Here is a 72,089-nt window from a genome sequence, read left to right as displayed (position 1 = left end):
GCATCTTTACAATCCAGTTTGACTATTTCTTTCATACAAAACTTTTAGATGTTGATGTTTTATTGAAAATAGTACATTTTAAAGTCACCGTTATGGAGGTGAGCGTTTGCTTTAGTTGGGCTCTTGACTTCCCATCTGTAATGTTTCTCTGGCTGCTGTAACTGTATGTTTCTGAAGCACATTTGTTTTAGCAAAAATTGCAAGAGAAATTCTGGTTAGATGAAGTTGATTATTGATGATTCAATCATCATACAGTGGTCAGAATCAAAGAGATTTTTACAGAGTATGATTTAGAAAATATTTGAGTGGCAGATACCCCTGCCAGTCATTGACCATTTCTTTTTTAACAATCATGAACCGTTATTTTCATTAATGGTTAATGTGTGGCACACTGTGCTGCCAGATTCATTGTTGTAGATTAATAGTGCGGGCCCTGTGTGGGATTCCTGGGGGCTAAGTGAGGGCTGCCTGTGCAGGGCCAGCGTTAAGGGGCCAACGTTTTGCCAATGAGCAGATTCTCAGGGGCCCTGCGCTGGCAGCCCGCTGGGGGCCCTCTAAGTGGGCCCATAAAGGGCCAGTGCAGGCTTGTTTGCAGGGTGATAAATTCACTGTTTGATTGACAGCTCTAGCAATTGTAAAGGGAGCGTTCTTTGATCGCTTTCTTTATATAATTTAATCACAGTTTAAATAACAGATTATTTTCATCCTGCTAAGAGAAACAATGTGAAGTTGACCGTTTAGTCACTGGTTTGATTTACTGACACATAGACAAAGAACATCTGACTGTACATGAATCATTACATATCAGATCAGGCGTTAGAATTAACACAGTTACTTACATGTTGTTGCATTACTGTCAAGTCCATATCGTAAAAGTCTGTTTGCAAAGCCTGTGCCGAAATGCGATTGATTTACCAAAGAATCCACAGTGAAATACAGAATAGAAATAAATAGTGTCAATTGAGACATTCACATTGTTGATAATAAATAACCATATTCCTAGCATTAGGATCCTTTGAAAGGTAATGTTATTTTAGGCCTGTATCGCTATTCTCTCCTCGTCATCTCACTAACATGCCAGTGGGCGGGGCTAACATTGCAATAATGAAGTAGGCGTTGATTTCTTCTGCAGAGGCGGCGTTTCACCTATATATGGGTAGGCACATTCCAGGATCAGTCATTCGACTGGCCTAGTGTCAATAAAAGCTTTTACTGGACTAACAAGGAAGTTTTCAGTTCTGAAACTTACAGGATATTCTTATAGTACGATGACGACTTATATATCAAAAGCTCGAGAAAAAGTTGATTTCTCAATTCATGACCCCTTTAATTTATTGAAAACTCCAGCAGTTCTCTGGTGTAGAAACTAAGTCATTAAATCAATGCAAATAAGTGACTAGATCAATGTGACAATGCAAGGAAAATCCATTTACATGCACAACAGTCCTTGGTGACATTTCATAAAGCTCATGTTTCGCTCGAACAGAATGTTTCATGTTTGTGTACGTTTGCTGTAACTGACATTCTGCTATTTTTAACTATTCATTTAAAACACTTCAGTCAATTAGTCACATTAGGTGTGGAACAGCAGCCAGATGCCTTTCTTTCATCCAGTAGTGTAGTGGTGCTCCACATTTACAACATATACACAATAATTATAGGACACACACTGACTACAAAGAGGGAAAATGACAGACTTTATGAGAGTCTGTATTGGTTAGTATTGTCACTTAAATCTCCACTGATTAACACAAATGAGTCACACATGGCTCTGGTCTATAGAGAGCTGCCTATACGTAAGCAGCAACACAGGCCAATGTGAATGCTATTCCAAGCCATTTTTAAGATAACTATTTTTGTATCTTTGACGGAAAGGGGAATCCCACAATGCATTGCAAATCAAAGATGAATTCAAGATGGCAGATAAATTCATTCATCAAGCCCAGCTAACAAAAATATGTTCTAAGAACTTTTTGCTAATGTTCCAGATATGTTCCAGTTTCTGAATGTTCTCTGAACATTTTTTAAATGTTTCAAAAACATTTTTTTCTTGTGTGAACATGAACATTCTATTTTATCATTTTGCAAACATTATGGGAACGTTACTTTTGAATGTTCTAAAAACATTCTTAAACAAGTAGAAATCTCTTTGTGTTAATGTTTTGAGAATATGTGTAAAGACCAGATAACATTGAACTAACATTCTTTTAACATTACTGGAAGAACGTTTGTTCGTAACTTTGAGAGAACCTTGCCAGAAATGTTAGCCAAAGAACATTTCCTGTTAGCGGGGAGACTTCTTTGAGATGAAGGCAACATAAAATCATAGAAAAAGAGAAAAGCAGACAGACAAAGAAAGGAAAAAGAAGAAACGTGTAGGTGGATAAGGAGGATGTAATTAGGAAGTGACGTGACACCTGCTGTGTGTGAAAACACAAAACACAGTGTATATTTTTAGTTAAGATATCTGTAGGTTCTCTAAGTTCAAGAAAACAGAAAAAGCAAATGACAGGATAAGAAAAAGCTGTGAGGATGAACGTCAGAAGGGATGGCTCATTTATCAATGCAAAAAGAGGTCAAATGCATTCGTCTCCTCATTAACTTAACAATAACAGACTGGAAGTAATTATATTACAAATAAATGGATTTTCTCTCAGGATTTGTAATTTATGCAGATTTGGACACTTTGGGGGAGTTCACACACTGGAAAGTGTCTTGAAATGCATTTAATTAAAACATATACTGTATATAATACTGTCTTTTTATGCTATCTAATTATTTAATATAATGTAATTATATTTTTCCATATGTGACCCTCAGAATTAGGCCTCACAATCTCCATTCACAGAACAATATTTTGATATGACGATGCATGTTCGTGCTCATAGTTGGGAGGGAAGCTTGGAAAATTAGTCCAGATTCGCTTCATTTGCCAGCCTGTCACTCAGTTGCTCACTTCTGCCTGATCGAATGTGGCATCTGTTGATTGTGACTGATGCTTAATGTCTGGGCTGTTAGTGCTGCTTCAAGATTACTTTGGACTGAACGTTCCTAAGGTGGAAAAATTAAGCTTAAAATGAAAATCTACACTGCCCACACCTGCAAATGTATTAGAGAAATATCAGTGTGACGTGTTCTCTAAAGAAAATAGGTCTAGTGTGGAAAAATGAAAGAAAAGTGTGCACAATTATTTGACATTATATTATTTGTAAGAAATTATTTCGTAAATTTAAATAAAAAGAAAAGTAAATGTCTCAAACTAATTTTATATTAAATATATGATAATGATATAAAATATATTTCATATGAAATAATATAATCAATGCTATCTCACGACCAATTTGTATGTATTTTACGTGGTGGCTAATTTGTATGAATTCGTACGATCTCACTCGTACAATTTTTCTAAACCCCAATGATAGGTAGGTTTAGGGGCAGAGTTTGGGGTAGGTCATTCGTATGAATTCAGACGAATTTGTCAACTCGTAAAATACGTATGATTTAGCAAAAAAAGTATGAATTCGTACGAATTAGCCACCTCGTAAAATACGTATGAATTGCCGTGAGATCGGGTTGAAAGTAATATATAAGAGTTCTGAGACCTGCAGTAGATACACTATTGCTTGTAACTTTTGACCAGTAGGTGGTGCTGGTTTGAAACTTTGCACATACAGTTGTGGCTAAAACTATTGGCAGTGAGAAATTGTTTTGCAAAGTTTGCTACTTTAGTATTTGTAAATTATTTTTCCATGTTTCTATGGTATACTGGAAAACTAATAAGCATTTCATAAGTTTTAAAGGCTTTCATTGGCAAAATCTTTCAATATATGCAAAGAGTCTATATTTACAGTGTTGACTCTTTTGCATAACCTCTGCAATTTGCTCTGGTATGCTGGATGGCGATCCATTCTTGCCTTATAAATGCTTGGAGACGATCACATTTTGGGCTACAATTTCTGCTACCCCTTTTCCAATACAGTTCCGGTGCGGGTTCCCAGTCTTTTTCCGTTCTCAAACCGTTCTGTGTGTTTCCACTGTATAAAAGGTGGTTCCAGGCCAGAAAGATCGTTTCTCGCTGTCTCGTTGAGCAATGTAATAACTGACATGTGAAGGCCAAGCATACTCAGAATTTGTCCCTGAATTTAACACATCAAAGTTAGTAAACACAGTGAGAGAGAGACACAGTGTGCGAGAGAGGTAGTAAATCAACTGTTTCAGTTTCAGTTTATCTCAGAAAAGGACGGATGGGAGTACCAGCAGTTTATGTGAGCTGACGGTTTGCTAGAATCACTCCTAGTATTGTGAACAGCAAAACAGAAGTGCCACACTGCCTTCACAAACATTGGGATGCACACTGTTTGATTTGAGACTGTTTATAGTATGGTAAACAACACATAGCAGCGTTACTTCACCATTCTTTTCTCAAGTCTGTGGAAAAATGCGGCCGGTTCGCAACAGGCTCCAGTTCGCCTGGCCGAAAACAGGCTCTGGCTCCAGAACACGAACCATTCTGGTGGAAAAGGGGTATGCTTGTCCACTTGCCTTTTGAGGATTGACCACAGGTTCTCTTTGGGATTAAGACACAAGATTAAGGAAGTTGCATGGCCACAGATCCAGTATGTCAATGTATTGATCCCCAAATCATTTAATTATCACTTTTGCCTTGTGACATGCTGGAAAATGCACACCAAATCGATCATTGTGAGAAGTTGCTCTTGCGGGACATTTTGATACCAGTCTTTATTCCTGGCATTGTTTTTGGGAAGAATTGTGAAAGAGTCGATTCTTTTGGATGAAAAGCAACCCTACACATGGACGGACTCATGATGCTTCACTGTCGGCATGACCAGGGGCGTAGTTTGTGGGGGGGAGGTAACCCCCCCCAATATTCAAAGCCATCAGTTACAACCCCCCCAATACAATACAACCATACCAACGTTCAACCCCCCCCAAAGTTGAAACCAAATCTACGCCCTTGGGCATGACACATGACTCAAAGTGTTCACCTTTTCTTCTCTGGACAATCGATTTTCCAGATGTCCCAAACAGTAGGAAGTGGGCTTCATCAGAGAAAACAACTTTGCATCAGTCTCCTGCTGTCCAATCCCTGTACTTCCTGCACAAATTTCAGTCTGTCCTTGATGTTTTCCTTGAAATGGCTTCTTTGCTGCCCTTCTTTCCTTTCCTTTCTTTACTTATAAATTATGTTTTATTAACGTAGTTCAGGAGGAACAAGTCAAATAAGCTACCCAATCATTACGTCATCTTAATGATTACGTCATCTCAACTAGCTGTCAACAATCTGTAATCAACATATCTACCTAATCGGCATGAGTTCAGGCCTGTATATAATCACAGTCAAAACTCACCCAAGGATCCTCGACAGTTTCCAGAATCCCTCCACCACCCCGTCTCCTCACACTCTCTGGGTTACTTCATATAATCTAAAAGGGCGGGGGGGGGGGGGGGGGTGGGTTGGGTACTCTGTGTTCGGGCCGATTACCGAGCTCGGAGCCCTCTCCCCGGACAGCACGGCAAATACGTTTACCAATTTATTTACCTGACTTATTTGTAAGTGTGAACTCGTGAAAGCACTTTCAACATAACTCATGGTTGACCCAAAGTGCTGAACAATGCAACTAAAATCTGAGAAAATAGAAAAACAATACAAAAGAACACAATACAAACATTATACCTGGATGAAAGCTATTGATAATAGTTTTTTTTAAGCAGACACTTAAAACTTGATCAATAGGAAGCAGTTCTAACCAAAATTGGTAAATTATTCCATAGACTATGACCAGCAACAGCAACAACCTTGCCTGTCAACAACCTTGCAGCAGCGTTTTGAAACATCTGTAGATGCATTAAAGAGGACTGGCTTACACCATAGTATTAAGAGTTGCAGTAGTCTAGATGAGATAAAATAAATAGATGAATGATCTGTTCAAAATGTCATTAATTTGCTTCTTAAAACTCAGGCTACAGTCAAAAATAACCCCAAAATTTTTTGCACAAGGAGTAATTTAAGAAGAGAGATGGCCAAAGTAAGGGGGACAGTCCTGATGTGGCTTTAAATCATTTTATTTTCTTTTAAAGCTCCTTGAGGTCGCCTATTCAAAACAAAGGCGTAGCTTGATGATGCCAAGATTGAGTGCGTAATCTTGGGAGATGTCGTCTTCACCTCACAGTCAGTGGAAAATAATCAGGAAGGGATTTGAGCAGAAATCATGTTCATGGATGAGATTATTAACGTTACTGTAGTATGAAGCAGAGCAGGGCAAGTGATGTTGGAGCTGAACGAGGCTGCTGGAGCGATTGATAATGAGAGACGAACGCGACACACGCCTCGAGAGCAGAAGAACTTTTATTATGCCACAGTTGCTGCTTTTGCTTCTTCCGGTCAAGTGTACGAGGTAACACAGCTCTGTTTATCATGTTAGATACATTTGACTGTGCTGAAAATTATGTTATGACGTTATTCTGTGCGTTCACTCGGCGGCTGCTGTGAGACACTTGTTGCACACTGCAGTAAGATAGATCGATATTAGAACACATATTGATAAATACTGGGTGGCTTGTGTTGATAAATGGCATGCAATTAATTTTAAAACGTACTGTATGATGGAGAAAATGCTGTATTACTTAGCTATTTGACAAAATAGTGTTTTTTGTGGTAAAAGCATGGTACTCTCGGGAAAATCAAGAAAACTAGATTTAAACAATAAGACTAAACGCGCTGAGCTATATAACAATAATTCGTTTTCTGTCTATAAATGTAACCAAACAGTTGTTCCCTTGTCTAATAAAAAAATTAATATATTAAAGCGTCTTTGGTGTTTCTACAAAATAAAACCAGAAACCGAGGGTAATAGATATGGTTCCATTGACAGGTGACTCCCGGACACGTCCCAGATCCTTGATTAAAATCACGATTTTCTCACGATTTTGGAAATATTTGGAAACAATCACTGCTAACAATTTTATGCACCATTTTTTAAATGCCAAGATGTGCATAAATTACAAACATTTGCATTATGCACTCAACTGAGGCACATACGTAAGACAGCATGCGCATGGAATCACATTTACAGAATAAATCCCTCAAAAAACTCATGTGACTTTGCCTCAACAGTGGATGTGATTGGATAACTGGACTAACCAGTGGACCAATTTCATTGCACAGCATTTCAAAAGTTGGTTTGCTCAACATTGTATTTGGTATTATGACCTGGTACTATGATCATTTAGTATAATGACCTGCCAGAAGCACCCCACATGATTGCATTCCCAAACACCAGGCATCCAAACGCAAGATAACATGACAGCGTTTATTGTGTTTCGTCTATGCGCTATGATACGCAAGTCATTTATGATGTAGAAAAAAAAGCCACAGCTGCTTCCCTGATTGCAGCAACTTCCATTTTTATTATAGATATTTTGCACCAATTTTCCAGGAAGTGACTATTTTGTTATCTTGAACACATGGGATGGAAACGCTGCTTTATTAACAGATGTTTTACATGATATTCCAATTTTGCACATAAGTTAAAATCGCAAGTTATTCACAATTATTTAAAATGCATCAGATCAATCTGTTCAATAATCTAGAAACAATGTGAATCAACTCCACAATAACTGAGGCAGCAAACTTTGCGAAACAAAATTTGTCACAGCCAAAACTTTTGGCCATGGCTGTACACTAAGGACATAGTTTCAATGATAATTTATTAAGGTTGATTTCAGTAAGCCAACGTGTTGCCAAGATACAGTCTAATTTAACTGGCATCCTATCAAATGCTAAAGATAGCAAGATCGCTCAGGGCATCACAACAAAACTACAAAGCAAGTTCAATGTCAATACATGAAATCATTCCTGATTGAAGTTGTAGCATCAAATTCATTAATGCAACTGGTTTGACTTCAATTTTAACTTTCTAAATTTGAGGACAATATGTTGAAAATGAATAGGCTGAAAATCTAGGCATGTGCCAAGGAACTAGGAAAAATAATTAAATTTCTACTATCGGTTCAATAGTTATAAAAATATACATGATATTATGTTGGTGTTCCTAGAGGATATTGGGTAACACTTTAGCATGGGGAACAATTCTCACTTTTACCTAGTTGCTTATTAGCTTAAAAAAAATTGGCTGTTTATTAAGTACTTATAAAGCACATATTAATGCCTTATTGTTTATGACCATATTCTACACCCCTAAATCCCACCCATACCTAAACTTAAACGCTATAACAACTACCTTACTAACTATTAATACGTTTTTTGAGGCAAAAGTCGTAGTTAATAGTGAATATGTGTTCCCTTATACCAAAGTGTTACCGGATATTTAAATTGTGGTGCTTGGGCCCTAAAAGCGTAATGTAGAAAAGCATAATGTCAGGTCAAAGTTATTATTTACAACAGTGCTATTTTATATTTAACTACCATTATTCCAACAAATTAATTGTGATTGTGAAGGTGATCCTGAGACCAACAGATTCCGCCTTCACATGCAGGAACGCCCTCTGAGATGACATGGTGTCTAGACACGTTCGGCCCCAGATGAATGTGTCTGGCTTAGTTGGTGCTTAGTGCTTAGCCATAGAAACACACACACACACACACACACACACACACACACACACACACACACACACACACACACACACACACACACACACTGTGTTTGGTAAAGCTTCTCTCCTCCTGCCCACATGGCACAGCAGACATGCCACTCTGTGTGGCAAACAGACATTGGCAGAACACCTTCTCTCATCTCTCTCTGCTGCATACCTGCAATCCCTTATTTACACCCTGTTTGAGTATATCTGCATGTGTTGGTGAAGAAGAATAAGGTACAGAAGGGTGATGATGAGACAGACAATGTGTAGTAAACTATGAATAAGGTATCTGAAGCATAAAACTCAACTATTGATGCAAAAGTTGGAGGGCAATTGGATTTTTTTTAAGAAATCAAAACTTTTATTCAGCAAGGACACATTAAACTGATAAACATTGATAATAAATAATAAATGTATAAATAATACATAATGAATAATAAATGTTTCTTGAGCAGCAAATCATTATAACACCTATTTTACAATTTGTTTAGACATTTTCGGAGATGCGAGCTCCAGGCCATCAGCGGCCGTTCGTTGCTCATGTACAAGCCGAACAGCTTGAACAGCTTCATTTTGGCCAGCGCTTCAGGGATTTGCTACTGGATCTTATAGTGGTTAACGCTATGATTAAATATGAGTTACATATTTCAGGTCTAAACAACTACATTCTCACCTTAAAACTAGAGTTTGTGGTACAACAAGTGTGGCATTCGCAAAAATCAGTCGCTTCAAGCGGAGTGATACAATCGGTGAAAAGGTAGGAGTGCTGTTATCACTGAAATATTTAATGGCTATCAACACACAGCTACTCGTGTGATATTGCTCATACAGTGCACAGCATAAATGAGTACACCCCCTCTGAAACTTCTGAAAGTCAGCAATTACTTAGCAAACATGTTAGGGTTCTTCAGAGATATAATGTTCCAGCAAGTCTGCTTAATCAATTTCCAAAGAAGCATGTCAAAATTATTCAGGAAAATAAGATTTTCTTATCAAGGTGATAAAATGTTGTGTAGCAAAAATGAGTACACCCTCCTAAAAGTTACTAAATAAAACTAAATAAAAAAATTCTGGTGTAAGTTTAAGGCAATGTTTGATCAACAGGTAAGTATGTTGAACCAAAACATTTAAAGAGAAGTCATTTCTTGACAATTAAAAGTGTTATATAGCCCACTGAATCAATCTCCGACTTAATGCTGACAACAATGGAACCACTTGGGAGAGAACTGTCAGGAGACTTATTTCTCACAAAAGAGGACAGTGGTACAAGAGGATTACCAAATCATTGTTTTAAAGGTGCTAAAGAGGATCTTTTCGTCGACTGAGAAACCAAAGACTGTTAGTGAGTTTTTGAAATGAGCGCATGCGTAAGAACAGCCCCCCTCCTTCACAGCTCATTTCGAGGGAACGCCTCCCAAAACTCATGCACGAGTGTTTACCACCGGCATTCGCTGTGTTGTGTTAGTGGAGTCATTATGTCGGACTCACCGCAGGTAACTCATAATCTGCAGTTGTTACTCCTGTCTCCTGACAAAAACATTTCATGCGGCACCTGTGGAGTGTGGAAAGTTACTGGAGCGCGCAGCCGCGCTCGTCTCTCACAAGGAACATCATGGCAGTGATTGACAAGCCAGAGGGCCAATCGTTTACACGATGATCGCGTAAACGATTGGCTGATGTTTTTTTAAGGCCCTACCTCGTGCACAGATGATGTATATTAATATTATTCCTTTCAGTGCACCTAATAAATAGTCTTTTATCAGTTAGTAAAGACAGTTTCAAGTAATATTGCAAAAATGTATAAAACAAAACATCCTCTTTAGCACCTTTAAGTGTGAAAATACAGCAAAAGTAACACAGAAATTCAAAAACAATGAACTTGTGACAAGGCCCCTGAAAAAATCAGGCCTTCATTTTAAGCTTTCATTTAGTGATGAGGGATTTTTTTTGCTAGACAAAGAACAGGAGAAATGCCAAGCGAGTGTCTCAGAGCCAGCAAAAGCTATGAAAAGAGTGACTGTTTATCTCACAGAGTAAGATGCAGCCTGCAGAAATGACATGCATGGTTGTTGTTCTCACTGGAACTACCTACTGTAGCCAAAGCACAATAAAGTCACTTAGCCATTTTCAAAGCCCATATTTACAAAATATAGATTCCTGGAATCAATACTCTGGTCTCATGAGACCAAATCAATCATTTTGGATCTAACAGCATCCAAAATGTTCTGGTGTTGCTAGAGGAGGAATACAGTGAGAAGTGCCTGGTTCCCACAGTAAAGTTCATCGTTAGTAAAGCTCTTATATAGGGATGTATGAGTGCTGAAGGAGTGAGGGAGTTGTGCTTTATCAATGAATTCCCACACCACTGTGTAATTTAATACACAAACTTGAAACAGAAGATGTTTCCCTTTCCTCATTCCCTGCATTGTTGGGCATTTTTTCAACATGACAATGAGGATATGCATTGTCCCAAGGTGAAAAACCTTCTGTGGACACGTACTGCAATCAATCTTAACACTCTTGAGCGCCTGTGGGGGATTCTGTAGAGATGATTTGAGCAACACTCCCCATTAAAGATCAGGGCATTTAATGAGCTCATCATCCAGGAGTTAAACAGGACAGATGTGACAATTTGTCATGAACTTGTTCACTCCGTGCCAAGAAGGTTCAGAGCAATATATTCAAAATTATGGAGGGCATACTAAGTGCCAGAATATTATACATTTGTTGAATTAAATCTAGGGTGTACTCATTTCTGAAATCCTTAATTTAAACAAAATTGGCTAATTTACTTATTTTATGGCTATTAATGACATTATATTTCTCAGTTTTTATTATGTATATGTTCAATACATTTTTGCCATCTTTCCATGAATTGTATTAGTGATCATAAAGAAAATAGTTAGTTCAGAGAGGGTGTACTCATTTATGCTGTGCACTGTATATGTGTGTGTTTGTGTGTGTGTGTGTGTGTGTGTGTGTGTGTGTGTGTGTGTGTGTGTGTGTGTGTGTGTGCATGTAACTTGTTGTACCATTTCTTGCAGAATCATTTAGCAGAATAAACAAACAAAACCATCAAATACTATTAGCAATTCTTCCTGTTTTTTAAAAATTAATCTGCTATACTATGCTGCAGCTTTTATTCTAATGGCAACAAATTACTTCAATGGAAATGGGAAAAACCTGGTGTGTGTTTGTGACTGGTGTATATTCTTGTAGCTGCGTGTGTCTCAATAACTTTAATTACCGAGAGTGTGATTATGAAAGATTGAAGTTTTTTTCCCTTCTCAGTTCTGGGAAAATCACTCCTGTAATTAGTTTCGTGAGAAGGTCAAATCTCAGTGACTGAAGGGAAGCTGCGTAAGCCAACATTTTGCACGCTCTTGTGCTTTTTCATGCAGCTGTGTTTAGACTTCTGATGGGTTAGGTTAAGCTAACACTCAAAGATACAGTAAAAGTCTATGCTACACCTTCATAGACAAGTCAAACACATTTGGTTTGATTGCTTAGTTCAAAACAGAGTTCAATTCCACCCATATGCCTCCACAGGTCTGTTTTTACATTATACTTTTGGGTCCAAAATGCTGTATGTTTGTGTGAATATTTAATTGGGGTTCACTATTTTTATATTCAAAAAAATGTATGGAGATGTATGGAGAATAAATAAATTGAAGCACTGAGGTCAAAGTGATCCAAATAAAGCAGTTTCTTCCCACAAGCTGTCAGACTGCTGAATGGCCATCTGACAACCTACAACTGGACTGTCCACCATCTCCCTTCATTATATTCTCCTTCAGACCAATCTTTACATTGCAGCTACACTGTATTTACTGTCAAGGAATAGTTCAGCCAAAAGAATTCTGTCATTCAAACCTGTAAGATGTTATTTTCCAGGCAAGCACAATATTAGATTTTTTTTTTTTTTTTGCTATTTTTATACAACAGTTTGTAGTGTAGACCGTGCCTGTCATGATCCATGAAATATCATATATATATATATATATATATATATATATATATATATATATATATATATATATACACACACACACACACAATATACATTTACCTCTCCAGTGGATCACAAAAAATATCCAAATAAGGAAAATATATGATGATCATTTTTACAATTTTTATACTATTATTTATTATGAATTGTTATATTTTTATGTTAATCAGTTTAATTATGCCCAATTATATTTGGAGTTTAGACTACTTGTAGAATAATGTGTAGTAGTGTAATGTACAATGTAAGTATGCTATACACGACAAACACTGACATCAAACACACCTCAGAGTGAAAATAGCCTGAGATTTAGTGTATATTCGATCACAGGAGGCTGAGCGCTTTAGCGTTGTTTTCCCTCAGCCCTTTGAGACAGGCTTGATGACTGTCAACAGCCCCTGTGCCTCGCGCAGTAAACCTACCCAATTTGCACACCTTCTCTTTTCCTCTCATTGCTCTTCCTGTGAATTACTCGCATGTCCCTCCGGAGCTGTCTGTTACCGTCAAACACTCGCTCCCTCGCTCCCAGAGCTTCCCGCCTCCACGACGAGCAGCGTGGAACGAAACGAGACGATTTATCCTCAGACATTACACTGGAATGTATGTATTCTCTTCTCTCTCTGAGTGGAAAGACACCACATGCTAGAGATCGAGTGGTTACTAATATAAAATAATGCGCTGACAGAAGGTTTGCGCCAGTCTTTCTTCGCAATTATTAACATTATGACACATCAAATTATAATTTTACATTTAAACTAGTTTATAAAATAGCATATAAGGGGGAAAGGCTTTATGCGCTATAAATATTTTATGGTATAGCCTAAATAAAAAGCTTTTCTGCCAAACAAATTGGCCAATGCGCATTTTCAATAGCAATGGGTAGGCCTACAGCAATTCATTCTTTGAAAATGTTGAAATGTTGAACAAATCGCTAAAGGCTACCATCGTTAGCCATGGATTATCCCTTACTTGTCCTTTAAAATAGCTTTAATGCAATAAAATACATTTAGTTAGCCTACTTCCTTATATAGATTTTCTCAGTCGGCTGTTCTTGAATAGATTTTTTTTTTTTCTCAAAACAACAAGTTGACCTCTGAACAACTATTTTCTTGTTCTCATCAGATTTGCATTTTTTTTCTTAATTGCATGTGTTTTGTCACATTTGAGCAAAAGAGCAAGTAGCTACAGTTGTCTACAGTTTGCACAACATCTAAATGCACATGGCTTGCTGATCAAAACTGACAAATTGATTAATTGTCAAACTCTTCACAACTTCTAAACATTCTTTCATCATGTGATTCACGGTTTGATATTGATGTCACAGTTTGGTAAGGATTCAGTACAGCACACAGCAAAATCAGTTAAATCAACTCTGCTCAGATTACATATGGTCCCTCTCTATATAGTGTTAAAGTAAAACTGAAGCAGTGTTAAAGTTAATTAGATAATGAAGTGATTAAGTTATGATTTAGCATTAGTGATGAACACCTGCTGTTAACAAGCAGAATGACTGAAGAGAAACACAATAACTACAAATGACTTCCAGCCACAGCCTTAGATGAAATCAACTGAAGAGAAAAGACATTAAATCTCTCAAGATCTGAATAAACAACTCCACAAACAGCATATTATCTCATTAACTTTAACTCTGCTTCAGTGTTATTTTAACTCTATGTAGAGAGGGACCATATGTACTCTGAGCAGAGCTGATTTAACTCTGGGGATTTTGCTGTGAAGGAGGGAGAAAACTAAACGTGTTTTATTTATTTATTTATTTATTTATTAAAAATTGGGTTACTGAACAAACTGTGTCCCTGTCTTTAAATAAATTTAATTATAATTAACATTTTATTTAAAAAAATCTATCTCTGCTAATGCTGTAAACTACACAGGGGGCCCTTTCTTGCACATTACTATAATATTAAAGGTTACAATTAACAACCCCAAATTCTTAAATTAAGTTGCTATTTATTTTGAGATATAATAATCAACACTCACATAAAAATTGCAAACATGTAAATTGCATATAAGGCAGTTTTTGCATTAACTTCTAAATCTGTTTCTACACCAATTCATTGTTAAAGTATATTCATTTACAAAGTGGCTGTCATAACTTGTTTCATGACAGACTTATTAAGCATACGTTAACATATACATTAAATAATCAAGACAGGTTAAGTAAAATATAATGAATTTACAGGCTAATATAGTGCATAGGCTATATGTAGCGAAAGAGTTCATTTCTGTTGCGAACTAACAAGCTGTGGACACTGAATGGCATTTCTGAGGTAAATGCTACGTTACATATTGTTTACAAGCTGTTTCACTTATCTCTTTCCGTGGTTGAAACATTGATTGAGCGATTACACGAGATGCGTTTCAGTAAGTTGTACTGTATATTTCAACATACCTTCAGATGTTAATTTGTTTATACTGTAACTAGTATTAAAGAGGAAGAGATGCTCGCGTTCACTCGCGCTCTGCTCTTTCGCTTGAAATGAGATGCCTATATAGCGATCTATCACGCCACATTAAAGAGCAACAAAACAGCATTTATCGTTTGAATTTCGTGACAAAATGGACAGAAATTGAGGAATGAGACTTTGTTACTTATTGAAAGTAACAAAACACAGAGCTTATTGCGATTATTGGTGGTTAAAAGTGGTTAATGGGCTACAGCTCTGTATTTGTCAGTACATGTGTACCGAACCAAAAGGCCTTCACCCCTAAGGTAAGGTAGGCAATTTGAAAGCATGAGATCCTACCCTCCCTTCAGAGCGTCTCCAAACCCACTCCTCCTTCAAAACACATAAAAGCACACAGCAGTCTGCAAAGCACCACAAGATGAGAGACAGCATTACATATTTCAAAGCACATAACATCACAATAGTAATGAACGTAGGCAAATTACAGAGCTATTACTTGTACCACCTGATTGCTGCAGATTCATTTTGGTGTTGATAGTGTTGACATAGAAATGCATAAATCTGAGTCTGAGGACGTAAACAGCTCCGGGTAGAAGGTCACGGGTTTCCATCTTTTAAGGGGTCATGAATTGAGAAATCAAATTTTCCTTGAGCTTTTGATATACAAGAGGTCATCGTACTATAAGAATATCCTGTAAGTTTCAGAACTGAAAACTTCCTTGTTAGTCAAATAAAAGCTTTTTATTGACACCAGGACCACTGAACAACTGATCATGGAATGTGCTTATCTATAAGTGAAACCCCGCCTCCACAGAAGAAATCAATGCCTACTTCATCATTGCATCTTTAGCACCGCCCATTGGCATGTTAATGAGATAGGGAGGAGAGAAGAGCGATACAGGATTAAAAATAATATTACCTTTCAAAGGATCCTAATGCTTGGAATATGGTTATTTATTTTCAACCATGTGAATGTCTGAGTTGAGCTTTATTTATTTCTACTCAGTTAATCAATCGATCGCTCTCAGCAGACACGGCCCTTTAAACAGAGCGTTCAAATAAGAGGGCTACAATCAGGGTAGCAAAATGCCTTTTCATTTCTAAATTGACAATTTTGGATGTAAAAACCATATTAACATTATAAGTGCACCCCAGGAAACATTATAAAACAATAAAACAACGCAGTTCATGACCCCTTTAATTACGGTTATGACATGGTGTAAACAACAAACTAAAGCTTGTTGTTTTGGTTCAGGAGAAACTGTAAAAGGTGGCTGCTGTTTGTTTGCAGACCAATCATTGCATTAGATCTTTTTTTTTTTTTTGGTAGTGAGACTTCCATAAATGTTATATGTACAGTACATGTTTTAATATTCAGACCACTTTTAATATTGATTGCTATCAGGATATGAAGAGAGTTTCAAACAGTATAACAAAAAGTGTTTGCCTACCCTACCTTTAAATGTACCAACCTTTAATTTTAACTTTAAACTTTGCTTAGCAAGCTACAGTTCCGAAGTAGCTTCCCCAAAACTGGTGAATATACAAACCTGCAGGGCAGATGAAGGGAGTTAGAATCAAGTTGGACCAACCTCGGAAATCAAACTAAATATGAGAAGAAACACTCATTTGTTGTACTTGCAAGGTCAATTTTGCTTCAAACTAATAAAACAATAGGCCATTTGCAGCCGCTCCCATTTCCTCTCGTCTCTGCTCTTGTGGAGAGGCTGGATCTCTGTCCTACTGTCCTGCCAAGACAGACCCCAGTGGATGCCAGCCGGAGACGGTGTGATTTCTGCCCATGAAGGCCTCTCGCTAAGTGCTATGTAAGCTGTGGTGAGCCGCCCTCATCCTCTGGCACAGAGGAATCAGTTTCTGGGCTTCTGTGGAGCCACAGTGAGCAGGATCCATTTGCCAAGCCATTAAAGCATGAATGTGTACTAGAAACAAGCCTTTAATTCTTCAAAGGACTATAAACAGTTTCTTTCCTTAGTCTCGTATGATTGTCATCCATGTCCAGAATCCTGCTGCTAATTTGATTTGAGATGTTCAGTGAATATTCAGTGCTCAAACAGAATCTATAACTATATACAAAATTTATGTCAGGGTGTTAGAACAAGATTTGAATTATTTACTAATGTATGACTACTATGTAGAAATCAGGGAAATTTTTATTGCTTTGAAACTAGATTTTGAAAACTCCATACAAGACATGCTCTTCCCAGTGTAAAAACTAACTAAAAATATTAAACATTTAAATAAAGCTGAAATAAATGGAAATGGAAAACTTAAATGTAAAAACTTAAATGAAAATTAGAAATGTTGCTTTGGTAGCTAACTGAAATAAAAACAAGTCTATGTTGAAGTTAAACATTACTTTATGAATAGCCAGTGTTATTTTACTATTTTTAAATATATATATATATATATATATATATATATATATATATATATATATATATATATATATATATATACACTGCTCAAAAAAAATTAAAGGAACACTTAAAGGAAAATTAAAGGAACACTTTTTAATCTTTAAACACTTTTTAATCACTTTTTGATCAAGTCAGTTAAACTCCTGGGATATTGATCAGGGGTGCGTTTCCCAAAGCGAACTATGGTCATAAGTTCCGTCGTTACCAATAGAGTTCAATGGGACTTACGACCATAGTTCACCAACGATGCTTTTGGGAAACGCACCCCTGGTCAGTTAAGTAGCAGAGGTGGTTGTTAATCAGTTTCAGCTGCTTTGTTGTTAATGAAATTAACAACAAGTGCACTAGATGGGCAACAATGAGACAACCCCCAAAACAGGAATGGTTTTACAGGTGGAGGCCATTGACATTTTTTTCCCTACTCATCTTTTCTGACTGTTTTTCACTAGTTTTGCATTTGGCTAGAGTCAGTGTCACTACTGGTAGCATGTGGCGCTACCTGGACCCTACAGAGGTTTCACAGGCAGTCCAACTCCTTCAGGATGGCACATCAATACGTGCCATTACCAGAAGGTTTACTGTGTCTCCCAGCACAGTCTCAAGAGCATGGAGGAGATTCCAGGAGACAGGCAGTTACTCTAGGAGAGCTGGACAGGGCTGTAGAAGGTCCTTAACCCATCAGCAGGACCGGTATCTGCTCCTTTGTGCAAGGAGGAACAGGATGAGCATTGCCAGAGCCCTACAGAATGACCTCCAGCAGGCCACTGGTGTGAATGTCTCTGACCAAACAATCAGAAACAGACTTCATGAGGGTGGCCTGAGGGCCCGACATCCTCTAGTGGGCCCTGTGCTCACTGCCTGGCACCGTGGAGCTCAACTGGCATTTGCCATTGAACGCCAGAATTGGCAGGTCCGCCACTGGTGCCCTGTGCTTTTCACAGATGAGAGCAGGTTCACCCCGAGCATGTGACAGACATGAAAGGGTCCGGAGAAGCCGTGGAGAACATTATGCTGCCAGTAACATTGTTCAGCCTGACCAGTGATGGTCTGAGGAGGCATATCCATGGAGGGACGCACAGACCTCTACAGGCTAGACAATGGCACCCTGACTGCCATTAAGTATCAGGATGAAATCCTTGGACCCATTGTCAGACCCTACACTGGTGTATTTATATATAATAGTAAAATAACACCGGCTATTCTTCATAAAGTAATGTTATATTAAAAATATTTAAAAAAATATATATACTGCTATCATATTTTACTTGTAAATACTTTTTGCTCTTTTGTTACAGATTTTGTGTGTGCATCTGAGTTATGCATATTGTATAATTGATTAAATATAATAAAAAATATTAGTATCATCTCTAAGTATACAAAATCTACTGTGTATGATAATGTTTATGGGCAATTTATAATAAATTAGAAAAATATTTGAAAATCTATACACCTAAAATATATGAATTTCATTCCATTCTACTTCCTGAAATACAAAATAATAATAATAAAAAATAAATAAAATGCTAGAGTCAATATTTAAAACAGTGATCACATAAAGTTGATAAAAGTGGGAATAGAAAATTCAATGTTTTATGTGTCTTAGTTATAGTGTTGAAGTGTTTTTGTTCTTGTTCCAATGCCTGAGCTGTTTTTCTTGGTAGCTATTTTAATGACAAACAGAAAACTCATTTTACACATCGTCCATTAAAGTTCATGCTTCAGGTTGTCAATGAGCTCAACTCTGGTTGCTTCATGCAGCTCAGTCCAGTTTTTTCTGATGACATTCTGATTTATTTCTCTCACTGTTCACAGCAATCTCCATTAACACAGAATGAAACATTTATGAAGGAGTGATAAATGTTGGCCGAAGACAAAGGCAGATCTATCAATCATTAGTTTCTAACAGAGCATGATTTTAACCTATGCTGTTGTTTTAGGATGGTAACTCTTTTTCTTCTTTAATTAGTTTATTTGGAGTCCTGCTGTACCCCTGAAACAAATGTGAATCTTGAGATTGAATTTAGTGATAGTTGTAGTAGGACCACAACTGAATGATTACAATTTTAGAATCCTATGGGATTACCACTGTATGTCCACAATACATGGTAATACCATGGTACTTTTTTGTTAGTTCACAAAAAAAGCAAAGCCTCTTTGACTCTTGCTGTTATGACTAACCTCACCTTGAAGACAAACTACAGACATTCTGCCAAAATGTTTGTGAGATGAAAAGCACAGAAACTAGAAAATTCAAGACCAGCTTTGATGTAAGTTTGACAAAGCCTTGCCTGGAAGTTCAAAGGTTGTATAGCCTTGAAGTTTGAAGGTTGTATACGACACATGTAGCCTAATTTTAATATTTGGATGGATAGATGGACGGACGGATGGACAGACAGAGATAGATAGATAGATAGATAGATAGATAGATAGATAGATAGATAGATAGATAGATAGATAGATAGATAGATAGATAGATAGATGTGAGCGTCTGGTTGCTCGACACATTCTGCATCATCTAGATCCACCTGTCAAACAGTGAAACTCTTCGAACGAGCGTCTTCGTTTCACCTTATTAATTTCTTATAATGAGCACTCATGCTGTGAGCTGGCATTCCCTCTGATTTTTTCCCCCCTCGAATTAATCATTTCTTGAAACCTACTGTTTTTGATTAAGCAGCAGGCAGTTTGAGAAGATAAACATAGAGCTGGGCCAGGAAACCTTCTGCTGCATAATGAAACCATCCTCATATATCGGGCAAAGAGCAGCTTTATTTTAATCATCATGTCTACAGGGATTTCTCTGTAAATGCCAGACATTCAGAATAAGAAAGTATAACGCAAACGTGCACCTGACGAGTTTCAGTATTTCTGATCACTTGCCAAAAAAGCCAATGCTGAATTCAGGTGCATGGGTTTATTGCTTTGAGGATCACCCCACATCATGCATGTGAATGTACAATAATCCGCTCCTCCAAGTGACCCTGTTGACTGTTCTAAAAGGGACAGTTCACCCAAAAACAAAAATGTTGTCATCATTTACTCACCCTCAAGTAGTTCCAAACCTGTATGAATTTCTTTGTTCTGCTGAAAACAAAGGAAGATATTTGGAAGAATGTCAGTAGCCAAACAGATCTCGCACCCCATTGGCCGCACCCTTAATTATGCAGAACTTTAAGGCTTAATATAATTGAAACGGATGAGTTATAAAAAAATTCACCCCCTTCTCAGTTGTCATGAAGGGCAAAATTAGCTATATCAACCAAAACCACAATTTGTACCAGCCTGTAAACATGTTTGTTTCTGCTGTAAAGTTGGGCATTTTAACATGGGGCTCAATGAGATTCTGCTCACTTTTGGAGCCTGTCCCTAGCAGCCAGCCGATGAATTGCAGTTTAAGTCACTTCTGTATTGGCTTCAAGAGAAACAGGGCTAACACCATGCCATGCTGGGCCAATAGCCTCGGACCTCAAACACTGAGGCCAAAATTAAGTAATTTCCACTGTTGGGCCAGTAGCCCCGCAGCACTTCCTTAAAACCCGGCCTTAACATGCCTCCATCGAATGACGTCACACAACATGTTTACATCACATTTCTATTCATTTTCCACAAAATTATGCGATGATAGTGATCTGAGGAGGTTTGAGCAATCTCTTCCATCTCAATACAGTATACTGTTATTCTTTCAGCCAGAGCAACAGAGGGAGCTCATGAGAAGAAAACAGGAGTTAAGAGTTATACGAGTTAATCGGAGTGTGTGACAGATATGCAGATGCATTATTCCGGTATCAACAAAGGCACAGGGAAGAGACTGATAAAACATTAAACCAAATAAATACACAATTATAATCCTATATGAGTTATGTATGTGTCTACGTCCTCAAGCAGTCTCTGGTATTTTCCATAAACGTGTATATTTATTATCGCAATGGTTAGCCTTTAGCATTGCATATAAGTATATTTCTGCTTCATATGGTGATCAGAATCCTCAATGGATCGCAAGGAAGTTATTTCAAACACTCAAACGCGACTGGCCCTGGCACGCACTAGCATGCTCACCTTTGGTCCGACAGTGAAAACGCGGCTATTGACTACCATAGTATTTATTTTTCCTACTATGGTAATAAAAGATCTGTTTGATTACTGACATTCTTCCTAATATCTTCCTTTGTGTTCAGCAGAACAAAGAAATTCATACAGGTTTGGAATTACTTGAAGGTGAGTAAATAGTGCTAAGCTCGCCTCGTCTTCTTTAGCCTACATGTTACAGATTTGCTTCTCAAGAAACATTTCTTATTATTATCAATGTTGAATACAGTAGTGATGGGAGAAACTAAGCTTTTCAAAGCTACTGTTACGACCGTCTAGGGATCGGCCGCAACAGGAATCAATTGAAATGAAAAATGATTTACCGTTTCGAAGCATTTGAAATGCCACACACTACCACTGACCCCTGCTGGTCAGAACAGTGTAAATATGACAATAAAATCAGGCTAAACATGCATAAAAACACCAAAATCTATCAAGTGCAATTAACTAATCATCTAATAAGATTAAATATCAAGTGTCTGTATACAATGTGTTCTTTTATCAATTTTCAGGGCTTGTTTTATTTGTTCTATGGACGGCTCAGCTAAACAGGCCAATAGGAGACTTAACTACTATTATTCCTTTTATTGTCTCAATAAAAATTGTCTACAAATTTATAAAACTGATAAGAGATCAGGTAAAAAGCATAGAAGCATGATTCATGGGTTCACAGAGATCGCCCCTCAGTGGTAGCCATTGAAATTTCAAAACGTTTCGAAACAGTTCGAAGTAACGAAGCCTCGTTACTGAAATCATGTGACTTTTGCAGTATTCTACTTACGGAAAAAAACTGAAATGGCGCCGCGTTCGTTCCGTAAGTAGAATAGGGAAGGCGTAGGACATACAGCGTAAGCTTTTTGAAGAATACGGAAAGCGGAAGCATGTGCAAGGCGATAATTTGTGTTTATAAAGCATATTCAGTTGTATTTTTTTCGAAAATGACCGATCGTTTCGCTAGATAAGACCCTTATTCCTCGTCTGGTATCGTTTAAAGCCCTTTAAAGCTGCACTGAAACTGTAATTTTGACCTTCATCCGTTTGGAGTCGAGTGAAGTCCACTATAAGGAGAATAATCCTGGAATGTTTTCTTAAAAAACCTTAATTTCTTTTCGACTGAAGAAAGAAAGACATGACCATCTTGGATGACATGGGGGTGAATAAATTATCAGGAAAATTTTATTTGAAAGTGGACTAATCCTTTAATTTCTTAAATAAAAAAAATCTGGCCATGTTTTTGTTAGATACATACAGTATACCTGCAAGACAGCAGCACACAATGGACAAAGAAGCAGACCAGAATTTGAGTTTGTTTCTGAAAAACAAAACAATCAGTGCTTGATTTAATAAATAATGTTTTACATGAAGCATCAGTCTGCACTTACTGAACACTGGGTTATGAATTCACTGAGAACAGAATGAGTCATTTGTGTAAGTGCACCCCATGATTTTCTCCATTTCTACCTCTTTCATCATCTGAAAAGGACAAAATAGGGCGCACTTGTTCCTTTAGTCATTGTGTAGAACTGCGCTGTGGAACTGTGCACATCTTGTTTTGTTCTTTACTGCTGCGTCTGATTTCAGTGTATTGATTAGACACAGAAGGACTCATCTGCATTACATTTTCTCATAGCAATTATAACCTCTCATCTTCCCTCAGTACAGGTATGGGAGTGTTTGCTTTCCACCTCCTTCTCCATCTCAGAGCTTAGAGGCATGAGTCTCCTGAATATATTTTATAGAAGCATAATCAAAAGGCAGATGTATAATGGCGGATTAATTTCTAATGACTGAAATGCCACAAGCCAAAATTGTATTCGGCTGAACTTATAAGAAAGTATTTTCTACTTAAAACTGCAAAAAAGTGCTGAAAAAAGAGACGTTTTAAAATCACTGGTGTCTGTGACGTCACAAACTACCTTGTAACCAATTACATCAACATGCTGGCAAGGTTAAGCACATCACTAATAGTGAACTAGTAGGAGAATCTCGAGAGAAGCCTGGTTATCACAGTATAATTTTCTGTTGATATGAATAATTATGTAGATTTAGCATAATAGAGGATGTATGATGTATATTACGATGCTATGATGAACTATATGCCTTTCTCCATCGTCGTTCTGAGTTGTAAGGATACCGATTATTATAAGTCAGCTGTCTGACTCTACAATGATGAACGGGAACATGGTTTGTGTAACATTAGCAACACATTATCTGTTTGATAAAGTAAAGCAAAGGGCTAATCACATTAATTACCGTTATGTGTCCGACATTGTAAAGAACGATACCATTGTGCAGCGTTTACCAAAGCAAGTTCACCGAGTTCATCTCTGAGCTGGCATGAGTGAGTGGAGGCGGGCCTAATTTGCATATTCATTGATCCACGTATACTAAATGAGGCAAGGGTGTAGAGTTACATTCAAGCTATTTTAAGGCATGAGTCATCTATAATTGTATAATTTTAACTAAATAAATACCTAAGATTGTGTAAGCTACAAAAGTCTTGAACATAATACGTGGGAGGACAATCACCAAAGAAATAACCAATGAAATGAGGAATTTCAGGACAAGACTGTCCCGGAAATATTCAATTAGGTCAATACAGAGACATGTGGAGAAAGGAGGCGAGGGAGAGCAGGAGGAAGTGTCACAGGGACTATAGAGAGTCATTGACAGACCATATGACAGACTGCTCATTATGCCCGTCTTAATTCACATGCTGTTTGTCAATAAAGAGCACCCGGGCAAGTCTCAGCACTTCTGCAGCTTAATGAGGCAATAAAGGATGTCAAAGGCAGTTTCTAACAAATTTTATTCAAATGCAAATTAGAGTAGAGCAAAGACTTCTTTTAGCCAAAATCAGCCAATATATTTTGGCCAGAGATTGACTAGTCCTCCATGAGCAGATCCCATATAAAAGACTGGGAGATATAGACTACAAGCCGGGGTGTCCAAACTCGGTCCTTGAGGGTCACTGTCCTGCGGAGTTCAGCTCCAACCCCAGTTAAACACACCTGAACCAGCTAATCAAGGTCTTATGCTAGAAATGTGTGTTGAGGAAAGTTGGAGCTAATCTCTGCAGGACAGTGACCCTCCAGAACCGAGTTTAGACATGCCTGATGTAAAGCATTTCAGGAACGTGATACAAACATGAAATCAAGAATGGATCAGGCAAATGTTCACCCAACTTCTGTCATTCTGTTGTTTACTCACCCTCATCCCATCCTGTATAGCAACCCACAACCATCCAATCAATTCCAGAAGTCCCACCTAATATCTTTTCTTGTTTGAGAAGCTATTTCACTCGACTATCACAACTTTCATTCCATGGATTTTAAAGGTTCATTATACCAATATAAAGAACCATTATTTTTAAGAGTGAGTTTGGTAAATCTTCAACTGATCAAGATACTCTCTTCTAGGCTTTTCAGAAAAGAGTCTGCAACCATAATATGATTTGAGAATATAGATTTCTTCCAAAAAGATTTAATGCATTTCATTCAGCAACAGGATCAATGCTGTTAGGAATCATTTGAATTCAAATGACGTTCAGCAGAGCTGAAATCAAGGTCCAGTTCTTCACTCATCTTCATAGATGACTTCATCAATAAGAATATCATGTTCACCCACTGGGACTTCAGCACACAGCTGCTCTTTGAAAGCCAAGGCAATGGTGTACGGCTTTCCCTTCGGGTGTGCCTTACAGCGCTCCAGATACGTGTCGTAGAAACCCTTTCCTCTGCCAAGCCGATTCCCGTTCTTATCAAATCCCAACCCAGGCATGAGGATAAGATCTAGTCCTCCTGTAACAAAATTAGAAAGGAAAGAAAGTAATTAAATAAGATTATGTGGATTATGCAGATTTGTTTTTGGAGCCCAAATTACACCATTACAGCAGAATACAGTGAATTTTAAGTTCTTATGAACCAAAAACGTGCAGGGAAGCCAAACATTCGCAGAGTAGATATTTAGGCAGTACAGACTGTCGTTTAAGAGCTACAAACATCTGTATGCTTATAAAAAGAACACTTATTTTCATCCACATTCTTTTCTGATTGTTTGCAAATATATTCTGGTTATTTAGGCAAGGCAATGCATTTATAAAGCACAATGAAAAACAATGGATAGTTGACCAATGTGCTGTACAATTTGTAAATATATGCAAAGAGCAAACATGCAAAACACACCAATATTATACAACACATACATCTAACTGCTCACATAAAAACAACTACTGCTAACATATCATCAAGTAGAATTAATCAAAAATGCCAGAGAAAAAAAGATGATTTTTTAAGAGAGATTTAAAAGATACCAATTTGGAGGCAATTCTATGCGAAGGCAGACTGTCCTAAAGCTTTGGAGCCAATACTGTCCATCCCGACCATCCCAAAAGTTTTGTATAGACTTCGGGACATTCAGGAGTTTCTGGTCAGAGGACCTAAGTGATCTTGATGGTGAGTGTAACTTTAACAAATCTGAGAGATAGGGTGGTGCCATACCATTTAAAGTTTAAAAAAAACAAACAACAAAATCTTAAAGGTCCCATCGAATGAAAAATTGAATTTACCTTGGCATAGATGAATAACAAGAGTTCAGTACATGGAAATGACATACAGTGAGTCTCAAACTCCATTGTTTCCTCCTTCTTATATAAATCTCATTTGTTTAAAAGACCTCCGAAAAACAGGCGAATCTCAACATAACACCGACTGTTACGGAACTGTCGGGCTCATTAATATGTACGCCCCCAATATTTGCATATGCCAGCTCATGTTCTAGGCATTACACAAGGGCAAAATGTCTGGATGAGCACAGCAGAATCATCAGACTAGGTAAGCAAGCAAGGACAATAGTGAAAAATGGCAGATGGAGCAATAATAACTGACATGATCCATGATTACATGATATTTTTAGTGATATTTGTAAATTGTCTTTCTAAATGTTTCGTTAGCATGTTGCATGTTGTACTGTTAAATGTGGTTAAAGTTACCATCGTTTCTTACTGTATTCACAGAGACAAGAGCCTTCGCTATTTTCATTTTTAAACACTTGCAGTCTGTATAATTCATAAACACAACTTCATTCATTATAAATCTCTCCAACAGTGTGTAATGTTAGCTTTAGCCACAGAGCAATATCAAACTCATTCAGAATCAAATGTAAACATCCAAATAAATACTATACTACTATATAGGAATCGTTGTATGCATGACGAACACTTTTTAAAGATCCATTTTGAGGGTTATATCAGCTGTGTGAACTTTGTGTTTGCTGTTTAAGGCTGTCGAGAGCTCGCGGGGGCGGGGAGCGGGAGATTTAAAGGGGCCGCATGCTTAATCGGTGCATATGTAATTATGGCTCAAAATAGGCAGTTAAAAAAATTTATTTAAAAAAAAAATCTATGGGGTATTTTGAGCTGAAACTTCACAGGCACGTTCAGGGGACACCTTAGACTTATATTAAATCTTTCGAAAAGGGGTTCTAGGGCACCTTTAAAATCAATTCTATAACGGATTGGCAACCAATGTAAAGAAAACATTATCGGAGTGTGTCCCATTTTCGAGAACCTGTCAACAATCTCGCAGCATTCTGAACAATCTGATCGTGTCAACGTTGTGCAATTACAGTAGTCCAAACGTGAAGACACAAATGTGTGTATCAATCTCTCCAAATCATAAAATGACAAAAATGTCTTGACTTTTGCCAAAGTTCTTAATTGAAAGAAGCCTTATTGGACAAAAGTGTTAATTTGTTCGTAAAATTTTAGGGAGTCATCAAAAATTACCCTTAAGTTTATTTTTTTTTTACCATGGATTTACCATAAATAGCTAAAGGGCCTAAATCAATACAAGGGGACCCAGATACATTAGGGGGTGCAAACACAATGTCAGTTTTGCATTCATTTAGATGCAGGAAATTCACAGTCAACAAAGTTTTGAGTCATTCAGACATGCTAGAACAGGCACTAATGAATTATCTTCCTTCTTCACTGGCATATATATTTGTGTATCTGCATAACAATGAAATGATACTCTGTGATTTTTAAAAATGGTGCCAACTGGAAGCATATATAATGAAAACAGGATGGGTCCCAAAATAGATCCTTGAGGAATCCCACATGTAAGTGGGGCCGAAGATGATGTAAATTCACCCCTGGAAACTGAAAAACATCTGTTAGTTAGGCAGGACTAACACCTCACATCCCTAGCAACCGCTCAAGCCGTGCAATAAAAGAATTTCGTGATCTATGGGGTCAAATGCCGCAGTGAGATTCCATTTATAATGGAAAAGATGCATCGTGAATATTTCCTAATTGACAGACATAATAACCAATGCATGACTTAGCTACTTTCAACTGATAATTGCAGACATGTAAAGCAATGACAGCTAATTAGTGTATAATTATGGTATTATACAAAAGTTTTGAAAGTTTATTAACAAGAATGTAGCAATTAAAACACTGCAAAAGTAAGTCTAAACTAATATCATTTAGATTCAAATTTTCATTCTGAAAGAATCGTTATTCTGACCTCTTGATTTCTGGCAAGAGGAAGAAAGTGTCTTGTTTTGCAGTCTATGCCTAGACAAAAAACACGTTTTAAACTCACACAATGAGCCTCATGAAATGAAGAAGTTTCTGTTAACTGTTTTTAAACACATTTGTATATAAAAAGTTCAGTGCAATGGTTCACAAGTGAACAGATTTATGCTCATGCATACATTCATGAAACAAGCCAAACTAATTTTACAAATTATGGGGAAATAAACAATTTACGTACAAATGGATTCAAGCACTGATTTGGGCCACAAGAAACATGAGTAGAACAAATTTCTTGGTAAAAACCAAATTTGTGTGCAAATTGTTGCAAATGAAACAAGTGAAACCAGTTTCTATGCATATCATTCGTAAACCCATTAGTGTGTAAATTGTGTACAAATGGATTTACTTTGTGCTTGTGTAAAGAAGCAAACAAACACTACACAATCATCCTCCTAAAGCATTAGCAGAACAAATTCCTGCATTACCTGTTTGTGAGCCCATATGTACACAAGTGTTGCATTAATGTTGCATTATGTTCAATACAAATAGATTTGTGTTCTGCTGCTGTACATTTCTAATGCACAATGAGCCCCATTCATGAATAATCAATGAAATACAAAATCAATTTCTGTATTTCTGTAAATGCATTTGAATGTAAATTGTATTTTATTTAAAGCAATGATCTATGTGCAAAAGGATTTACATTCTTTTTACATTCATGAATAAGGTACATTGGATATAAAGACCTTACAAAAATACCAATTTTGAAGATAAAGCAAACGACAATGGCCAGACAGTCTGATTTATTGGTTTACATGAACTGTGTTACGAGTCTGAATTTCAAACACAAGCAAACCCATTAAATATTGATATCAATGATGTGAACATCTCACAATTGCAGCCTGCTCCTACACCTCATTCAATATTTCACTCTCGGCTCTGTTCTAATAAGCCTGTCTTCAACATTCATTAATAATGCATCAACGCAGAATTATTATATACACATTTTTCAGCTTGATAAGGTTGTGTTGACTAATCGTTAAGAGTTTTTTAAATACAAAAAACCCAATTAGATCATCTCCTGAACCAATTAGATCAGTTCCAACATAAACAAGACACGGTATTTAATGTCCTTAACTCAAGCCATCACAGATCCTTTACTGTTATGAGAGCTGCAAAACATCTTTCTCAGGCCTGCAGGCTTCATCTCACAGCAACATCTGGGACTGTCCAATACCTCCAAATCAACCCCCCGTTTTGTCCTCAAATTGCTCAAGGTTTCAATCTGAAAGTGCATCAGTCCTTAGCAGGGTTTCAAAAATGCTTCTGTCTTCTTCTCTCATCATCTCATCTATTTATCTGCTGATCCTAGTTCACAATGGTCTGGTGTAAAAGGTGAAGCAGAAAGGATTTGAAGAAACAAAAGCGTTTGCCGACGGGGATTCTGCAGCCTTTTTTTTTTTCATTAGAAGAAGAGCATGCTTTTATGATTGCTTTCATTTCTTCCCCAATGACAAACCCTCGGTCACATTATACCACTAAAATGAGAAAAGAGAGAGACAAATTGAGATATTTCTGCTGTTAATTTTGCTGTAATACTTGGTAATGCATATTAAATATATACATTTATTTTTTAATTTATAAATGCATTACATTTAAATGCAAATATATTATATATATATATATATATATATATATATATATATATATATATATATATATATATATATATATATATATATATATACACACACACACACACACACACACACACACACACACACACACACAGATCAAAAGTTTAAAATAATTGTAATAATTCAGATCTCATTTTTGAAAGAAGTCTCATACTCATCAAGGCTGCATTTATTTGATCAAAAATACAGTAAAAACAGTGAACACTAAAAATGAATAATGGTTTTTATTATCATCATTGTTGAAAACGTGCTGCTTAATATTATTTTTGTTGAAACTGTGATGCATAGAATAGAAATTTCAATGAACAGCATTTATTTGAAATATAAAATTGTCCTTTTGCAACATTATAAATGTTTTACTGTCATTTGATACATTTAAAGCATGCTTTATTTAACGGTAGTGTTTAATGTTACAAAAGATTTAGATTTCAGACAAATGCTGTTCTTTTGAACTTTCTATTCATCAAGGAATCCTGAAAAAAAAAGTACACAACTGTTTTCAACATTGAAAATAATCATAAATGTTTATTAAGCAGCAGATCAGCATATTAGAATGATTTCTGAAGGATCATGTGACACTGAAGACTGGAGTAATGATGCTGAAAATTCAGCTTTGATCACAGGAATAAATTACACTTTACTGTATATTGACATAGAAAATAGCTGTTTTAAATTGGAATAATATTTCACAATATTACTGTTTTTGTTTGTATTTTTAATCAAATAAATGCAGGCTTGGTGATCAGAAGATACTTCTTTTAAAACATTAAAAAAATCTTACTGACCCCAAACTTTTGAACAGTAGTGTATTTCACAATATTAAATAAATGGAGCCTTGGTGAGCAAAAGAGTCTTCTTTTCAATGTTCAAAAACATATAAAAAATATATATAAAATTACTTTTGAATGGAGGCATATTATAAAAATTAAATAACATTATTAAGTAATATACAAATGATAACTTAGAACTAAAATTATAATAAATATTTTTTTTAAATCTTAATATCAACTAAATAAATTAAACTATTCATATATAAAATTATACACTCAAACTTCATAACAAAAGGATGTAATGACCAGCTTTGAAATAGCAGTATTATATCATTAGATGATTTGAACAAACCCTTACCCTAATTCAGCAGTAACGGTGTTTAATATCAGGCGCTAACTCACTTCTAATAAACTATTATTACACACGGATACACACATTTTTCATTCACTAAAATACCTGTATTTGTAAGACTCATTTCATACCAACAGCTACATCTATGAGATTTTACTTCCGCAAGTGGAAATGTTACAGTCATTTTAACCAGACGGCACAGTTCATTAAGTTTAAATGTTTGTTGAAATCTCATAAAAACTTGCTGATTTACAAGCGGCAGCATTTGACCTTAAGGGAAGACAGTGAGGAATGGAGTGTTATTGTGGGATTAAATGCTATCGGAGCACCTCAATCAGACACACCAACAGATAGGCAATGAAGTGCACTTCGGTGGATTCAAACCATTCAGTCTTGTTAGCACTTAGTGTCACAGTGATGTACTACCAATACAAGCATGCAAAGATTGGTCAGTTTACACACACAGATTCAATGCTTGTCCCTCCTTCAAACTCAAACACACACACCTGACATTTCCATCTCAGCTCTCTTTCATTTATTTTCGTTGGCAACATTTAAAGCCAATGTCAGTTTTACTTCTTATTACTATCTAAGGACTGATTACTATCTTAATTTTAGCCTAAAAATATCTAAATAGCTATTACACAGCTAATAAAGGAAAGTCAAAATAGAAACATTTTCTTAGCAATAACGTGCACTCGTGAATTATCCCCAATAAAGTTCCATTCACACCAAGAACAATAACCATAAAGATAACATTAACGTTAACCATAGCGTCCACCCAAGCGCACAATATCGTTCTGTTTATTATAAGCGTGCACTGCAGTTTTGTCGTTTGTCACTTTAAATGCTCGAGCTCTTAAAGGGGTCATGAAATGAGAAATCAAATTTTCCTTGAGCTTTTGACATATAAGAGGTCATCATGCTGAAAATTTCCTTGTTAGTCCAAAAACAGCTTTTATTGAAACGACTCGGTGTGGTATGTGCTGATTTATTACATCATAGTGCAGTGAAAGACCGCCTTGAGGAAAATCAACACCTACTTCTACATCATTGGGTCTTTGGCGCCACCCACTGGCGTGTTAGTGAATAGTGACATGAGAGGGAGAGAAAAATCGATACAGGATCACTGGCTGGACTAAAATAACATTACCTTCCAAAGAATCCTAATGCTAGGAATTGGTCATTTTCAACTGTTAAAGTCTCAGCAGAGCATTACTTGTTTGTATTCGCCTCATTTCACTGTGGATTTTTTTGGTAAATCAGTCACAATCGGCACATGGCTTTGCAATTGCAAACAGACTGCAAGATATGGATCTGACAGCCACATGTAAGTAACAGTGTTCTGTGATCAGTGATTTCTGATGTGTAATGATTCAAGTTCAGTCACATGTTCTTTGTCTCAAAATGGTTTAAAGCCGCTTATGTGTCAGTAAATCACGCCAGTGACTAAACAATCTTCTTCATATGGTTTCTTTTTAGTAGCATGAAAATAATCAGTTTTGTGATGAAATTATATACAGAAAGCAATCAAAGAACGCTCCCTTTACAATCGTTAAAGCTGTCAATCAAACAGCACGAGATCACCAAAACTCCTGTTACGAATCTCTAACTGTATTTACACCACGTTTGCACTGTTAGTAATGATAGAAGCATTTGTGAGTGCAGAAACCAAGTTCCAATGACATGATCATCACTGCCATCACATGATTGACATGCTGTCTGTCATCGGCTACAATGCTCATCACTGCAAGCTTTCAGAACTAAACATAGTGCTATAATCAACACTTAGTTAATCTTGACAGCTGTAATAGTAAAAACAAGGTAACGTTTTCGCAGTTGGGGCTCAATCCCTAACTGCCAGGCTGGCAGCACCAGTTCCACATGTAAGACTTATTTTATGTCAGCCAATCACAGCAGTGGGCGTTTACACTGAAGTCTCATAGACACACCCCTTCAAACAGACCATTCAAATAAGAGGGCTAAAATCAGAGTAGGAAAAAATGCCTTTTATTTATAAATTATGACAATTATTGATGTAAAAATTATACTTTAGAATAAACATTATAAGCGCACCTCAGGAAACACTATGAAATAATAATAAAAATTCAGTTCATGAATTCTGATTTTTATTTTAAATTTGCCTAAAATTTGAGTTATAATTTGACATACTGTTCTGGCAAAATTCTGAAATCGATATTGTGATCTGCTATTCTTTTATATTTTGAACGATATTTAAAAGTATATCTTTATTGTTATCGTCCTTGGTGTGAACAGGCCTTAGAACCAGAAATCTGTATTAAAGTGTTATTTCACCGAAAAATTAAAATTCTGTCATTAATTATTCACCCTCATGTCGTTCCACACCCGTAAGACCTTCATTCATCTTCAGAACACAAATTAAGATATTTTTGATAAAATCCGATGGCTCAGTGAGGCCTGCATTGACAGCAAGATAATTATTAGCACTTTCAGATGCCCAGAAAGCTACTTAAGACATATTTAAAACATGAGACTACAGTGGTTCAACCTTAATGTTATGAAGCGACGAGAACTTTTTGTGCGTCAAAAAAAAACAAAATATCTCAACAATATCTAGTGATGGGCGATTTCAAAACACTGCGTCATGAAGCTTTATGAAGCTTTTGTTTTGAATCAGTGGTTCGAAATGCGTATTAAAGGGTTAGTTCACCCAAAAATGAAAATGATGTCATTAATGACTCACCCTCATGTCGTTCCAAACCCGTAAGACCTTCGTTCATCTTCAGAACACAGTTTAAGATATTTTAGATTTAGTCCGAGAGCTTTCTGTCCCTCCATTGAAAATGTATGTACGGTAGACTGTCCATGTCCAGAAAGGTAATAAAAACATCATCAAAGTAGTCCATGTGACATCAGTGGGTTAGTTAGAAGTTTTTGAAGCATCGAAAATACATTTTGGTCCAAAAATAACAAAAACTACGCTTTATTCAGCATTGTATTCTCTTCCGGGTCTGTTGTTCATCCGGGTTCACGACTCCTCAGTGAACCGCAGCGCAAGACGCTGCTGACGTGTTATCTGGTGCGCCAGAGTTTCGTTTACAGTCTGAGGGAGACGCACGCTGTATTCAAGCTATTTTTTAAAATGGTGCGTAAGTGTGCATGTCGCGGATGTCCTAATTGCCAAAAACAACGACGTAAAAGTGCATTACCAACGCAGACAGATGAAAGGATTCAATGGAATCAATTCAATGGAATCAATTCAATGGAAAGGATTCCGGAAGAGAAGACAATGCTGAATAAAGTCATAGTTTTTGTTATTTTTGGACCAAAATGTATTTTAGATGCTTCAAAAACTTCTAACTAACCCACTGATGTCACATGGACTACTTTGATGACGTTTTTATTACGTTTCTGGACATGGACAGCATACCGTACATACATTTTCAATGGAGGGACAGAAAGCTCTCGGACTAAATCTAAAATATCTTAAACTGTGTTCCGAAGATGAACGAAGGTCTTACGGATGTGGAACGACACGAGGGTGAGCCATTAATGACATCATTTTCATTTTCGGGTCAACTAACCCTTTAAACTGCCAGAGTTACTTGAACTATTGAAATTTCAAAACCCTTATGATGTAACAAAGCCTCGTTTACTGAAATCACGCGACTTTGGCGCTCCAAACCACTGATTCGAAACAAAAGATTCGTAAAGCTTAATGAAGCAGTGTTTTGAAATCGCCCATCACTAGATATTGTTGAAAAGTCGTTATTTTGTTTTTTTTGGCGCACAAAAAGTATTCTCGTCGCTTTATTATATTAAGGCTGAACCACTGTAGTCACATGAACTGTTTTAAATATGTCTATAGTACTTTTTTGGCCGTCTGAAAGTGTTAATTATCTTGCTGTCAATGCAGGCCTCACTGAGCCATCGGATTTTATCAAAAATATCTTAATTTGTGTTCCGAAGATGAATGAAGGTCTTACGGGTGTGGAACGACAGGAGAGTGAGTAATAAATGACAGAATTTAAATTTTTGGGTGAACTAACAATTTAAGAAAGCAAATAAGGCCGTTTTTTATTTCATGTTGACTTTAAAGGCCGAAGAACGTCCTGAGCTCAAGGTGACGGTTTCACTCTGCAGGAACAAAATGCACAAAAACACCCACCTTCCTCTCACACTGGGATAGTTCAGTGAGATTACACCCCTCCTCATGTGCATTTCACATATCAACCCCCATTTTCTATCGTTTTTCTCCTGAATGGCTGTATTTTTCATCCCCTCCTCTGTCTCTCTCTCTCTTTAATGCACATATATACACAAACACCCCATCAAACGTGCGTCTAAAACACACAGACTTTAATCTCAGAGTTATTACTTACTCAACAGGGGCGAGAGGCTTTGGTCTGCCTCTGCAGTTCCTGTAACACCTGCTCAGTTCTGCCTAGTTTATATTCTCCACCACACGGACACAGTGAGACGGGATGATTTCTTCCCTGTTTGCTTTCTAAAACGAGCCATTCTGCTAAAACATAAGATTTACTGAAGCTATAATTAGCCTGATGATAAATTACAGAGATAACGTAAACCGTATAGATGGTAAATTAGGACGATTAAAAGAAAAAGCACGTCTTTGGTGATCATAAACAGTCCTCAGTCACTAAGCCCTTAAATTCTAGCTGTGTGCAGGAAACGGCATGATTTATGAATCATAATTCACTTACGACAAATAAATGTGGGGAAATTTATTAAAAATGATGGTAAGTTCACGAATCAGGCAGTATAACAAAATATACAATACGAATCTGACAATCAACACTTTGTCAGTTACTGAATTACACATTAATGAAGAAATTATACACTCATAAAACTCATTTATTTTCTTGATGCACATTTCTGGTCTTATTGTGCATGATTCATTGGGGCATATTATTGAAAATAAAAAAATTCACCATCTCTAACCAACTGATTCTCTTCTGGTAATACCCACTTTTCACCATCCAATCAATTTTTATGAATCAATTTCTGCATTAATTGAATTATGCAAAAATTATGGAAGTGCATTTCATGTTTAATACATAACTCCTAATCACACATCTAGAGAGGATATATTGGGATTACAGTAAAACTAGGTGGCGCTGTGGTCTTTAGTCTGTTTCTAAGCCGTAAATTCAAAACATGATTGAGCAGTTTGGTTTAAATACCATTAGTCAGCATATGTATAATGCTTAAAAACTGCAATGCAGTATCCACCTTTTTCTAACTTGGTAAGAAAAAATGTAATATTACAGTACTAATCTAGAATAAATATCCTAATGTTAATGTTTAGATGCAAAATCTTGTGTTCTATGCAATAGAAAACATCAAAACCTAATAAATATACCGTAAGTGAATATGAGGCCAGATGAACCTGTGGGGTGAGAGCACCATCTAATGGTACAATACACACTTCATACCACTTTCCTCACATTATAATTATAAAAATTATTATTATATTATATAATTATCAATTATAATTGCTCTGCAAATGTGTGCTGTGTTTTGAATTTATTTTTGCAAATTTTATTACAAGTAAATTAAATAAGTTTAACAAGGAGAGGAGACTGCACACATAATAGATTTCTTACAAAAAAGTACTTTATTTAGAGGCCAAATGCAAAGACAAAACATTTTTGATTCACATCATCAGTGTCAAAGTATTTTTGTAAGAAATCTTCTATTATATGTGCGAGCTCCACTATAGTTGAACTTTGGTATGTTTTTTGAGCTTAAGAAAAGTCATTTTTATCTACCTTGGCACGGATGTTCTACGAACTGTTGGCTGTTTTTGCTGCCAAGTAAATTAAATAAATAAATTCAGTGTGATGGGATCATTTCCCCTCACCTCAGTACACGTTGTGTTAAAAACTGTAATAGTTCCAACATGTAAAATACGATGAATTAGGTTGAAAATATAACACTAGCCAACAAACACACAATATCTGGCAAAATGTGCATGTGTTTTTTAAGCATGCACTTTATTTTATAATTAAAAAAAATAATAATAAAAAAAAAAAGTTTTGTAAGAGGGTATCATGGAAGTTTGTTTCCACCATTAAATTAAAAAAAATTAAAAGGTAATTGTGACTTTCTCTTTATATCTCACAGTTCTTACTTTTTTCTTGCAATTGTGAGTTTATATCTCACAATTCAGACTTTATAACTCACAATTGTTAGTTTATAACTCACAATTCCGAGTTTATAACTTGCATTTCTGAGAAAAAAATTCAGAATTGTGAATTTATATTTTGCAATTCTGACTTTATTTCTTGCAGTTCTGAATTTATAACTCGCAATTCTTAGTTTATATAAAGTCTATTCTGACTTTATAGCTCTCAGTTCTGACTTTTTTCTCAGAATTGTGAAATGTATATACTTGCAATTAAAAGGGATAACTGAGTTTTTCTTTCAAATCTGACTTTTCTCGCAACTACAAGTTTATATCTCACAATTCAGACTTTATTTCTCACTATTCTGACTTTATAACTCACAATTCTTAGTTTATTTCTCACAATTCTGACTTTATAACTTGCAATTCTTCATTTATTTCTTGAAATTCTTAGTTTTTAACTCACAATTCTGACTTTATAACTTGCAACTCTTTGTTTATTTCTCACAATTCTGACTTTATAACTTGCAATTCTTCATTTATTTCTTGCAATTCTTAATTTATTTCTCACAATTGTTAGTTTATATCTCATTCTGACTTTATAACTTGCAATTCTTCATTTATTTCTTGCAATTCTTAGTTTTTAACTCACTATTCTGACTTTATAACTCACAATTCTTAGTTTATTTCTCACAATTCTGACTTTATAACTTGCAATTCTTCATTTATTTCTTGCAATTCTTAGTTTATATCTCATTCTGACTTTATAACTTGCAATTCTTCATTTATTTCTCGCAACTCTTAGTTTATAACTCACAATTCTTAGTTTATTTCTCACAATTCTGACTTTATAACTTGCAATTCTTAATTTATTTCTCGCAATTCTTAGTTTATATCTCATTCTGACTTTATAACTTGCAATTCTTTGTTTATAACTCACAATTTAGATTTTATCACAACTACAAGTTATCTTTCAATTCTGACTTTTCGCAATTGCAAGTTTATATCTCACAATCTGACTTTTTTTCTCTCGCAATTCAGACTTTATAACCCACAACTGCAAGTTTAGAATTTGCAATTCAACTGGAACTTTATAACCCGCAATTCTGACTTTTTTCTCAAAATTAATTTTTATTCCTTGGTAGAAACAAGCTACTATAGGTCCATTGTCTAAGATATGTAAATCTTCTGGTCTAACCCACCTGTATCTAGGGCTTCCTCTCTGTCTGTGTCCTGGTCTGCTGGCTGCCGGATGTTCCAGGACGTGAGGGGCAGAGTGTTCATGTCCTCCATGTCCTGAAGTCGTAACATGTCCATATGACTGCTCTTGGTGAAGTATCTGGGAATGAAGCACACTTTGCCCCTCTTGAAGATGTCCTGGAGGATGTCCTCTGTGCGCACCTCATCATGCATGTTCAGGAAGACAGCGACCCGCTGGCTGGACAGGTATTTGGGATGCCTGAACAACTAGACATGAATTTGGATAGAAGTTAATAAACACAAACCTTATTTACATCATTTAGAGTTTATTTTATAGCATGATTAACATGACTGTTTTACTGCAATATACGATTACTTTAACAGGCCGTGTGTATCTAGGATAGTTGCATGATATCTCTGTATGAAAATGGGTTAGATAAAGTTAATTGCATTTTAGTTCAAATGCGATATAAAAAAAAACACCTGAAGTAATCGTTTTCTGTATGACTTTATCAGTCTCTCACATCATTGTGAATGAATTTTGGCCCACTCTTCTTTACAACGTTGCTCCAGTTCATTGAGGTTTGTGGGCATTTGTTTATGCACAGCTCTCTTAAGGTCCTGCCACAGCATTTCAACTGGGTTGAGGTCTGGACTTTGACTGGGCCACTGAAACACTTGATTCTTTTCTTTTTCAGCCATTCTGGTGTAGATTTGCTGGTGTTCTTGTGATCATTGTCCTGTTGCATCACCAAAATTGGCCAAGCTTTAGCTGTCGGACAGATCGCCTCACATTTGACTCTAGAATACTTTGGCGTACAGAGGAGTTCATGGTCGACTCAATGACTGTTGCTACAAAACATGCCAAAAATCTGATATCCTGTCTTTAGTTTTCCCCAAACGTGGCGCTCTACATTATGGCCAAACATCTCCACTTTGGTCTGGTCTGTCCAAAGAACTTTGTTCCAGAAGTCTTATGGTTTGTTCAGATGCAACTTTGCAAACCTAAGCCGTGCTGCCATTTTCTTTTTAGAGAGAAGAGGCTTTCTCCTTCCAAACATGCCATACTTATTCAGTCTTTTTGCCATATCTGCCATAAACTTTATCATTTAACATGCTAACTGAGGCCTGTAGAGTCTGAGATGTAGCTCTTGGGTGTTTTGCAATTTCTCTGAACATTGCACAGTCTATCCTTGGGGTGATTTTGCTGGGACGTTCCTCACTGTAGAATGATGGACTTCAAATAGTTAGGAAATGACCTTGTAACCCTTCCTAGATTAATGGCAGCAACAACTGCTTCTCTAAGATCATTGCTGAAGTCTTTCCTCCTTGGCATTGTGTTAACACACACCTGAAGGCTCCAGACCAGCAAACTGACAAAACTTCTGCTTTTATAGAGGTGATCACACTTAGTGATTATCAATTAATCAATGATTAGCAGTGCTTGACTGATACTTCACCTCTTAATCCCGAAGCCATAAGATTGTCCTTAGTTTATTATCACCCATGGCTTTTCCATTTTGGCCTAGTTTTTGTTAAATAAATAATGACACAGTGTAATATGTCATGTGTTACTGTTCATCTGAGGTTGTATTTACCCCATTTTAAGACCTGCCAAGGACCAGATGATTTATGTCCTGATACGTAAAACCATATTATTCAAAGAGGGTGTAATTATATATATTAGCTGATTAGGCAAGTGACAACTGTCTTGAGATCTTGTGAGTATGAGTATGAACATTCACACAAGCAAAAAATGTGTTTTGAAGGTTAATAACCTCTACAGCTGGGAGTTTCAATCTTTTAGATGCCACAGACACCCAAATATGATCATCCTCATGAAGGAACCATCTTTAAATTTGAAAAGGAATACAGTTAGTTGAATAAAGACTGAATTTATACTGTGAACAATTATTATTAAAAAAAAGTCAAAATATTAGTGGGAAAATATAAGTTACTTAGGATCGCAAAGGGGCGGTAAGTTTCCGGTAAATTTCCGGAAACTTTCCACGGGAACTTAACCTGGGAAATTTTGGAAATATTCCAATTTAGAAACTTAACAGGAATTTATGGGAATTTATGAGAATTTATGGGAATTAATTGGAAATGTTGGGACATTTATATAAATTTAAAATATTTATATAAAATGTATCATGTAAATACAAATATAAACATTTTGTTTGTTCAAAACATGAAATAACAGTTATTTATTTTTCGCATTCAATTAATTCTAATTTAGTAAAATAAATATATTTTTATTGCAGCAATTGTTATTTATTTCAGTGTCACATGATCCTTCAGAAATCATTCTAATATGCTGATTTGATACTCAGTTATTATCAATGTTGGAAACAGTTGCTGCTGAATTTTTTTTTTTTTTTTTGGAACCTGTGGATACTATTTTGGATACTATTTTCAGGATTCACTGATTAATAAAAAGTTCTAAATAGAAATTTTTCCAAACAATATCACTTTAATATCACTTTTTTTATCAATTTCACACATCCTTGCTGAATAAAAGAATTAATTTCTTTCAAAAAAAGAAGAAAAAAAAAATACTAACCCCATAATTTTGAACGGTAGTATATATTGTTACAAAAGATATCTGTTTTAAATAAATGCTGTTCTTTACATTTTTATTCATCAAATAATCCTAAAAAAAAAAAAAAAAAAAAGTATCACTGGTTATAAAAAATATCAAGCAGCAAAACTGTTTCCAACATTGATAATAACGGAGTATCAAATCATCATATTAGAATGATTTCTGAAGGATCATGTGACACTGAAGACTGGAGTAATGATGCTGAAAATTCAGCTTTGATCACAGAAATAAATTATATTTTTATGTACAGTACAGTCCAAAAGTTTGGAACCACTAAGATTTTTAATGTTTTTAAAAGAAGTTTCGTCTGCTCACCAAGGCTACATTTATTTAATTAAAAATACAGTAAAAAACAGTAATATTGTGAAATATTATTACAATTTAAAATAACTGTGTACTATTTAAATATTTTTGACAAAGTAATTTATTCCTGCGATGCAAAGCTGAATTTTCAGCATCGTTACTCCAGTCTTCAGTGTCACATGATCCTTCAGAAATCATTCTAATATGCTGATCTGCTGCTTAATAAACATTTATGATTATTTTCAATGTTGAAAACAGTTGTGTACTTTTTTTTTCAGGATTCCTTGATGAATAGAAAGTTCAAAAGAACAGCATTTATCTGAAATACAAAGCTTCTGTAGCATTATACACTACCGTTCAAAAGTTTGGGGTCAGTAAGAATTTTTATTTTTATTTTTTTGAAAAGAAATTAAAGAAATTAATACTTTTATTCAGCAAGGATGCATTAAATCAATCAAAAGTGGCAGTAAAGACATTTATAATGTTACAAAAGATTAGATTTCAGATAAACACTGTTCTTTTGAACTTTCTATTCATCAAATAATCCTGAAAAAAAATATTGTACACAAATATTTTGTACAATTGTACACATTAAATGTTTCTTGAGCAGCAGATCAGCATATTAGAATGATTTCTGAAGGATCATGTGACACTTAAGACTGGAGTAACGATGCTGAAAATTCAGCTTTGCATCACAGGAATAAATTACTTTGTGAAATATATTCAAATAGAAAACAGTTATTTTAAATTGTAATAATATTTCACAATATTACTGTTTTTTACTGTATTTTTAATTAAATAAATGTAGCCTTGGTGAGCAGATGAAACTTCTTTTAAAAACATTAAAAATCTTAGTGGTTCCAAACTTTTGGACTGTACTGTATATCAAAATAGAAAATAATTATTTTAAATTGTAGTTGTTTCACAATATTACTGTTTTTTTTTTTCTGTATTTTTGGTCACATGTGCATGTTATGGACTGGGGGAATGCACAGTGCATGCATGTGCTGTGTGAATGTGAAATGTGCAGGGTAAAAATTCAACCAAAACTGCATTAAATATGGTTATTTTAACCAAACATTATGCTGCAAGATGTTTTTTTCAACTACATTTAAGTACCCTGTTATAGGCTAACCTGTAATTTTGCAAATTACCATTTCTGTTTATTCCCATCAATTCCCATGGAAAGTTTCCAGCTTTGAAAATTCCCGGAACTTTGCAACCCTAAAGTACTTGGGTAAAGTTGGTTTTATATTCGCACATTCGGACTTCTGATAAATTCAGACTTTCCAATAAATGTGCAATAAATTAATGTTTGCGAATTTTAAGCAGCGACATGATATTGACAACCAACGATTGTCAACTTACAACATTTTTCACAGTCAATCAAAATAGGCAAGTGTTGTTTTAATGGCATATTTACTTGTGAATGTCCACTGAATGTTCAATGCAGTGTGATTAACAAGGCTATTGAATATGGATGTCCGAATGTGCGAATATAAAACCAACTTTACCCAAGTAATGTATTGGGGGAAAAAAGTGCTATAAACTATAATTTATCAGTCATTTAATTTACTTATTTTTGTATCAAATTTGTCTTCAATTATTTAGTTAATACCTTTTTTAGTATTATTTATTTAAATATTGTTTTGTTTTTTTCCTCTAGACCCTCAATTGTGGCCCCCTGGGGGTCACCCAGACCAAAGTAAATTACATATTCAACATTATAATAAAAGTAAATGTATTTGGGCATATTTTCTTTCCTCTAATAAACACAGCGTATTATGTGATTAAAAAGTTGTCTCTTCTTTACCCTGAGACAACAAAATACTATTTTCATGGTGGATATTATTATATTGCCAAGTACCAGCGCATATGTAGATACTGTATATGTGCACTGTCCCGAATGTTACAAGAGCCCTGAAAGCTCGTGCTCAGCTGACATGTCGATGACATTTACCTTTTGTGAGACAACTCGAGACTGTCTGAGTTTCTCCTGATCGCTCACTGCAGCCACTCGACCCTTGATTTCTCTCCTTAAAGCTTGTTTTGCTGCACGCAGAGCTGCCATTGTGAATCTGCACTGCTCAAATCCACTTAGACTGCAAATGGACACATTAAAACACAGAGCGATGTAATCATTGCAGCAGCTCAATTAATGATTAACTCGTGAGAAAGTGGTGATAACATCAGCGGAGTGATCACATGTGCGTGTGATCTCTTAATGCGGGATAGATTAGTCGGTCTGAGTTGGTCAGTGTAGAAATGGATTAGTCATCCTGAGTGGGCGGAGTCAGGTTACAGCTCTCGCCTTTCGAGGAAAGGTAAAGCCTTAAAGGGACAATTCACCACAAGATTAAAAGTCTTTTGAAAACAATCTCTCGTGTTGGTAAAAAAACTCGATTTACTTTAATTTACAATAGGATTGTTGCCTGGACTGACAGCCTGAGTTGACATTCTCTTTCATCTTTTTGGCATAATGATCACTTTTGTGGCCCATGGTATTTGTTTATTTATCCTTTATTTTACTAGGAAGATCCCATTGGGATAAAAGCCTCTTCCAGGAAGTCCTGGCCTTACCGAGTTTTACATAAACACACAATATACAATATACATTTTGGGGGATGGAAGAGTAAGAGGTTGGCAGTGAGTAAAAGATGAGAGATTTTTATTTTATTTTTTATTTTTTTATATTGATAATCAGATTAATGGTGTAATCATAATAAAAAGCTTTTTTGAGGGTTATGTTTATATAGTCATTTCAAGTTTTATCTGGTTATAAATATATTTAAAAATATAGCATTTTAGTGCCAGGTGAATGTAACATAAAGCAAACTAATAATAATAATAATTTCACATGAAGGTTATATGCATTTAATAAAAATTAAATTTAATACTTGGTTTTGTTCTAAAAGTAACTTTAAAAGAATAACAATACAGTAACATTCTGGACTAAAAAGAGTACAGTAATCTATCCAAAATATGTCACATGGGACAGTCTATATATAGTCTATATAGTATATATACAGTCAATAAATATATATATATATATATATATATATATATATATATATATATATATATATATGGAGTACTATCTTTCTATCTTTTAAATTTGTCTGGTTTATTTTGTATATTTATGTATTTGTCTTATGATTGTTTATTCAATGTAAACATATATATATATATATATATATATATATATATATATATATATATATATGTTTACATTGAATAAACAATCATAAGACAAATACATAAATATACAAAATAAACCAGACAAATTTAAAAGATAGAAATAAAAGTTAAGTAAAATAGAAACACATTTTACAGCTTTCTTATTTATTAAACATAACATTGCATTTAGGTATTGTTTGATTTTAAAATTAAAAACAAAGGCTTATTTCCCCCAAATTTACATTTATGAATGCTAAATATAGCTAAAAGAAGCTATAACGTCGTGTTTTTTTTTTTTTTTTTTTTTTTAAATTATTAATAGAAACTACAACAAACAAAACATATACAATTATAACAAGACATCCAAATGATGAAAAAAAAAAAAAAAATTAAAAATAAACGGGTTTACAGTGTTATATATATACAAATGTACAGTTTGACAACGTCAACGTTAGAAAACTATAACGTCCCTTCATGACGTCACTGGGGAGGTTAAAGTGGGGGCTGGAGTGTCAAAACTAACAAACAGGCTGTTTCACTGTGGGGGAAGGGAAGCTGACCAAAGCCGAAAACACTTCGCAAACATTTTAATAGTGCAAGACAATAAGGAAAACTCTTTTAACCCATCGACATCGATACAGTAATCGCCAGGAGTCGGGAGGTGAGTGTAAACGCGAGCGTTAATCAACTGAATCAGTGAAACAGCTGCGGCGTTTTGTGATCTGTTAGCCAACTTGACAAGAGCAAAACCTGTTGTTCTAACTTACATATGGTCGCGTGGCGAAAGCTACTTAATAATTGTTTATTTTATTTTTAAGAGAGCAAATAGTCGTTAGTTTAGAAAGGCTTTGCAACTAACTAACTTAGCTAATAGCGAGATGATCATTAGTTGGAAAAGTAAACATTGGTGTCCATTTGCTAATTTGTACTATACTACCTACAAAGTCTGTGCCAAAAAGACTAGAAATCTGCATGCCAGATGTTTAAACTTCTGTTTATATAGTGATGTATACATTTTTAAAATTTCTGATATATACGCTGTGATGATCCCAAAATCGTACTCATCTTTCTTTAACTTAACACGCGTAAAATAAAGACATTATCCATGTCTGGTTTGTGACCGAGTCGATTCTTGTCAATGAATTGAATGATTCGTTCACAAATCAGACCGAATTGACCTTTAAATGAACTGTTCAAATGAACCGATTCGCTAAAACTAGAAGAATATCCTGATGCAAGTGGGCGTGTCTTACAGTACGCAGCCAATAGCGTTTCGGTGGGCGTGTACGTAACGCTTTCTATTATTACTCAATGTGTTTTACGATGTCCAGCTTTCATTTAAACATCAAGCGACGTTACGTAGAAGATAAACAGTAGTGCTCGCTATAAACCATTAACCAGGTAAGGAAGGCAACTGTATGAGCGAGATATTACGTTGAAATCTGCTTCTTATGGTGTTGGCATTCATGGTAATTGATTATTTAAACAAAGGACGGTGTAAATAGTGCAAGTTACCGTGGAAACCTGATTACCCAATTGCGACTGTTAGAAGTTCTGTTTGCAGTCAGTGTAATTGATAATCAAACAGACTCATTGTGGAGGTTTGGTTTACTTGTATTGCTTTGTCCTAAACAGTGACACTATAAATAGTTACATGCTACTGAAGGTAGCTTAGAAGACTTGAGTATCAAGATGTGATCTGGTTGTTTATTAAGGAAACTGTTAACATATGTAACTGCACAAGCACTTAAACATATGATCAAATGGTTTTAGATTGTGTAACCTAATGAAACAAATGGGTACTTGTTTTCCTTTTTGCCAAAAGGCTGATTTATTTGCTTAAAATAAAAGTGTATTAGTAGTGTAGTTAGTATTTGATTTGTATAGTTGAAAGGAAGTTCATTGTATACATGAATCATATTACAGCAGTAAATGTGCATTTACATACAGTAAATATGCATCATGCATTCAGCAAACCTGTTGCAATATAGTCACATTTGTTTGAATAATCTTTAAATAATCCATTTACACAACATTTGGATCATGTTTTGACCTGGCTTTATTGCTGTCCATTTGTCATTGGATCACCTGAGACAGATGGCAATTCCAGTTGTAAATGATATAAGTTTCTGACCTTAGGAAATGAAATGTGGTGCACTTCCCTGTTGCCTCTGTAAAGTACAAGTAAATAATTTAAAGTGTGTGACGAGTTACACCCCAAAGTTTAATACTCACGGTTAGGAGTTCATATTGAACCTTAAAGGGTTAGTTCACCCAAAAATGGAAATAATGTAATTTATTACTCATGCTCATGTCGTTCTACAGCCTTCGTTCATCTTCCAAACACAAATTAAGATATTTTTTTAATGAAATCCGATGGCTCAGTGAGAAGAGCAAAGCCATTCAAACTCTCAAGGTCCATAAAGGTACTAAAAACATATTTGAAACGGTTCATGTGAGTTCAGTGGTTCTACCTAAATGTTATAAAGCGACAAGAATACTTTTTGTGCACCAAAAAAACCCCAAAATAACGACTTTTCAACAATATCTATATGGGCCGATTTCAAAACACTGTTTCAGAGCTTTACGAATCGAATCAGTGAATCGGAGCGCCAAAGTCACATGATTTCAGCAGTTTAGCCATTTGATAGGAGATCCGAATCACTGATTTGAAACAAAAGATTCATAAAGCTCAGAAGCATCATGAAGCAGTGTTTTGAAATCGGCCCATATAGATATTGTTGAAAAGTCGTTATTTTGTTTTTATGGTACACAAAAAGTATTCTTGTTGCTTTATAATATTAAGATAGAACCACTGAAATCACATGAACTAATTCAAATTTGTTTTTAGTACCTTTATGGTCCTTGAGAGTTTGAATGGCTTTGCTCTCAATACAGGCCTCACTGATTTCATCAACAATATCTTAATTTGTGTTCCCATAGATGAACGAAGGTCTTACACATCGCTGACTGTAATATCACGTTTCTGTGAGTGCCCAAAGCAGTAGCCAACTTGACAAGAGCAAAACCTGTTGTTCTAACTTACATATGGTCGCGTGGCGAAAGCTACTTAATAATTGTTGATTTTATTTTTAAGAGAGCAAATAGTCGTTAGTTTAGAAAGGCTTTGCAACTAACTAACTTAGCTAATAGCGAGATGATCATTAGTTGGAAAAGTAAACATTGGTGTCCATTTGCTAATTTGTACTATACTACCTACAAAGTCTGTGCCAAAAAGACTAGAAATCTGCATGCCAGATGTTTAAACTTCTGTTTATATAGTGATGTATACATTTTTAACATTTCTGATATATTCGCTGTTATGATCCCAAAATCGTAACTGTTACACGGCATCTTTCTTTAACTTAACACGCGTAAAATAAAGACATTATCCATGTCTGGTTTGTGACCGAGTCGATTCTTGTCAATGAATTGAATGATTCGTTCACAAATCAGACCGAATTGACCTTTAAATGAACTGTTCAAATGAACCGATTCGCTAAAACTAGAAGAATATCGTGATGCAAGTGGGCGTGTCTTACAGTACGCAGCCAATAGCGTTTCGGTGGGCGTGTACGTAACGCTTTCTATTATTACTCAATGTGTTTTACGATGTCCAGCTTTCCATGGCTTTGCTCTCAATACAGGCCTCACTGATTTCATCAACAATATCTTAATTTGTGTTCCCATAGATGAACGAAGGTCTTACACATCGCTGACTGTAATATCACGTTTCTGTGAGTGCCCAAAGCAGTAATAAATGACATTATTTTCATTTTTGGGTGAACTAACCCTTTAAATTCATTGAAAGTCTTTGGGATGTGCTGGAGGAGACTTTACAGAGTGCTCACCTCTTGCATTGTGAATACAAGATCTTGGCCAAAAATTGATGCACAATTTTGATGGAATTTTTTTTTTTTTTTTTTTTTTTCTCTCAACTGTAAGGCCAGTGTCTAAAGATGCACTTTTGACAATGTTTTCTGAAATGGTCATTGTAGCATTAGTGTTCTTGACTTCTGTGATCCTGTTGCTTGGAGCTGGAGAGAAACTGATTGTCTTTATCTGACCTGTTGATCTAGTGCCAAGGCATGTCGCTTAATAACCTTCTCACAGGGCAACACGTGAGCACAGCGGCTTACTGTACACTAGCCAGACAGTTTAGGTTTGTGTTTTATGATTTGAGTAGTTTAATGAAGCAACTTAACCTTTACAACAGAATTAAACCGTTTTTCGTGCCTCGTGTCAGCACTAGGTACAACTTAAACCTGTTTGAAAGTTGATTCAAAGCTGCTGTTTGGCTTAAACATTGACTGCTTCAACATATCAGTGTTCTCATTGTGTTTGGTTTCACTCTAAAGCTTCTGAAATCCTTTGAGTGTTTGTGTAATGCTAAAGTCAACATGGAAGCAGTATTGACTGTCTCTTTCTTTTTTATGTTTCCAGTGTTATTGTGGATGTTTTACCTGTATTAAACCCAAAACATCTATCTATCTATCTATCTATCTATCTATCTATCTATCTATCTATCATATAATTCCACTTTTTTGCCAACTTTCAGCACAGTGAGGACACTTCCTGTACAGTATGAGTTTGAGACAGCCACACAGGTAGTCTAAGAGACAGATCCTTACAGGCAGGTGCAGAGAGACAGTTAAAACATGTCAGAGGATAATCAGATAAGTGTCTATTCACTCAAACATCTGCACAAAGTGTAATTCAGCCATACACTCAGTATTCAAAGCACAGATCATAGACTCTGAGCTCTTTTAAGGTGAAACAGACCATTCGTTTCTCATGCATTCATTTAGGTCTGTTGTTTAGCCACTAAAATGATAAATTCTTGATTTTGACATCAAAGTCGCTGTTACTCTAATGCGACCAATTCATTGGTGAAAAACCATGACTTTAATAGTAATCTCTTGCTTTGTTCTATCCACAGGAAAGGGATATGGCTCAGGAGACCAATCAGACCCAAGTGCTTTGTTCTAATGGTTGTGGGTTTTATGGGAATCCACGTAATAACGGCATGTGCTCGGTCTGCTACAAAGACTCCTTACAGCGGCGGAACAACAGCGGCAGATCCAGTGATCCAGGTGAGTCACATGTCTTACAAAAAAAGACATTTCCAACTGTTCTGTGTTAGAAAATACTGTTTTTCTTTTATGTAAAACTTCAATGGTATTTGATCATATCAAGCAGTGGCGTCAATTCACCAAAAGCCAAGGTATGGCAAAAAATGACACCTCGACATGAGTCACATATATATATATATATAAAATTTAAATTGAATTTAAATTTCATGCATTTCAATTTGAGAAAAAAAATAAAATAAATATAAATAAATAAATAAATGTGTGTGTATATATATATATATATATATATATATATATATATATATATATATATATATATATATATATATATATATATATATATATATATATATATATATATATATATATATTATTATTATTATTTTTTATTTTTTTCAAATTGAAATGCATGAAATTTAAATTCATGCAAAGGTATAGTGATAGCGGAGGGAAAAAGAACAAAAATGCTGTTGACAACAGCACCAACCTTAAAATACGACAAGTGAGTGTGTGGTGCGTCCATAGATGAATCACATAAAGCTTTGATCATAACTCAGTAAATTAGAGAGTTATAGACCACTGTTATAAGAATAAAGGACTTTCAAGTACTTCACACATCTTTTTCCAGCACTTCAAAGCTCAAGTGTCTGAATATTATCCAATTTAAATGTTATTTTTACTGTGATGACCAAAAACATTTTTTGTTAATCCTTCAAATATTGTCCCCATTTGTAAAACTAAAAGTTTTACGATGTAGGAAAAGTGACACTTGGTGAAAAACAAACACTTTTATTAAAGACATGAAATTATTCACTAGCCAGTAGATTGCTGCAGAGGAGCATGTATCGACTCATTAGCCATTTCCACTCCCTAATATAGTTTTTCTTCATATGTTTTGCTTATGAATTTAGTTTTAGTCATTATCAAATCATCATTATAACATCTGTTTTTGTCACTTTTTTTTTTTTGTACTGAAGTATGTCTGACTTATATAATTGTAGGAAAAGAGAAATTGTCAGTCAGTTCAGCAAAAAAAACGACTGAGTGCGAAAACTTTACACATTTACATCGTGTTTCCATTTTGTTTGTTATAATGAGAGTTTGTGCCTGTGTAGAACTTAGTAAACTAGAGCCGAACATAAACATATTTAGAAAGATACTGAGCAGATTCTCACTACCGGTAACTTAAACTTCTGATTGATCGTTATTTTCAACAGAAACACCTGTGATTGGCTACAATTCTTAACACCGCAAAATCATGTTTTAAATAGACACATTTGCATCGCCGCTGATTTCGCGTGGCAGGAATATTACAACCAGGTTTCGTTAATTTACTTGCTTTTGTTTTCTTTTATTAAACAATTCCAAATTGTTACATGTAGTAATATAACTCTGTTAATCCTGCAATAAAAATATATTACTTTGCATTGACCTGCCCAGGCACCCAAAGTATGGCAGCCGTAAAACCCTGCCATACCCAACTGATGCCCCTAATAGTTTTTGTAACGTACAGTAAAAGCCGCCACTGTTACTTTTGATTAATTTAATGCATCCTTTAATAAAAGGATTCATTTCTTTTGTTCTAATTACTGACATGCAACAAAACATTTAGTCATTTGCATGGTTTATTATTTTGTGTGTGTGTGTGTTTTGCTGTGTAACAGTGCCCGCAATGAAATATCATTGGACCAAAATCCTGCTTATCCACATCAAAACGTTTTTGATAAGCTGTAATTTCATTATTCTCTACAGCATTTACCCTTCATTCAGGAATGCAAAAAATACCTGCTGCTGGAAACTTGTAAGTTCTTCCATCATGTCTGGTTGGGGACACGGTGTTATACTGAAACGTGTCTCAAAAAACAAACCCTCACTTGTTCTGTTACTTTCATCAGCTTCTGCTGAATAAGGAGAAGTTAAATTGGAGGTGTTGACATTTTGGGTTTCCTCCTCTTTCATTGCCTGCAGTGTCTTCCAGCATAAGCAGTAAAGGAGAATCTATGACTGTACAATCGACGTCACAGCATGAACAAAACAGGTACAACATCTTCCTCTTTACCGCCCCTCCAAAATGTCTCATAGCAGTTGTGTAAGTCATTGCAATTGCATAGGATCTAACTTTTATTTCAAAGGGGCAAATAAAAGCTTGTTTTTGGTTTTATGTATCAGCAGATTCTGCTGTGCCATTTATATAACGATAGATATATTTGTATGGTTATCAGTGGGCAGTTCTTTTGTGTTAAACTAAGGTATTACATAATGTGAAGCTGTTTTTGCACTGATGCCAGACTTGTTCATTTATGAAGTCTTATTTTTTTTTTTTTTTCCATCCATCCATCAAGTTCCAATTAAATTGAGAAAATATGCCAATCAAATAAGTACCATTTATTTGCAATGGATTTAATTCAATGGATTATCCACACATAGGTATCACAGCATGGTTATTAAAATATATTTTTTCTCATTTAATGTCCAGCTTTGATTAAATACCACTCATACTGTGATATAAGGTTTTGGTCATAGCATCTACTCCCACGTTTTACTCTATTATGATGTCTTTTCACTTATATAACATAATCTTTTCTAATCATTATCATCATCATCTTCCTCTCCAGTCAGTGTTTCTCAACACCAGCAGCAGCAGCAGCAGCAGTAGTTACACATAAAGATGGTGCTTCAGTAGCAGCTCACTCAGGCCTGAGAATGCCAGGTATGTTCCCTTTTTCACTTTGACCCGTTTATTATGTCATCCACTGCTCCAAAACCAGACACTGGGCAGATTACCATGACACAGAAAGAGACGAAAGCTCTCCAAATCTCCACAGAAACAGCCTGACACCATCTTCTAAATACATCTGATTGTTTGCTTTGAGACCAGGCCAGAAAGTGCTCAAAGTTCACTTTTTTTTGCATTTGATTAGAAGCCTTGTTCTTGTTTTGAGCCACAGGCTCTTGTTTGTTAGTTAATTAGGTAGAACTCTTAATTAGAGAGATTGATGATGAAGTCATTAAAGGTCCCGTTTTTCGTGTTTTTTTTGAAGCTTTGATTGTGTTTATAGTGTGCAATATAACATGTGTTCATGTTTCGCGTGTAAAAAAAAAACCCAGTATTTTTCACATAATTTACTTATCTGTATACCGCTGTTTCCACTGTCATAAAAACGGGCTGATGACTTCCTTGTTCTATGAAGTCCCTCCTTCAGAAATACGTAACGAGTTCTGATTGTGCCAGCGGTTCCTGTGTTGTGATTCGACAGCAGCTTAGCGCTCCTTGCCCGGAAAGGTCACGCCTCTTACCATAACGTGGAGATGCACGCGCTCAGTGTTATTGTAAACATGTCTTTAATTTTACCCTATCAATCTGAGCCGGAATCAGACCCAGTGATTGGACTGCGGGATGAAAATAACAGCGTTTCGACGACATGGCGACAATCACACTCTACAAACGCAACTCTTGTGTATTCCTGTGGGCGGAGGTTAGTCAAAAAACTGTTTTAGTGACGTCATTAAAGAAGGAAGTAGAGGGATGTAGTCCAAACTGGCCGTTCGATGTAGGCGACTTCTGTTAAATAAAATATCTCGCTTGGCATTGAACTTTGAGCTTTAAAATCTTACAGATTTTATTTATACTCTAACAACAACATTACACACTAACTAAAGTTTGAAACATGGGATCACGAAGAACGGGACCTTTAAATAACAGATGTTGACTCAAGACCAGAGCATACTGGTTTAGTCATTGCTTGATATTCTCTCAATAACAAACTTAACTTAGTTCTAACAGCAAACTGTTAGTTGAGTAGTTTATTTTACATATGGGCTGTCCACATTTGAAATTGTTCACCCAAGGTTGTTCATCGGCATAAGCTATTGAACTGAATTGAAACATTACTAATTTTCTGAAGAGCTGCTTTACAGCTGAAATTGACTTGACTAACATTCTTACATACATACACACACACACACACACACACACACACACACACAATGAATTGGAAGTTCACTCACATTCACTTCTGCGTAGCAAAATAAGGTGTATTTATTTAAAGGGGACATATCATGAAAATCTTTTTCCATGTTTAAGTGTTATAATCGTGTCCCCGGTGCATATGCCAACCCAGAAACTTGAAAAAGGACAACCCAGTAACTTTGTTTTGGCAAGCCTTTCTCTGCAAGCATGTGAAAAAAACCAAGCTGCTCAGATTTTGCTCCCCTTGTGACGTAGGAAGAGGATCTTATTATAATATTACCGCCCCTTAATCTGCACGTTTCCTTCCACAGCACCGCCATTTTGTTTTCGCTAACAAAAAAGGTGTACCAGTTCTAACACCATGGCAAAAGTTCGAGCAAAGCATGTTAACTGTTCTGTTGTTGGCTAAACAGACGAGCACAGAACACTATTTAGAGTCTCGTTAGCTTGGATAGACTGCAAGTTGACCCTGACAAGCTTGATTGCTAAAAAAGGAGCGTTTTTGTCCGATCTTTTGGAAAAAAATATTAGACCATTTACAGCATTTGATAGCAATCATAAACGTTAGCCTGGTTGTGTATGGCTCTGTTTGGCAAACAGGTATGCTGTGTATAGTAGGCATTCATACTGGTTTTGCACAAAAGATGAACATGACGGCACATGCTAGTGGATGAGTTGAATCAACTCCACAACTACATAAATTTATCCACCAATCATTCAGAAACATCCAGTTTCATTCTAAAAGTTGTAACTTCTTCCTGAGTCTCTCCATCAGTGTCGACTCCGGTTTGAACAATGTAAGGCTGAACACCGTTACTGACAATCCTCATTTTGGCTGAGATTCTCCAGCTTTGTTGTTGTTGAACGAACTGTTAAAGCTCCGCCCTATTCTGGAAAGGGGGCCGGGAGCAGCAGCTCATTTGCATTTAAAGGAACACACACAAAAGAGGAGTGTTTTCGCTCACAAATGATCTGTGGGGTATTTTGAGCTGAAACTTCACAGACACATTCTGGGGACACCAGAGACTTGTATTACATTTTGTGAAAAGGGGCATAATAGGTCCCCTTTAAAATAATTTTAGTACATCATCAATAAATATTGTGTAAAACAAAACAATTTAGTTAAACCAGAGCTTTATAACCCAGGGTTACATCTGTTTAGTGTGAAAAGTCTTTGAGTTTATGGACCCTTCATGTAGATGTTCTTTAGAAAAAATGACTGTGTGTTTGTTTGAATAGAAGAAGTATCATGCAGTAAACTGGAGAGAAATATTCAGGAATCCACCACGGAAAGGCTGCTTACAGCAGGTAGCTCTTCACTGGAGGATGGCACAACGAGAGGAAAGAGAAAGCTAGATGAAACTTCTGATCCCACAGAAACAATATCCGGTGAGTTCATATTTATCAGTTTGTTTAATGCTTGCCACAACTTCCTAGTTAGGAGAACACGCATTCCTTCAGCATGTTCTTATCGGTAATATCTGAGGAAAAGATTCAGACTCTAACCAAGAATTTTTGATGTTCAGAATATCATTGAGATTTTCTTTTTGTTAGAAGTATTTCTAAATCATTGCCTGTATTAAACTCTTAACAGCCTCAGAACTAGACGTCTCAGAGAAAACATCAGATGTGCCAGAGCAATCCAAACCCAAGAAGAACCGCTGCTTCACCTGCCGCAAAAAAGTGGGGCTCACTGGTATGCAAAACTATATACTATACATTATTGATTTATATTAATACCATGGTCTGTCTGAATACTCTATTCTGATTGGTTGGCAGGTGTGCATTAAACCGGTTTAATGCACAGGTAGTTTCAGTCAGTTTAATCGGCATTCTATATTAATGCGCTGCTTTCATTGAAGCGCACACATACGTCACTCGTGCGCAGAGATCACGCTGCATGCACTAGGGTTTTAACTTTTTGACTATTTTTCAAATAAAAGACTTCCTGTATCAAAAAACGATGAATTTTTGCTTAAAAATAATGAAAAAGGCCCTAATACCTCTTTTGTTTTGTTTTTTCTAAAAAAATTGGAACGAAACAAAAACATTACTGCTTATGAGTAAGTAGCACTTCCTAAAACTTTCTAGAACTGTTTAGAATTTTCTAGAACTGTCTAAATCTTGGTATACATATAAAGCTCTCTCATATATATATATATATATATATATAAGCAAACATCTCAACTTGTTACTTTTTGATATTTGTTTCAGTAACAGTATATAATGTCGCACAAGATAAGTGAAATCTTGTTCTTGATCTTGATCTTGTTCTATAAAAACAGTTTGAGAAAATTCCAGAATGTTGAGAACTGTCTTAGAAAGTTCCAGAATGTTCTAAACTGTCCTAGAAAGTTTTAGGAAGTGCTACTTAAGCAGTAACGTTTGTTATATGGTTGTTCCAATTTTTTTTTATCTGTGGTGACCTTTTTTTTTTTTCACTTAGAGGAATTGGGGGCTTTTTCATTGTTTTTAATCAAAAGTTCATCGTTTTATGATACAGAAAATCTTTTATTTGAAAATAGTCAAAAAGTTATAACCCTAGCTCGCGATATAAACTTGTCAATGCTGCCCTGCAACTTTTATTAATTAAATAGCTTCGCTACTGAATCGCTACATTATATTTCTCAGCAACAAGGGGCTAACGTTGCTGTGTACGTTTTTGAAACTCACAGCTTCACCGTTAGTAGAATGATGCTGCAGAGACGCAGTTTAATCACAATCTCTTTCTAATTCGTTCATTCAAATCAAGGTAATCTCACTGCACTACTTTCTCTCTGATCTCTATCTGATTCAAAGCAGGCAAAATACTAGATCTAATGAGCTGTAACTGATGAAAATAACCGTCATTTTTACTGTTTCGGTCAAATATCATGCTGCAAACCAGTGTTGCCAAGTCCTTGGTTTTCCTGTGGAATTGGACTACTTTTACACTGTTGTCGCAGGTTGTTTTCATGTCCGCGGGTTGAAGCCACCCCAAATACCATGATATTTAGCCCCTGGAATGCGAATTTTACCAGGGGAACCCTGCCAAAAACACAGATTTTACCCCCCGGAATGTGATTTTTACCGGGGTAGCCCCCTTAAACACAATTGGGCTAGTTTTGGGCTAGTTTTGAGTAGCAGTTGGGCTGGTTTTGTTGTGAACCTGACAACCCTGCTGCAAACATCAATAACAGCTTTAACTTGTCAATTCTGGCAAATGACCATGGTATAAGAGGAATAATCCACGGCTAGCTGTGCATTAAACTATTTAAATGCACTCTGCTTCGTGTCGGGTGGTTCTTTACCTCCACAAAATTTAATGCACAGTTAGCCGTGGATTATCCCACTGGCTTTGTTCTAAAACATTGTGAGCTACCTAAATGCTTTGTTGAGATTTGTTGCATTTATGGTATATGACAGTTTTTTTTCTGTATGAAGGTCTGAAGGTTAATTTAACATTTGTTTCTATCCGTCAGGTTTTGACTGCCGGTGTGGACAGCTGTTTTGCAGCATTCACCGATACTCAGATGTTCACAACTGTAGCTTTGATTACAAGGCTGATGCAGCTGAGAAAATAAGGAAAGAAAACCCGCTTGTCGTTGGGGAGAAAATCAAGAAGATTTGAGCTGAAGACTGCAGAGATGTTTTTTTGTTTTGTTTTGTTTTTTTACCCTCTTTTCCCACAAACACCCTTAACAAGACCTTGAATTGTGCATGCTACAATGAAACATTTACACAAATTTGTTTGGTCCCTTTGTTTCATTTTACCTCTAAAATTTATTTACTTACAAAATACTGTGGTATGTAAACCACTTAATATTTATATAATTGCAGTAAAATAATTTGCATTAATAAATGGGTTTTAGTTCTCATATGTTGAGACAGCTTTGGGTGGCTGTGCATTTCTGGTGATGAACAAAGCTTGCATGTTAAAAACATTGCCAGAATGTGTCTTCAATTTTTTTATTTTAGTTTCTCTCAATAAGGATTGTAAAAAAGAATATGACATCATTTACTTAATATAAAAAAGATATGTTTTATCAATTACTTGCTCCATCCTTGATTTAAAAAAAATGAGGTTTATAAGTGATTACAAGTATAAAAATTGTGTGTGACTGCGATCTCTGGTTTAACAGATTTTTTTGCACTTCATTACAGACTGTGATTTACATTTCTCCTATAGTTCATTTATTCGAGTGAATGAAAGTTGCGAGTGATATTATTTATGTTTGTGAATACACTGTGTTCATGTTCAATAAAGTTTTACACGTCACACTGTAGTAAGGGCTCTAGTGACTCAATTTAGCCTAGTATACATACCTTGCTTTAATTACATTAAATTACAAACACCTGTGTACATTTTTAGCATTAAAAGTCATAAGACTGATGCTTAAACTGCTAAAGAAAATCTTGCCTCTGGTTTTACGTTGCAGTGGTTTGCACATTGTGTAAAATTGCGATTTGGTTTCAGACAGTAAGTTAAATAGAATCATTAATACACCTGTGATATACTTAGTAGTAACAGTACATCTGTCAGTTATAGATTATAAAATTGACTGGAGCAGAAAACTGAAACATGACAAATTGTAATAAATTGTAACAAATTGTAAATGATCATTTTCACACTGTGCCTAACACTGACTTGCATTTGTAAACTTTTCATAAGGTGCTAAAACATTTATATACAAGAAATGTTTGGGGGGCTTTCAGACAAATTTAGACATCAACGCTCATCATGCAAACCTCAAGAATGGTGACAATCAACGAAATATTCAGATAAACAGATCAGCTCTGAACATCACAAAACAAAGTTGAGAGTCAAAGCAAAACCAAATGAAAATTGGGTGGACAACTAAACTCAATTTGTTTGACTTCAGGTTCCAATGTCATTAAACAGCATTAACAGCTTCACTTATTACAAACCAGATTGACTTTATTACTGTCATGTGTACAAAAGTATAATTTATTGAAAATAGTAGTTTGGTTTGATGTCACCATTATGGTGGTCAGTGTTTGCTTTAGTTAGGCATTTTGACTCTTGATGTTTTAATGCTAGCTTTTCTCTGGCTGAAAATATGACCAGATGATGTCAGATAAAGATATAATCATCAAGTAGTGTTCTGATCAGCTGATTTCATCTAGTCTGTTTTAATAAGAAAATCTGTATAATTTTAAGAACACACTAAACATTTTGAACTGCTGCTTCAGTTAGACACTCTCAAACGTCAAGAATCAGCATATGAATCCCAACAATGGTGACATGCTTCATGCTGCAATGCATTCTGGGAGTCACTGATGAGTTTTGTATGATGCACCCAGAATGCATTACAGCATGAAGCATGTCACCATTATTGAGATTCATATGCTGATTCTTGAGGTTTGTGTTTGTCTTAGCAAAGAGGTTTAAAACTTATTGTGCATATATATATATATATATATACAGTACAGTCCAAAAGTTTGGAACCACTAAGATTTTTAATGTTTTTAAAAGAAGTTTCGTCTGCTCACCAAGGCTACATTTATTGAATTAAAAATACAGTAAAAAACAGTAATATTGTGAAATATTATTACAATTTAAAATAACTGTGTACTATTTAAATATATTTGACAAAGTAATTTATTCCTGTGATGCAAAGCTGAATTTTCAGCATCATTACTCCAGTCTTCAGTGTCACATGATCCTTCAGAAATCATTCTAATATGCTGATTTGCTGCTCAAGAAACATTTATGATTATTTTCAATGTTGAAAACAGTTGTGTACTTTTTTTTTCAGGATTCCTTGATGAATAGAAAGTTCAAAAGAACAGCATTTATCTGAAATACAAAGCTTCTGTAGCATTATACACTACCGTTCAAAAGTTTGGGGTCAGTAAGAATTTTTATTTTTATTTTTTTGAAAAGAAATTAAAGAAATGAATACTTTTATTCAGCAAGGATGCATTAAATCAATCAAAAGTGGCAGTAAAGACATTTATAATGTTACAAAAGATTAGATTTCAGATAAACACTGTTCTTGTGAACTTTCTATTCATCAAATAATCCTGAAAAAAAATATTGTACACAAATATTTTGTACAATTGTACACATTAAATGTTTCTTGAGCAGCAGATCAGCATATTAGAATGATTTCTGAAGGATCATGTGACACTGAAGACTGGAGTAATGATGCTGAAAATTCAGCTTTGCATCACAGGAATAAATTACTTTGTCAAATATATTCAAATAGAAAACAGGTATTTTAAATTGTAATAATATTTCACAATATTACTGTTTTTTACTGTATTTTTAATTAAATAAATGTAGCCTTGGTGAGCAGACGAAACTTCTTTTAAAAACATTAAAAATCTTAGTGGTTCCAAACTTTTGGACTGTACTGTATATATATATATATATATATATATATATATATATATATATATATACATACATACATACACACACACACACACACACACACACACACACTTAAACCACAAATTATTCAGACATTTTTTATATTTTTTTACTACAGTAGTCAACATTTGAAGTGGATCAAAACCTTTCATCAAAGTTGTCCTAAAACCTTCTTCTTAGGACAACTTAGTTTTAACTTAGTAATTTATGTAAGTTGCAAAATAAAGTAAACTGTGACATATTATACCCAAAAATTCTTCATACAGTGGACTACCAGTAAAACTGATAAAAATTTGGAACCAAAAATTATTCAGACACTTTGACCTAACCATATTTTGCTTAAGTGTTATCTGACCTAATTTTCTGACACAGTTTAACTGTGAGATCTTGTCATATTTTATTACCATTTGTTTTAAACTATAGTGAATAAACTATTAATGAATGTTCAAGGTGTGAATAAATACATCGCTGCTCGATCTCATACTGTAGAGTCCCAGGATTTTTATGATCATGTAAAATTGATACCAGAGATTAGATGAAATCAGACTACTACATGATGATAATATCTTTATCAAGTAACCAACATTCATAAAAGTTTCTCTTGCAGTTCTTGTCATAACAGTAACAGCAGTCAGAGAAAAACTAACATTAAAAAGTTAAGAGTCAAACGGCCCAAATAAAGCAAACACTGGTCACCATAATGGTGACCAAACCAAACTATTACTTTCAAAAAACTTCAAACTTCAACATCTAAACCTCTTTTAATCTCAATAAGAACCTCTGTATATAATAAAAATAAAGTCAATCTTGTTTGTAATAATTGAAGCTGCTAATGCTGTTTTTGGAGCTGTTTAATGGCAATGGAGCTTGACTTCAACCCAATTGTCACTTTCAACCTAAATTTGACATCTGAGCGACGTTGGAGTCCAGTGCCTGCTCAGAAAATTCCCTCTAAATCTTTGGAAGAATGTTAGGGGATAATGCTCTGTCAGTGTTATCCCTTAACATGTTTAGAATGTTTTTAGAGAATGTTATCCTATACCTTTTAGGAGAACATTCTACAAAAATAAAGCTAGCTACTGAAAACATTACAAGAACATAACATTCTTATAACAATAATATTTTTAGCTGGGATGACCTCACATTGTGGCCATAGTATGAGCACACAGTGAGTGCGCTGTGAGGTTACACTTTTAGATCACTGTGACCTTATATTGCTCACATTGTGACCACATGTTAGATCACTTTAAGTTCAAATTGTTGACTGAAGCAGTGACGCCGGCAACAAATGAACAATAAGACAAGTGCAGTTTAATGCCAGAAGTATATATTTTCATATATTAAGAATTAAAAATAAATAAGCCTAATAGTAGCCTATTATAAATAATAATTAATTAAACCCATTATAAATATAAGTATTCGTTTGAAAAAAAAATGTTGAAATAATGCAAATTGCAAGCATTAACAAACGAAGACCATCGATTCCAAACTCGGATAGTTACATATTATTCATTAATCTATTTGGAGTCTTTGGGCCAAACAATGTAATATATTTAAGAGGAAATAAACAATTAAACATTTGTTGATGTACACATTAATATAAAAGTTAGATTCAAAGTAATCATAAAACTTATGATGTTCCAGGAAATCCCTTACAAATTATAGTTAGAGTATTCAGAAATTTCAATAAACAACTTTAAATTTTTTTATAATAATAAACATTGAACGTTTAAATTGTTTTAACCTTTTTATAAACAAGTCACAAATCAGAAAAAAAAAAAGTTTAGTTCTTCACAATTTAGTGTGGATTTTTTAAAACAACAAAAATGTTTGAAAATGTCGAATAGAGAATGTATGAATGTGGATGGTGAAATGTATTACAGTATTTAAAAATACATTTAATGTTCAGCAATACATTTGTAGTTTGGCAAGCGTCCAATATGTATGATTATAAAAGATGTGAATTACAGTTAAGGAAGCAAGAACATAATATTTGCATTCTTTGATGTTGTTTTTCCACAATGTATACAATGCTCTCCTGAAAAGCATATTATATGTAGAATGTGCCTTTTTCATATTCACAACAGGAGTATTAGTAGCACTAGTAAAACATTTTCCAGTAAATGACCAGAGAAATTTCACTATGTTCCCTCTGTGTTTGGCCACTTAATGAAGAACTGCTGGGCTGAAGTGAGCAAAACAAATGAGAAACTAATTCTATATATTAACACAAAGTAAGTGAAAGGAAGGGAGATTCACAGAAGAGACAGAAATGAGCATAAATGAGAGAGGTCAGGGAGTTCATCTCATGGCTCTTGGGCGCCATCTGGTGGTCAGCAGTGATGAAACAACCTCATATCCTGATATCAACAGTCTTGTTACTAAAGTCATAGCCTGCGTCTCAATGTGCATTCTATCCATCCTAAATAGTGTGTGACAATAGTAATATTCAATACTATTTAGGGCGGATAGGGTGGATAGTATGCACATCGGGATGCAGGGATAGTTTTCAGTCACATGACTGCCGTGGAGGCCTAATGGGTAAAACAGCCACATGGCTGCAGCACAAGCCTGTCAATTTTCCATCTCAAAAACAAAAATATGTAAACAGCATCCAGTAGAACCTGGAAGTGCTGCAAAGTAAAAAGCATAGGAAAATGACAGGGAAGAGAAGAAATTGTTGAATAAAGTCGTTATTTTTCTTTTGATTTTGCACACAAAAAGTATTCTCGTCACTTCATAACATTAAGGTTGAACCACTGTAGTCACATTGACTGTTTTAACCATGTTTTTATACTTTTCTGGACCTTGAATGTGGTAATTATATTGCTTTCTATGGGGGGGGGGAAAATTGTTGGATTCAAAAATCTATCCTATCCAGATAGATTTCTCAGAGGAACGAGAAGTAGAACTTTTCTGATTCACGAACAGAAAAGAATGTGAATTGGGCTACATTAAAGGATTAGTTCACCCATAAATGAAAATTCTGTCATTAATTACTCACCCTCATGTCGTTCTACACCCTTAAGACCTTCGTTCATCTTCAGAACACAAATTAAAGGTGCCCTAGAATTGAAAATTGAATTTACCTTGGCAGAGTTGAATAATAAGAGATCTGTAGATGGAAAGATATACCATGAGCCTCAAACACCATTGTTTCCTCCTTCATATGTAAATCTTGTGCGTGAAAAACACCACGGAAAAACAGGCGAATCTCAACATAACACAGACTGTGACGCAACAGTCGGGATCATTAATACGTACACCCCAAACATTTGCTTATACCAGCCCATGTTCAAGGCAAGGCAGTATTAATGTCTGGAGCTGCATAGCCGAATCATCAGACGTTCTGCAGGTATTGTGAAGCATGCAAGCAATGACAATAGTGAAAATGGCAGATGGATGCACAATAATAGTAACTGCGTTCACACCAGACGCGACTTGCGCGAATAAATCGCACTATTCGCGCGTAGTTGGACGCTTGAACATTTTGAGTTTACTTGCTTCATTCGCGCGTGAAAATCCCTTCACAACAGATGCGGATTCGCGTCATGAGAGGGGCTCTCCCGCTCCTTTATGTGTCCCAGACTCTCCCACTGCTTTCTGCACACTTCCTCTAAATAAACACAACTTGTCAGTGGGGAAATAATTGTAAATTACAGCTAATAAGCTCAATTGGTCGTCTTTAGTTGGCTTGTAGTTTTAATATGTATATATATATATATATAGCTCAAATTGAGTAAAGACCGTTTTTTTACAACTTATTAGATTGTCCGACCTCCTCACTCACTTTCTTTCAAACACAATCTTTTTATTTGTTTCTATAAATGTATGAAGATCTACAGCGACCATGATTTTGTCCTCCATTGTTGTTTCGAATTTCTGTCTCAGCTCGCTACATCACGTCACTACTAGAGCAAGTTCCTGATTGGTTAACGCGGCGCGGAAATTCGCCAAAGTTCAGATTTTTTGAACTTGCGCGATTCCCGCGAATCACACGTTAAGCGTGTCAAACGCCCGAATCGCTCAATTCGCGCCGCGTCATTTGCGCGAAACGCGTAATGCGCGTGAAACGCGTCATTCGCGCCTCTTAATTCGCGCCGCTTCATTCGCGCCGCTTCATTCGCGCCGCTTCATTCGCGCTGCTTCATTCGTGCGAATCACGCCGCAGGATGTCAATTCGCGTCTTTGCATTGACTTAACATGTAAATCACTCGCGCTTATCGCTTCATTCGCGTCCGGTGTGAACGCACCATAACTGTTCATGATCCATGATATCATGATATTTTTAGTGATATTTGTAAATTGTCTTTCTAAATGTTTTGTTAGCATGTTGCTAATGTACTGTTAAATGTGGTTAAAGTTACCACATTTATGTTTCATCATGTTTCTTACTGTATTCATGGAGACCAGAGCCATGTTGTTATTTTCATTTTTAACCCCAAAAAGCTTGTAGTCTGTATAATTCATAAACGCATCTGCATTCTTATCGAGTCTCTCCAACAGTGTGTAGCTTTAGCCACGTTAGCCGTGCAGCAAACTCATACAGAATCGAATGTAAGCAAACATCCACAAAATACATGCCATACTTACGTGATCTGATATGCTGCATCACGAACAGTTTGTAAAGATCCATTTTGAGAGTTATATTGTGAACTTCAGTATTGTTTATGCAACGTTTATTGTAGTCGCGAACTTGGGGGCAGGGATGCCACCCCAAAATAGGCAGTTAAAACATGGTATAATAAAAAAATCTATGGGGTATTTTGAGCTGAAACTTCACAGACACATTCTGGGGACACCAGAGACTTATATTACATCTTGTAAAATGTCAATTCTAGGGCACCTTTAAGATATTTTTGATGAAATCCGATGGCGATTTCAAAACACTGCTACATAAAGCTTCGAAGCTTTACAAATCTTTTGTTTTGAATCGGTGGTTTGGAGTGTGTATCAAAGTGTGTGCCAAAGTCACGCCCCCCAGTGGTGAACCATTGGAATTTCGAAACACCTCTGACGTAACGAAGCCTCGTTTACTGAAATCATGTGACTATTGCAGTTTGATACACGCTCCGAACCACTGAATCGAAACAAAAGATTTGTAAAGCTTCGAAGCTTCTTGAAGCAGAGTTTTGAAATTGTTTTGAAATCAATTGAATAAAGTCGTTATTTTGTTTTTTTGGCGCACAAAAAGTATTCTTGTCACTTCATAACATTAAAGTTGAACCACTGTAGTCACATGAACTGTTTTAAATATGTTTTTAGTAGCTTTCTGGGTGTGTTAATTGTATTGCTGGCAATGCAGGCCTCATTGAGCCATTGGATTTGATCAAAAATATCTTAATTTGTGTTCTGAAGATGAATGAAGGTCTTACGGGTGTAGAACGACATAAGGGTGAGTAATAAATGACAGAATTTTCATTTTTGGGTTAATTAACTCTTTAAGAAAAAGATCCGCTGGCGATTGTCCTGTAGTGCAGTTTGGAGTAGTGAAATACTGCTTTAGACCATAACAGTCCAAAATTGGGGTGCTATTGCAAGGGTGTCATTTCCATATTTTATAGGTCATAGCATTTCAGTGGTTTACAAATTCTGGATGAGCGATGTGGACTCTGAGGCACCCCTGTAACCCCTCCACTGTCCTCTTGAGAAGGCTCAAGAACTGCTCCTCTTCTGGTGCACAGGGTTGAATCAGAGTGCCAGTCCCTGAGCAGTCCGTCTCTTTAACAAGCTCATCCACCACAACCCGTGGTCTCGACTGATCCCTGAATGTTGAAAGATACTGGTCCTGTTTGCTTTATTGTCACTCATGAAACCCATTTGTTCCCTCCTCCTGTAGTGTTGCACTTCATCCTTTGCAGAAAAAGACCTCTCCACAGCCCGTTGGTCATGACAGAACTTTTGCAGGAAAAGAGAGATATCATCTTCCAAGTCTATTGTCAAGTGTGCATATTTCTTTATTCCACTTTCAAATGTCTGCACATACCCTTCTGCAAGGCCTTTGGTAGCAGGATGACCTGGGAATGCCATTTTGTGTTCTGACAGTCTGTATGCCACAAACAGCCTCCTCAGTCTTGCGATGATAGCTTGTAAAGTGAGGTTAGGCATTCTAAACACCTTCAGCCACTTAGAATATGCATCCACAATCATACATATGTGTTCTAGAAAAGGACAAGCAAAGTCCGTGCAGACTTTTCCAGCTTTGACCAGCAAATTCGCAAGGTTGTAAAGGAACCTGACGTGCTGCTTTTTGTTCAATCTGGCACAACTCAGGCTCTGCTAACCTACTCCAGATCAACATTCACTGTAGACCACCTCACATACTTGCAGGAAAGAGCTTTCATCTTTACGATCCCTTGATGACCGTCATGCAGTTCTTTCAGCAAAATTTTTTCTCAGTCTATCCCCCAGAGCACACATGTAGACAATTCATATCTGCTAGAGTGGTAAGCTTTCAAACGTTCATCCACATCCATCGGCCAATCTTCCATGACATACTTCAGGACTTTGAACAACAACTTGTCTCCGGTCTCGAGTCCTATGGAAGAGCTCCGGAGCTTTTATTATGCTTATTATTTTTAGATTAAAGTTACGTTTAAAGGGTTAGTTCACCCAAAAATGAGATTTCTATCATTAATTACTCACCCTCATGTCGTTCCACACCCGTAAGAACTTCGTTTATCTTCGAAACACAAATTAAGATATTTTTGATGAAATCTGAGGGTATCTGATCCACACATAGGCAGCACCGTCATTACACCTTTTGACGTCCAGTAAGGTAGTAAAAACATGTCAATGTTAAAATAGTCAACGTGACTACAGTGGTTCAACATTAATGTCATGAAGCGACGAGAATACTTTTTGTGTGCAAAAACAAAAATAAGGACTTTATTCAACAATTTTAACCGTTGTCATACATAGTGAACTCAGTGCAGTCTTCCTCGTTTACGTCCGAATGCTGGTTCACTATTGGCCGGACCCTATGTCAGCATCACATGCAAGCATCGTGCTGCTCACGTGTTCATCTTCGGCTAATACTGAGTTGGCGTTCGGACGTAAACAAGGAAGCCTGCACTGAGTTCCCTACGTATGACAAGGATTCAAATTGTTCAATAAAGTCATTATTTTTGTTTTGTTTTTGTGCACAAAAAGTATTCTCGTCGCTTCATAACATTAAGGTTGAACCACTGTAGTCACGTTGACTATTTTAACCATGTTTTTAACTCCCTTTCTGGAAGTCAAAAGGTGCAATGGTGTTGCTGCGTATGTGTGGATCCCTCGGATTTCATCAAAAATATCTTAATTTGTGTTCCGAAGATGAAGGAAGGTCTTATGGGTGTAGAACGACATGAGGGTGAGTAATAAATTAGATAATTTTAATTTTTTTGGGTGAACTAATCCTTTAACATTTGCCGGCTCCTTCTTCCATGAACTTTGTATCAGTTACGTTTGGCATAACCTGATATTGCTGAGTTCAACATGTTCCTGGGTGAACATTTTTGTTGATCCTGGAACAACATTCAAATCAACCAATCAGATTTGAGGGACAAGTTTACAGATTATGTCAAGTTTAGGCTTAAAATCATGATTGGTGCTTCTACATCAGTGTTACTCATCTATCATTTTCTTCTGATTTTTGGGATAACTTATGGGTAGGGTTAGGTTTAGGGGTAGGAATAGGGTTAAGACTAAATTTTCAGACTAGAATGTTGTTCCAGGATCAACAAAATATGTTGGATGATGGATGATCTAACTCAGCAATATCAGGACGTGCGTTACGTTTGATCGCTTAAATTCAAATTATTTTATTTCATTCTAATGAAACAGCTGCAAGTGCTAAGTGAATTACAACTCATACAGGTCACTTTATTTGACAATTAAAATTCTGGGGTAACGCAGAGCTGTTTTACTTGGTCAAAACTGTCATAATAAAAATACATTTGAGTGTGTTGAAAGTTATGCTGAGGTTACTTACGTTTTTAGAATATCATATTAATAAAAGCTGGATGACTTGTGTTGCTAAATGGCATGCAGTTCATTTTACAATATATTGTATGGAAGAGAAAATGCTGTATTATTGTTACTACAAATGAAGCTCTTTCTGATTATACTATGTTAGTCACTTGACAAAATGGCATTGTCTCTGAGGCACAAACATGTTACTCGCTATAAATGAAGAAAACGAGATTCAAAAAATAAGACTAAACGTGTTGAGCTATATAACAATGATTAGTTTTAAGTCGATAAAAGTATCCAAACAGTTGCTCACCTGTCTAAAACACATAATATATTAAAGCGTGCACTCTAAAAAATGCTGGGTTAAAAACAACCCAAGTTGGGTTGAAAATGGACAAACCCAGCAATTGGGTTGTTTTAACCCAGCGTTAGGGTTAAATGTTTGCCCAACCTGCTGGGTAGTTTTATTTAACTCAACTATTGTTTAAAAATTACCGTATTGCTTAATTAAAATTAACCCAAAGTATGTTGGAAATGAACATTTATTAATGTTCAATGAATAATTATTAAACAATAAACATTTATTAAATTGCTTATTAATACATTTATATTAATAAACTATTAAACTATTAAATTTATATTAATAAAATATTAAAGCTTATTAATAAACATTCACCTTTTTTCTATTATTCTAATTGCATCTGGTTTTTAATTTCCCAACTATTTTGGGTTCATTTTAAGCTAGCCATATAGCAATTTTTAAACAATAGTTGGTTTAAATAAAACTACCCAGCAGGTTGGGCAAACATTTAACCCAACCGCTGGGTTTGTCCATTTTCAACCCAACTTGGGTTGTTTTTAACCCAGCATTTTTTAGAGTGTGTCCATGGATTCTACGGAAGTGAAACCGGAAATCGAGGATAATGTGCACAATGACATGGGCCATTACACACTACAGATTTCTCATAATATAATATAAGTGCACAAATCAACAAAATATATAACATTGTTCTGGTAGTTTTGGATATTTTAATTAAAAATTATTACATATTATGCCTTTAAAGCTACCATCTAGTACCCAGAAATTTAAAATACTAATTTGCAGTATGATTACAGATCATGAATTAACAGGAGATTATAATATTACCAAGCTTGTCTAGTTTTGAATAAACACTAAAAGCAGGGATGAAAATGAACTTGATACTATGGTTAAATGAATGTCATTATTTTCAGATTTGCAGGGAGTCACCTGCATTGATTTCTCATTGTAAGCAGTCTTCTTAATCTTCATTGCCCACTAAAGAAAAGATCTAGTTTTGCCAGACCAGCTTGAAGGTAACTCAGAGCGTCTTTGTTTGCTTCCTCAGCTTCAGCGTTTCTCTTCATTTCCTCCAGCTGTCTGACCCAGTTCAATTTCCCAGCCTCCTTCACTCTGGGAATGAAGAAGTCGAGATGCTGAAGAGTGAACGCCGAGTCTGGCTTTAATGCGATCTGAGACAGATGCCTGATGGTCCTGTAAGCATTAAACAGAAGAATTGACTTTTGGTCCTCGATCTCCTGCAGATCTTTGTCAAGTCTATCATTTATAGCCGAAAACGTCTTGGACTCTTCTTGAGCTTTTTCGTATTCTTTCATCAGTTGGTCAAACTGTATCTTTATGTTTGAGTTTCTGACGACATATTTCTTGTTTTCTTTGATATGTTTGCTGTGATGACAGTTCCCTGTGCACACTGTGCAGTAGCCGTTTTTCATGTCTTCACATCTGCTGGGATTAGAAGCCCACCAGCAGCCAAACTCATGGCAGTTTTCCTCACAGACGGTGCAGGTCGTTGCCTTCCTGTTCTTCCATGATGCACTTTCAATGGGCACCTTCACTTTCACAGTCTTTTTTAATGTAACGGTAAAGTTTTTACACTGTTCAACCTTTTCCTTGTTGAGCATCATTGCCTCCTGAATCTGAAGTTTTTCAGCCTTTTTCAGCTCCATCTCTTGAATTCTCAGCTGTAAGTTGCAGATGGATGCTTCAAATTGAATGCGCTCAATCAGGACATCTGAAGTCAACTCCAAACTTTTTCTGTTCATTTCATTCACAGACTGAAAGAATTTCTTCATGCCTTTCATGCTTTCTTCCCATGCGCTTCTTTGAGCAAGAATGTAACGTTCTTCACTGTGACGCTCATCAGCCTGCCGATTGTTGAATAAGAAATAAACAGGTTGGCCTGCGTTGTCTCGTCTGCAGGGGATTTTAGCTTTATTAATGGCACCGAGGATGTTTTTGGGTGGCATACCATCAGAGTATGTGATTAAAAACACAATGTTGTTCACAATATCTTTTCCAAATAAAGACAGAATTGAACTGATAACGTAATGCTGTCTGTCTGAGAGACGATACTTAGACGCCTGAGTTACAAAACACACGGCGTCGACTTCACGAACTCCATCATTGCTCTGAAACAGAACAGATAAATTCTCAGCAACTTCCAGATCCTTTTCCAGTCCTCTAGTGTCTCCGTATCCTGGAGTATCAATGATTGTGAGAGATACAGATTTCTCTACAGGAAAGACCTCATACAAGGTGATTTCAGAGGTTTGTGATTCTGATTGGTCTCCGGCTTCCTCTTCTGTGATTTCGTACCATTTTTCATCTTCAAACTTCACCTGAAGTAAGTAGTTGACCATGGTGTTAACGAGAGTCGTCTTACCAACGCCGGTCTCTCCCACCAGCAGAATAATTTTGTTTTGTTTCTTGGTGTCTCTTATCCCATAAGTCCATTTTCGGACTTTTCCATTATCATCAAGTATTCTTCTCTCAGTATATAGCCGGTATTTTTTTGGAGGACCTTGATGAATCAGAATTGGTCTGCGTGGAGGAAGACTTGGCTGTCTGTAAAATAAAGATGGAGGCAAGTGTCAGAAATTGTGTGTTCAAACACCCATCAGAATGCAGACATTTTGTGTTAAATACATGCATAATAATTTAATGAAACAATATTTTACTCCAATTACAGCTGACATTTAAAACATTCATATTTACCTTGAGGTCAGCAGTCCACAAATGGCAAAAAAAAAAAAAAAAAAAGCACAGCGTCACTTTGCGCTTGACTGATTTGCACTTTGAAATTTAAATTTAAAAATATGGCACTCGTGTGCAAGATGCTGAAAAATATTTCAAAAGCAGTGTAACAACAAAAAAATGCAATTTGTTTGAATTGGCCATTCACACAGAATACGTTTTTGCAGTTAAAACCAACAGATGCTGGTCAGTGGAATGAAAAAAGACAAGGAGACGCGTTTTTAAAACTTATTTTAAAGGTGCAATATGTAAGAATTTTGCAGTAAATATCCAAAAACCACTAGGCCAGTGTTATATATTTTGTTCACTTGAGTACTTACAATATCCCAAATGTTTTCAACTATTTGTAAATCGTGAGAAAATTACAATTTTAACCAAGGCTCCGGGACGTGTGAGGAGTCGCCTGTCAATGGCGTCATACCAGCGTTACCCTCGGTATCCGGTTTTATTTTGTAGAAACCAGACGCTTTAATATATAACATGTTTTAATAGACAAGGGAACATCCGTTTTGATATATTTATAGACAGAAAACTAATTATTGTTATATAGCTCAACACGTTTAGTCTTATTGTTTAAATCTAATACCATGCCTCAGAGAAAAACAATATTTTGTCAAGTAGCTAACATAGCATAATCAGATGCAGCTTTATTTTTAGTAACAGTAATACAGCATTTTCTCCATTATACAATACGTTTTAAAATGAATTGCATGCCATTTATCAACACAAGCCATCCAGTATTTAATATGATATTGTAAAATCTTACTGCAGTGTGTAACAGTGTCTCACAACAGCCACCGAGCGAACTCACAGAGTAACGTTATAACATCATTTTCAACACACTCAAATGTATCTAATATGATAAACAGAGCTGCGTTACCTCATACTCATGACCAGAAAAGCGGAAGCGGCGCCGGCGACTGTGTCATAATAAAAGTCCCGCTGCTTGTGAGGCGTGTTGCGCAATCGCTCCAGCTCCTCGTTCAGCTCCACAACACTCGGTCCTGCTCTGCTTCATACTACAGTAACGTTAATAATCGCATCCATGAACATGATTTCTTACCGAGTCCTATCCCGATTATTTCCACCGGCTGTGATGTGAAGACCACATGTCCCAAGATTCCGCGCTCAAACTTGGCGTCATCAAGCTATGCCTTTGTTTTGAATAGGTCTCTAGTAACCTCTAGCGGACAGAAAATTCTACATATTGCACCTTTAACTTGAGAACCACTTTTTCTTTTGTTTTGTTTTTTCAATGCAGCGTCATG

The 72,089-nt window shown here is 35.8% G+C and overlaps 3 protein-coding genes across 21 annotated transcripts in view; 1 reads left to right on the top strand and 2 right to left on the bottom strand.

Moving 5' to 3' along the window:
- Positions 1 to 24,369: 24,369 nt before the first annotated feature.
- On the bottom strand, positions 24,370 to 43,414 carry mthfs (5,10-methenyltetrahydrofolate synthetase (5-formyltetrahydrofolate cyclo-ligase)). Its single transcript, XM_048183790.1, has 3 exons — positions 43,134 to 43,414; positions 38,271 to 38,535; positions 24,370 to 25,378 (listed from the first exon to the last, which is right to left on the bottom strand). The coding sequence occupies exons 1-3, from the start codon at positions 43,242 to 43,244 to the stop codon at positions 25,155 to 25,157; spliced, it is 600 nt and encodes a 199-aa protein (XP_048039747.1). The 5' UTR covers positions 43,245 to 43,414; the 3' UTR covers positions 24,370 to 25,154.
- A 1,411-nt stretch (positions 43,415 to 44,825) lies between these two features.
- On the top strand, positions 44,826 to 57,678 carry zfand6 (zinc finger, AN1-type domain 6). 19 transcript variants are annotated; one of them, XM_048183773.1, is made up of 9 exons: positions 44,826 to 45,011; positions 48,909 to 48,957; positions 49,290 to 49,443; positions 51,196 to 51,244; positions 51,412 to 51,481; positions 52,059 to 52,153; positions 54,656 to 54,802; positions 55,008 to 55,109; positions 56,875 to 57,678. In XM_048183773.1, exons 2-9 carry the CDS (start codon positions 48,935 to 48,937, stop codon positions 57,021 to 57,023), a joined length of 789 nt encoding a protein of 262 aa, XP_048039730.1. In that variant the 5' UTR covers positions 44,826 to 45,011; positions 48,909 to 48,934; the 3' UTR covers positions 57,024 to 57,678. The 19 variants fall into 19 exon arrangements, with proteins under 19 accessions (XP_048039730.1, XP_048039728.1, XP_048039738.1 ...); XM_048183771.1 differs by having other exon boundaries at positions 44,827 to 45,011; positions 54,653 to 54,802; XM_048183781.1 differs by having other exon boundaries at positions 44,828 to 45,011; positions 48,909 to 49,023; positions 49,287 to 49,443; positions 54,653 to 54,802.
- A 10,981-nt stretch (positions 57,679 to 68,659) lies between these two features.
- Positions 68,660 to 72,089, bottom strand: part of LOC125264108 — a 4,853-nt gene continuing 1,423 nt past the window's right edge. Inside the window, exon 2 of the mRNA XM_048183341.1 lies at positions 68,660 to 70,632. Coding sequence (XP_048039298.1) covers positions 69,036 to 70,632 — 1,597 coding nt within the window. The 3' untranslated portion in view covers positions 68,660 to 69,035. The remainder of the gene's footprint in view (positions 70,633 to 72,089) is intronic.

Source organism: Megalobrama amblycephala, linkage group LG3 (assembly GCF_018812025.1).
Source record: "Megalobrama amblycephala isolate DHTTF-2021 linkage group LG3, ASM1881202v1, whole genome shotgun sequence".
In the NCBI taxonomy this organism is placed as follows: Eukaryota; Metazoa; Chordata; class Actinopteri; order Cypriniformes; family Xenocyprididae; genus Megalobrama; species Megalobrama amblycephala.
The sequence above is the reverse complement of the archived record's forward strand: the minus strand, read 5'-3'. Positions and strand labels throughout refer to the sequence as shown.

What these genes read in the sequence shown, in the direction of transcription:
- mthfs (XM_048183790.1), bottom strand. Translation starts at nt 43,244, where the DNA reads ATGGCAGCTCTGCGTGCAGCAAAACAAGCTTTAAGGAGAGAAATCAAG. An exon ending in CTCGAGTTGTCTCACAAAAG is followed by an intron (nt 38,536 to 43,133) that starts GTAAATGTCATC and finishes ATTCATGTCTAG; the next exon opens with TTGTTCAGGCATCCCAAATA. An exon ending in AGAGGAAGCCCTAGATACAG is followed by an intron (nt 25,379 to 38,270) that starts GTGGGTTAGACC and finishes ATTTTGTTACAG; the next exon opens with GAGGACTAGATCTTATCCTC.
- zfand6 (XM_048183771.1), top strand. Translation starts at nt 48,935, where the DNA reads ATGAGTTTGAGACAGCCACACAG. An exon ending in AGTTTGAGACAGCCACACAG is followed by an intron (nt 48,958 to 49,289) that starts GTAGTCTAAGAG and finishes TTCTATCCACAG; the next exon opens with GAAAGGGATATGGCTCAGGA. An exon ending in CAAAAAAGTGGGGCTCACTG is followed by an intron (nt 55,110 to 56,874) that starts GTATGCAAAACT and finishes TCTATCCGTCAG; the next exon opens with GTTTTGACTGCCGGTGTGGA.